Source organism: Bos mutus, chromosome 18 (assembly GCF_027580195.1).
Source record: "Bos mutus isolate GX-2022 chromosome 18, NWIPB_WYAK_1.1, whole genome shotgun sequence".
NCBI lineage: Eukaryota > Metazoa > Chordata > Mammalia > Artiodactyla > Bovidae > Bos > Bos mutus.
Window position 1 is genome coordinate 38,486,505 of NC_091634.1, and position 71,725 is coordinate 38,558,229.

General features: G+C 45.6%; 2 protein-coding genes across 3 annotated transcripts; one reads left to right on the forward strand and one right to left on the reverse strand.

The window, feature by feature from the left end:
- Positions 1-2,917: 2,917 nt before the first annotated feature.
- BBS2 (Bardet-Biedl syndrome 2) lies at positions 2,918-28,945 on the reverse strand. 2 transcript variants are annotated; one of them, XM_005899864.3, is made up of 17 exons: positions 28,650-28,945; positions 21,972-22,199; positions 20,401-20,526; positions 20,064-20,126; positions 19,172-19,249; positions 16,031-16,135; positions 15,861-15,947; positions 12,581-12,716; positions 12,199-12,338; positions 10,803-10,947; positions 10,540-10,711; positions 9,756-9,885; positions 7,805-7,936; positions 7,196-7,333; positions 6,238-6,350; positions 4,482-4,630; positions 2,918-3,386 (listed from the first exon to the last, which is right to left on the reverse strand). In XM_005899864.3, the coding sequence occupies exons 1-17, from the start codon at positions 28,764-28,766 to the stop codon at positions 3,280-3,282; spliced, it is 2,166 nt and encodes a 721-aa protein (XP_005899926.1). In that variant the 5' UTR covers positions 28,767-28,945; the 3' UTR covers positions 2,918-3,279. The 2 variants fall into 2 exon arrangements, with proteins under 2 accessions (XP_005899926.1, XP_070244509.1); XM_070388408.1 differs by having other exon boundaries at positions 20,401-20,522; positions 21,968-22,199.
- Positions 28,946-67,634: 38,689 nt separating this feature from the next.
- LOC138991686 (metallothionein-4) lies at positions 67,635-69,733 on the forward strand. The gene is made up of 3 exons (XM_070386858.1): positions 67,635-67,665; positions 69,058-69,123; positions 69,642-69,733. The coding sequence occupies exons 1-3, from the start codon at positions 67,635-67,637 to the stop codon at positions 69,731-69,733; spliced, it is 189 nt and encodes a 62-aa protein (XP_070242959.1).
- The last annotated feature ends 1,992 nt before the right edge of the window (positions 69,734-71,725 follow it).

Sequence of the window (71,725 nt, forward strand, 5' to 3'; positions counted from 1 at the left end):
TCGTGTCCGACTCTGCGACCCCACAGATGGCAGCCCATAGGTTTGCGTAATAGTTGTCGAGCTCCTAGTTCTTTCACTTCTGGAGCTACTGACAGGCTCACTGAGAACAGACACTTCACGGAGAATAGCAGATGCTTTTCTTTGCTCAAGGGATTGCCGCAGCACCACAGGAGGACAGAGCTGGTTAAGATGCAGCCTTTGCTCTCACTTAATAGAGGATTTATATAAACATAGAATATAATAAGAGTTAAAGAACAGACATGGGAGAGGAAAGGTCTCCTGAGAGCATTTGAACTGAGCCTTGATGTACCAGAGGGTTCTCTGGTGGCTCAGACAGTAAAGAATCTGCCTGCAACACGGGAGACCCAGGTTTGCTCCCTGGGCTGGGAAGATGCCCTGAAGAAGGACACCAAGAAGCATCCTCCCAGATACCAGAATCCTCAAGCTTCTAAATGAAAGCAGAGCGTTCACTTAAAGCTACAACAAAACTCAGCAACAAAACAGAACTTAAGCTGTGGCTTCTAGAAGGCACTCAGATCCTCTCACCACAGAAAAATACGGCAACAAAATAGAGAACTAACTGATAACCAAACACTTTTCTTTTCCCTAAGCTGAACACGAATGACATCTAAGAGGATAAAAAGTTTTATCCTTTTTATCATTATCCTGGATTAATGTTTTATGAACAATTTTCATCTCATCTAGCGTTTACTCACTGGGGAACAGTTTGAAATAGCAGAAAGGGCCATGACTACTTGGTTTCAGACTCCATACTGCAACTTACCAAGCACTGGGACCCTGTGGAAAACATTCTGCCTCTCTGAGCTCAGAGACAATAACAAGAGGATTAGATTAATGCGAAAATAACCTGTTTATAATCTATAGATCAGGACTATGAAAGATAACCTGCTGCAGACTGACTCCTTCAAGCCTTGTCCATGAATATTTTTAGGTTGTAAGGAGTTTGCGGGCTGAAGAACAACAGAATGACCTTTAATGAGATGATTCCTTAAGGGTCCCTAAAAATAAATAATGCCATACAATTTAAAACCAGCACCAGGCTTCCCTGGTGGTCCAGTGGATAAGAATCTGGCTGCCAGTGCAGAGGACACGGGTTCAATCCCTGGTCTGGGAAGATTTCACATTCCACTACGCCCAGGTGCCACAGCTACTGAAGCCTATGCTCCTGGAGTCCGGGCTCCACAACAAGAGAAGCCTGAGCACCAAACCAGAGAGTAGCCCCCACTTGCTGAAACAAGAGAAAGCCCATGTGTAGCAACGAGGACCCAGCGCAGCCAAAATATATAAACAGAATTTTAAAAAATAAAAAGCAAATGCCTTTAGAAAAACCAGCACCAACTAGAGATCATCATCTCAAAAGGTATAAGTCAGACTATGGCTAACCAGAAAAGGACCCCACAGTGGGACTTGAGTTTTGCCAGTAGCTCTGTGACTCTAGTAAGTACTTAGTCCCTGCACTTCATTCTCATCTTCAAAGCAAATAAAAGATACTTTACTACTCTGGAGATTATGGAAGATAATATAGTATACGAGGATGTCTTGAGCTTACAGATTTCAAAGTGCAAAACAAAAGGTGTTTTAGGGGCTTAGTCTCATAAAAATTAGAAATCTAAAAGCTCAATTTTCAGAAATGGAAGAGATAATCCTCTATGGCCAAATGGAGGACACTAGTAAAGTTAATTCACCACAGAGGAAAGGCCTAGCCTCTGTATGTTCTCTATGGGGTTGCATATTGGTCAATATTCTGATGCAGAGAACAGGTTAGACAATTTGCTAGACAATTTGAATAAAAGGATTACAGCATGCCAGGTGATTTACAGAATTACTAAGGTAGTTAAATAAAAAACCTGTAGGATGCAATTCCAGAATCTCTTCTCTGGTCTATACTACAGAGGAGCTGCTCCTACCACATCAGGAAGGTAGGTGCTTGTGAAACCAGAAGGCCCCTGTATTACCTACATAAATACAGGACTGCCTGACACTGAGCCGCTGAATCAGCTACTGCTACTGGATCTGAATAGCTTAACTGCTCCATTCAAGAAACCTTGTGCAAAACCAGGAAGCTGCCACTGTAGCTTCAGAGGCCCACATCATGCCAGCTCTTCTACCATCCAGAATCTATTTCTGCTAAATGGGCAAGCCTCAGAGACAGAGAACCTCTGCTGTAACCCACACTGGTCAAACGCATGCCCAGCATCCCATTTTTCTCATTTCAAATTTCAAGTGTCACGTGACTGCATCTGAAACAGAAGCTCAATCAAACCTCGATCACCAGCTGAAAACTAACTGGAGAAATCTGTTTTAGCTTCCTGCTCTTCACAGGAAAAGGAAGTCATCATACTCGAAGAAAACTGGAATAGATAATTCTGAGCCAAACCTCCGTGACTGTCTTAAGAATTCACTCACTTCTTCACATTCAGCTCTGAAAATTCCAAACTTTTTTGTTTTGTTATACAGAGAATTTGATCCATCTTTGGACCCAAGTCTACAACATTCCTAATGTAAATAAGTTCTTAATAAATCCATATTTGGGACCTCCCTGGTGGTCCAGTGGTTAAGAATCCGCCTTCCAGTTCAGGGAACGTGGGTTTGATCCCTGGTTGGGGGATTAAGGATCCCATTTGCCATGAGGCAACTAAGCCTGTGTGCCACAACTACTGAGCCCAGGCACAACCGCTAGAGAGTCCATGCGCCACAGTGAAGACCCCGTGTACCACAACTAAGACCCTGTGCAGCCAAGCAAAATAACTGAAAAATAAATGTACTCAATAAGTTGATGGGAGGTTTTACAAAAAAGGTGCACAAAATGAGTATCCAATTTTTGTTTTTCTCCACGCAATACACATGGTTTTATGCAGTCCTGATGTGGTGAATTTTACAGTCAACACAAAGTGCAACCCCTTTACGTTTTAATGGAAAAGCAGATGATAATTTTTAATTACAATTTCAAGAAAAGATGTATCTATACACTGACATACATACATACAGAAAAACTGGACTTTGAAGCCCTAATGTTTCAAAAGTGTTCATTTCCCTCCATACAAACCAGTATTACTCAGCAACAGTACAACTGATTTTAAAAAAAATAGAAAGTGAATACACTTCTAAGAGGCAATGCTTTGTCTTTTCATTGGTACAACTCACCAAGGTTGATTTTGCTCTCAGCACCCTGGGTTCACCAGGATGTGATCCAAAGCAAATCAGCCTCAAAGTTTACAGAAACCTCTTCTAGGAACCTGGTTTCCTGTCTCTCCCCTCCTAAGAAGAAGCTGTCCCCACCCGCATGATTCGGAACAGCATGTTGATGTTGTTGCTTCGAATCGCGTCCCGACAAGCAGTGATCACCTGGTTCTTTGGTTTTCCAACTGTCAGAGAAGAAACACCATATCCACATGAGCCAAAAGATGATTAAAGCGAAATTATAAATCAGAAGCCATCTTTAAAAACAAAACTAGGATAGAGAAGAGTTAGAGATAATACAAATTTTAAAAAAAATTTTTTTAATTGTTTATTTTTGGCTACACTGGGTCTTTGTTGCTGCACTCTGGCTTTTCGAGTTGTGAGGAGTGGGGCTGCTCTCCAGTTGCAGTGCATGGGTTTCTCATTGCAGTGGCTTCTGATGCTGCAGAGCACAGGCTCTAGGGTGCTTGGGCTCATTAGTTGTGGTACACGGGCTTAGCTGTTCCACAGCCGGTGGAATCTTCCCTGACCAGGGACAGAACCCATGTACCCCACACCGGCAGGCAGACGCTCAACCACTGGACCACCAGGGAAGTCCTAGATATACAAATTTATCTTATCTTACCATTCCCTAAAAAAGATATTCTCATATGGAACTTCAATCACAAACCAAGCCTAGAGACCATTTTATACCTAGAAACTTAAGAGTCAGTTTTACAGAAAAGGATCAAAGCTTATATCCACTTAGCAAAGATTATTTCTAAAAGGAAGTCAAAGCACTGACCCAAACAGCAGATTCCAATAGGAGTACTTAAGGCTTTCCTCTTGGGAATATGTCACTCAGTTTTTCTTCTGAGGATGCAGCAAGTTCGGGAAGATCCTACATGCCTTGGGACAACTAAGCCTGTGTACCACAACTACTGAGTGAGCCTGTGCTCTAGAGCCCGTGCGCTCCAACTGCTGAAGTCCTAGCGCCTAGGACCAGTGCTGGTTTCTGCTAGCCACAACTGAAGAAGGCCCAAGCACAGCAACGAAGACCCTACATAGCCAAAAATAAACAAATCTTTAAAAAAAAAAAAGGATCTTATAGTTTTTACCGTCTGAAGTTGGCAAACAACTAAAGCCGTAAGCTGGCTAAACTCAAGTGAGTGGTACCAACTCGAATGTGAAAGGTGTCTTTATAGATACAAGCCCTGATAGGAATTCCTGAAGCTACACCATCTTTAATGGTTCTCACCCCGAAATGAAGACGAAATGCAGTGCTACAAAAACAGACTTACCACGCAGATGACCTGCTCTTTGAATGGCTTGATTTACCGCTTTGAGGCTTCCCAACAGTTCTGTGTGATTGTTACAGCGAATTTTATATCCATTGAGCAAGTCTTTATTAAGGTCATAGAGTTCCATATAGCGATTCTTCATCGTTTTCCTGTGTACATCAATAGAAGGTTAATATCACTGCACCTCAGTATGGCAGGCTTAAATGAAAAGATTTGCAAACTTCTTAGACAGTACTCTTGCCTGGAAAATCCCATGGACGGAGGAGCCTGGTGGGCTGCAGTCCATGGGGTCGCTAAGAGTCAGACACGACTGAGCGACTTCACTTTCACTTTTCACTTTCATGCTTTGGAGAAGGAAATGGCAACCCACTCCAGTGTTCTTGCCTGGAGAATCCCAGGGACAGGGGAGCCTGGTGGGCTGCCGTCTATGGGGTCGCACAGAGTCGGACATGACTGAAGTGACTTAGCAGCAGCAGTAGCAGACACATTTAATAAAAGATCAAACCAGATTTTTAGCTGTACTGTCATTAAAACAGGGTAACTGCTAAAGTCTGCTTTGAAAACACTGAGAATATTCTATGAACTATTCTGTTTCTTCCAAATAAATGGAAGACAAGTGGCCTTCCTTGGTTATTAATCCATGGTTTGAATTTAGGAACCAAGAATTATCATGCCCATGATACAAGGGGTGGGGAAAAGTCAGCAAGGTGACAGGCTATATTCCAAGCTTCAGACTAATACTGACAGTTTCTTATCAAGCTAAATATACACTTACTATACAACCCAGCAATCACATTATGACACATTTCACCCAAAAGAATGGAAACGTGTCTGCAAAAAACCTGTATGCAAATATTTATAGCAGCTTTATTCTCAATCACCAAAGTCTGGAAACAACCGAAATCTCAATTAATCGGTGGGATATTTACCAAGTATGGATATCAATACAATAGAATATTCAGCAATAAAATGGAATGAACTACTGGTAACTTACAACGTGAATGAACCTTAATGGCATTATGGAACCTGAAAGAAGCCAGACTCAAAAAGTTGATTCCACTTATATGGATTCCATTTACATTGTCTGATTCCATTTATGTGACAGTTTGGGAAAGATAAAACTATAGGAAGAGAAACTCGATCATTGGCTGCCACGGACTGGAGGTTAGGAGAAGTACTTGATTTCGGTAGTAGCAACATAATTGTACAAATTTCCCCAAATTTACTGAAGTATAAACCTAAAAGGGCACATTTTCTACGTGTATATTATAAATTACATGTCAACCAACTTGGCTTTAAAAAATAAAAACCATGTATATCTGACAGTTTCTAAATGAAATATAAATCAAGAAAAAAGGAATTTTAGGGGTTGGTTACTTCCCTCTAGTTTTTTTTGTTGTTGTTGCTCAGTCATGTCCAACTCTGCGACCCCGTAACTGCAGCCTGCCAGGTTCCTCTGGCAGAAAGATATCTAGGAATTATCTAGGCAAGAATATTGGAGGGGGTAGCCATTCCCTTCTCCAGAGGACCTTCCCGACCCAGGAATTGAATCTGGGTCTCTCGCACTGCAGGCAGATTCTTTACCGTCTGAGCCACCAGGGAAGCCTAACTGCCACCAGGGAAGCACAGTCAAATGCCTAAGGCCAGCAACATCTCTTTGCCGTAAAAAAAAAAGCCAGAGAGAGAATAAAATGGGGAGCCCTAGAGATACAGGTGGCAAGAAAAAGCACCTGTCCTGGCCATGGTACATACTCACATGTCCCTCATCAGACGGGCATCTTCAGCTCGGACCAGCAAACTACGGATCAGGTTAGAGTTATCAGCCATGTCAGCACTGAGCTTTTGATGCACTGAGTGGTATTCATCCACCTGGAAACCATGAACACCCAGGAATTTAAAAGGCCTCACCAACTTCCTGAAAACTAAATAAATCGAGAAGGAACTGTCTTCTTTGTACCGAGGCCCTGTTTTTTCTGCCATTCACTTGTTCTATCTTAACTATCCTCTGTTGTTTCACCTCCTCTTCAGTGAAATACTCAAAATGACATTCTGTGTCAAGCTCTTCCACATCTTAGCATTGTGAGCCCAAGCCACACGTACACTAACATTTTAGAGGTCTGGATGGGGATGTTATTAGTGGGGACCCATCACAAGCCTTACTTTTGGTTTTGGGTTCTCTGTTGTTGCTTGGTCGATAAGTCACATCTGACTCTCTGCGACCCCATGGCCTGTAGCCTGCCAGGCTCTTCTGTCCATGAGGTTTTTCAGGCAAGAATACTGGAGTGGGTTGCCATTTCCTTCTCCAGGGGATCTCTCTGACCCAGGAATCAAATTCATGTCTCCTGTATTGACAGGCAGATTCTTTACCACTGAGCCACCTGGGAAAGCACTAAGACAGAGTGCAAAGTATATACAACAGATAAGATGAAAGGCTGGCAAAGGAAAATGTTAACATATATATTTTTCAAGTATCCTTCCAAACCAACACAGAAAGCAGGTGCTCAAGCTAACCACTCACTTTTATAAAAGAAATCCTTTAACTCATGAATTCTCGAATACTAGCTCAATTTTTAGTTTAAGAATTTTCCAAAGTTCTTTAAGATATGACTATCATGTAATATGTGTACATTTGTAGTTTCATTAATTTAACAGAAATATTGCAAACATTATTAGAACATTGTGTTCTCACAAATTCATCCACCAGGTGCCCTCACCTTAACTAGCACCTTTCGTAATTCTTCAAAGTAGACAGGGAAATCGGCTTCGACCTGAAGGTCTTCAATAGCGAAAAACGATGCCATCGACTGGATGATATCACCAGCCAAATCGATATCATCAGTATTTACAGTGATCTATCCACGGGAAAAAAGACAAGTTAGCACCCTCAGGCAGCTGGAACAGTACCTGAACTTCCCCATATTCAACACATTTATTGGAACATAAATTTATATGCAATGATAAATAAAAATAAGGTCCAGCCCTCAAGAAAATAACGTTATTTCTAGCAACAGGCCAAAAAAAAAGAATCAATCCTTTTGCCTTATAAATGGAACAACAAAATCATTCAAACAATGAAAACCTTTTGTTCTCCTCTGTATTCCTAAACCACCCCAAACTAGGTGACAAACAGGTGAAGGGAAGTGGGGGAGAGAGGTAGAAAACCCACTCATCTACATTATACGCCTGTCAGGGGTGTAACACCAACAGTCTAGGTTGAGACACGTGGTTTTACGACCTTGAGATTGGTGTCACTCGCCTCGCTTAACACTGAGTGTTATAAACATTTACGTGAGAAATCTGTGTCCATGACAGTAAAAAATTACCTCTCCACTAAGTTTTATCTTTATATATAGCTGGCCACCGTTCCGTAGGGATGTGAAACACACTTGAAATGGAGCGTTCTGAATGTTAGTATCCTCTGGTAACAGAAAGTTCTGGTTGAGCCACATAACAACCTTAAAGATGAAGAGTGTGAAATGAATTTCCATTTTTTAAGTATGGTCATTAAGAGTTACCCTTCTTTCTAGTTTTACTACTTGGTTTAAAAAAACAACAATAATTACAATTCTTTCCCCACCAAGAAAACACTACTCACACTCCTTTTTCTTGTATTACATGTAATAAATAACATGCACAATTATATCTGGTCCCATAGCATGCATTTCATACTCAGACATGTATTTTTAAATTTTTTTATTTATTTATTTAGTTTTACTTTTTGGCTGCACTGTGTGGCATTGAGGATCTTAGTTCCTCAACCACAGATTGAACCCGAGCCCCTGTAGTGAAGCAGAGAGTCTTAACCGCTGGATCGCCAGAGAAGTCCCCTACTTAGACATAACCTTATATGCAATGTAGACACGATTCAAGTAAGATGCTAATTCTGTTTAAACGAGAGCTCTTCTGTGGCTATAGCCTGCTTAAAATCATTCCACTCCATCCTTTAAAACATTTAAATGAACTTTGCACGCACACAGAGATAACATCAACACTATAAGTAAAGAATAAATCAATATAAATAATAGTAATACTTTACAGTGGTTTATAACACAGGTTCTACATAAGATCCACTTGTGAGGCATTTTGGAAGGGGCCACCTGTAGAGTTTCAAGTTTCACAGACCACTAAGGGGCCTGAGAATTTCCAAGATTAAAAAGCCTCACTGAGAATTCTAAAGTCCAGTCAAGGTTAAAATCCACAGGTATTATTTAGTCCTTAGTACTCCTGCCTGGAAAATCCCATGGACGGAGGAACCTGGAAGGCTGCAGTCCATGGGGTCGCTGAGGGTCGGACACAACTGAGCGACTTCACTTTCACGCATTGGAGAAGGAAATGGCAACCCACTCCAGTGTTCTTGCCTGGAGAATCCCAGGGATGGGGGAGCCTGGTGGGCTGCCGTCTATGGGGTCGCACGGAGTCGGACACGACTGAAGTGACTTAGCAAACTTTACAAAGTGCTATTATACCAATTATGTAATCCTCAGGGGCCCCCTGTGAGGTAATACTATCCTCAATGAGGGGAATTGCGCAAGACCCCTAAGAATTTACTTAGTTAAGGTAGCATTTGAACCCCCACAATACTCCCATTTCCAAGGGCCACTCTCTTTCCATTCTGATGCAGGCTCCTCTTAAAACACTAGATCTAGACAATCCCACTGCTGCTGCTGCTGCTGCTAAGTCGCTTCAGTCGTGTCTGACTCTGTGCGACCCCGTAGACGGCAGCCCACCAGGCTCCTCCGTCCCTGGGATTCTCCAGGCAAGAACACTGGACTGGGTTGCCATTTCCTTCTCCAACGCATGAAAGTGAAAAGTGAAAGTGAAGTCGCTCAGTCGTGTCCAACTCTTAGCGACCCCATGGACTGCAGCCCACCAGGCTCCTCTGTCCATGGGATTTTCCAGGCAAGAGTACTGGAGTGGGGTGCCATTGCCTTCTCCGGGGACTAACCAAAAAAATAGGAGTTACAAACTGAGAGGAATTCACCTGTGACTAAGGATTGCTTAGATAAGTAACTATGAATTAATGATTCAAAATAAATTATTTCTGAATTGATTAGCCAAGATAAATATTTTTGAATAATTTTTTCAAAATGGGAGAAGTTATTTTAGCAACATTTTTGGTACTTGTTGTAAACTATTCAACTCCAACCTAACTCCTTCATGTCATATTTACTGCTACCAAATAACACACTCATGTAATTTCCCCTTTTCTGTGAAATAATGTCAAAGATTCTAAAGTGCAAAAGGGTTGCAAAGAGAAAAGCCAGACACACTCACCCTCTGGGCCCGTTCTGCGATGATAAAGTTGACGTAACTGAGGGGCTCACTGGCAGGGTCCGGGCTGGTGAGCGCATACATGGAGAATCGGGGTAGCTGTCTTGTCAGCTCAAACACGTGAAACTGGGTGCTATGGCCAACCAACGGAATAGAAGAGAACTGTTTGTGTTGACTGTTATTTCAAAGGGAAAGGCCCCCCAGATAAACATAAGGTCACTACTGAGTCATCAAGCTGTTACTTAAGGGTTTCACTAAAGAAACTGTCTACTCTCTTCCCCCCACCTCTGCCTCAAAAAAAAAGAAAAAGAAAAAATTGAGGGTTCAAGTCCCACAGTAATGGGTTTGGGATTTAGAGGCGTGAGTCTGTGTATACATATGCACGCACCCAGGGTTTACAACACCCAAAAAGGAATGTGAAAAGGTTTCTATCTTCCACAAATCTAGTGCTTTTCTTCACTGGCTGAGGTTACATACCGCTGTCATGTAGCAGAATCTAAACCCCTGTAGTCTTGGTGGCCAAAACTATCCATTAAGTATACTTTTGGAACTGCTGTGAATATGAAATCATCTGACTAAAGCCAGAAATAATCATTTCAAACTTACATTTATTTTTTGGAGATTTCAAATTAGAGAAATAAGAAGTCATGGGAAACCTTGCCTGGGTAGAAAGAGCCATTAAGTGGCTTCTCTGGCCCCAGAGAATCCATGGCAAGAGGGGAAATCTATACATTCTACTGTCCTCTCAGTGTTGCCGGGACATGACCTGCGACGTGCAAAGGGTCACCTGCTCCTGTAGCCCACGAAGGTTTTCAAGTGCAGGTCCACGGGGATGTCCTTGGGAGGTGTGATGGGGATGCGGACGGAGCTGGAGAGGTGGTGGACACTGGGGTGCACCACGTGGCTTTCACCTGCAAAAACGCCCTCCGCAAAAATCAACACTGCTCGGATGATGGTGTCTGCAGGGAAGAGAGAAGGCAGCAGTCCAAGAGCCGCTCCCAGACGACACGGGTGCCAACGAGCACCAGCCGTGTGTCAGTAACACCTTACCATTAGAGGTGGAAATGCACAGCTCGGCATGGGCGGCCTGCGCCTCGCTCCCCAGGCTGACGGAGAGGGCGGTGTGGAGCTTGGTGTTGGCCGGGATCACGCCCCGATGCCCATCAGCCTCGTTCAGTGGACTGCTCAGCTCAGCCTGCAAAACATGCAACCCCCCCACTTCCAACTTAGTCCCTGGAACAGCGAACTCATGTCAATTTTAAATACAGCTATTTGGCTTCAGAAGACACATCCCCTGTATCTTATATTTATCTGAGTCTTTAAACGTCAGAGAAGTCACCTCATTAGTGCTCTCGCTCTAACCTGGCCTTTTCCCAAAGGAAAAGACCCTCATCCCTTCCTGTGGTTAGGGACCACTGCCCCCCAGCACACCTTTTACATTCTAAAAAAATTATTTACTGGCTATGCTGGGTCTTCGTTGCTGTGTGGGCTTTCTCTAGTTGCGGTGTGTGGGCTTCTCACTGCAGTGGCTTCTCTTGTTGCAGGGCGCGGGCTCTAGGGCGCTCGGGTTCAGTACTTGCAGCTCCCGGGCTCTACAGCACTGACTCAGTAGTTGTGGCGCACGGGCTTGGGCTTAAGTGCCCCGAGGCACTAAGATCTTCCCGATGAGGGATCAAACCCATGTCTCCTGCATAGGCAGGCGGAGTCCTTACCACTGAGCCACCAGGGAAGCCACCCACCTTTTACATTGTTCTGTATTGTTCTGTTTTAAATGACTAAAGAAACTCACTTAGTGTAGCAAATTCAAACAGTTATACATGATGGGACAAATTAAAATCCTACTCCCCAGCTCACCCTCCAGCTAGTCGGATAAGTACATGTACACACGTACACACACACACACACACAACAGCAGACCCAGAGTCTCTGCAGGTGTCCATGTTTATGTTATTTGTGCTTGAAAAAGATACTCTAAACACACTATTCTTGCTTCCCTTCACTCAATAATATCAGACATCCTTCCACATTAGTCCACATGTATATACTTCATTCTTTTGAGCTGCTTAATATTCCCCAGCACCTAGTGGGCTGCCGTCTATGGGGTCGCACAGAGTCGGACACGACTGAAGTGACTTAGCAGCACCCTCCCTATGACTGGCCGAAAGTCACCATCGCTCCCACCTGTTCCCTGCTACAAACAGTGCTGCAGTGCGTTTGAACAGTCGTGCAAATCTCTCTCTGGCTGAGCTCCCCGGCAGAGGGATTTCTGGGTTAAAGGATACGTGCCCTCTTCATTCTGACACTGGCAGAAAGGCCGGGCCATCTGCCCGCCCACCAGCGGGAAGGGGGAGCCCACGCCCCGCCAGATGCAGAGACCCTCCTTTCCCAACTGCCCATCCTCCTGGTCACTCTCAGCCTCCCGCGTGCCCATCCCATCGGGTCCAACCTTGGCGTTTTCCTCATAGTTGCGAAGCTCCAGCAACAGGTTCTGTTTTTTCTGACTCAGCTCTCGGATCAGGTCCTGCTCTACGCTGATGTCCATGAGGTTGCCTCTCATCTCAGCCGTGCCCGGCAGGTAGCCTCGGACTGACAGGAGGGAAAAAAAAAACCACCATAGGACTGAGGGAGGGCCCAGGCACAGCCAGGTCTTACTTTTAAGTCATCAATGACCTAGTCTTAAAACCTAAGTTCTCATTTCCCCAACTCAGGTGAATTTATTAGGACGAAAGGGTTTGATACACAAACACTTTATGGTGAATCTCCCGGGATTCTGACCCAATCAGACTGAGAAATCTGACTTCTCAAAGATCTCTCCTGTCCCGATTTACTTTCTCCATCCACCGAGCAGCAGATTAACTGTTGACAGCCCTCCATCCGGTAATCTCCCTCCACCACACCAGCAATCGCAGATGAAAAGTTGTCCTTAAAGATGACCTCCCCAGTCCGGTCACTTCGAGCATCGACCTAAAAATAGAACAAGAACTTGAAAATAGCTTCTGCTACAGGTTCTTAAAAATGACACAAAATTTTCAAGTTCAATCAGCTTTAGTCTAGAAGTTTTTAAGAGGGCTCCAAGGAGGGGACTTCCCTGGTGGTCTAGTGGTTAGGAATCCACCTTCCAAAGCAGGGGATGAGAGTTTGATCCCTGGTGGGGGGACTAAGATTTTACATGACACGGGGTAACCAAGCCCTCTCGCCACAACTAGAGAGCCTGCATACGGCAGCGAAGGATTCCTCAAGCTGCAACTAAGACCCAAGGCAGCCAAATTAAAAAAAAAAAAAATTATTTTTAATGAGTACTCCAAGGGGCACCCCCCTGTGGCTTCTCAATACATACCTATAACCAGGGGACCAAGGGACCTCACTCAGCTCCGTTTTTTCTTAAAAGCTGTTTTACATACTGGCCTAGAATTTCATTTGGAGAAGGGGGTTGGCTGGGAGACAGTACTTTTAGAAAATATATAACACAACTGTGAAAGTGCAAACTTCCCAGGTTCGAATTCCAGCTTTGCCACTCACTACCTGTGGGATCTTGGGCAAACCTCTTTAACCATTCTGGACTTGGCTTCCTCATCTGGAGATCAACAATAAGAACATGAGGAAAGTAACTGTATCTACATGTCAGGGTTGTAACAAGGTCGAAAATGGTTAACATGTGTTAAGCAGGTTGAACAGGGACTGGCACATAGAGGTATACAAGACATATTAGCTCTATACACAAATTTCATCTTTATTATATATAAATATATAAAATACATTACACCTAAAATTTTTATTTATTTGGCTGCGCTGTGTCTTAGCTGTGGCATCAAACTCTTATCTGCAGCATGGGATCTAGTTCCCTGACCAGGGATCAAACCTGGGCCCCCTGCATTGGGAGTGTGGAGTTTTACTCACTGTTCCACCAGGGAAGTCCCCAGTTATATCTAAAGTTTGAAAAATGCCAAGCAAGCCCAGTCTCCCCCCATCCACGCTTCTGGAATAGCCCTGTTTAAGGTCCCTTTGCCACGTGAAGTACTGAGATACTGCAGAGAGCCCTACAATCATCCACATCTCCTCTTCCCAAAGGAGGCAGATAAATCACTGACCCTTCAGAAACGATGCATCGCAAAACAACAGGGAAGGATAACCACCTAAAATGAGCTTTTGTTCTAAGCAAGAACACATGCATTATTGATAAAAGGCTGCTGCTGCTGCTGCTGCTGCTAAGTTGCTTCAGTCGTGTCCGACTCTGTGCAACCCCATAGACTGCAGCCTACCAGGCTCCTCCGTCCATGGGATTTTCCAGGCAAGAGTGCTGGAGTGGGTTGCCATTGCCTTCTCCATGATAAAAGGCTAGCTGCAGAAAATATAACACAGCAAGCATCTCAGTGACCACTATTTTTGTCTTTTCATAAACAGCGTTCTGGGCAAAATTTTGCAGTGAAAAACACACTAATTTAGGTCATAGTTACTACCAGCTCCTACCCCTTGGCTGGAGAATACCATGCTCTTAATAACAACATCAGGCCAGCCTGAAAATTATGGATGCTAAAGCTAGTAAAGCAACGAATGGCCTGTACTGACCAGAGTTCTTTACACATTAACAGAAGCCTTGAACTCAGACTGAACCGAACTTGCTTCATTCTAACTTCTCCATGACCTTGAGCACTGTGTTTCCGCAGTATTTAGCAAATAAGAGGGTTAACTTGCTAACTAAGAAACAGGGCTACAAATCTGTATTTCTGTGGATTTTCTATTCTTTTGCTTTATCCAACATGAAAGTTTTGCGATGGAAAAGATGACCCTCCAACTCAACAAGTGACCTACTAAAGAAAAAGTTAGTTGGCTAGTTGTATTTAAATTAAGTAATTTTGCACCTACGTTCACCTGGTGGATCTATATTCCTTTTAATGTTGTTTCTGTTGAGTGCAGATACCAACTGTTCCACTTATATCATGAACTGTATAGTTTGCTTATCTTTTGTATGGCTTAGAACATACAAATTATGATTATGTAATAGAAATTTCTTAAAATTTTGAAAGCATTTAACTAGACAGACTTCAAGGTTTAGAGTCAGATCTAAAGGTTACTTTTGATAACTTAAGTCAAGTAGTTTTCTAATTCTTGGATCAATCATAATAATTTATATTCCCCCAAAATAGGGTCCCCTTTTATGAAGTTTCTTAATAAGCAACTACACAGTCTTCCTTTGTAATTTTTAACACCTATACCAAAAACAAAACCAAGTGGAGAAGTAGGAATCAACATAACGGTTTTTTAGAATCTGCTCTTCACACAACACCAAAGGAAGATTACAAGACACCGGCCAAAAGTGAAGAAAAATCAAAGAAGAAAAGCTCGAACTAGCTGATCTCCTTCAGGCAATCAGCACTGACAGACAAAAGAGCTAGGGCAAACGGTATCCATGGAGATCTGGCAGCTCCTTCGGCAGTTTCTAACAAGGCAAGCCTGACTTGCCAAGAGACTGTACAAAGTTCTGATCTGAAGTTAAAAAAGGAAAGAAGCAAAAAAAAAAAAAAAATTCCTAGTTTGAAGTTATAGCTTGGAAAACAATGATAACATAACTCTTCCCACTAATTCTAAGATTTTAGTCAAACTTGAAGATTTACTAGAAAAGAGCTACATATTCACTGCTGCTGCTGCTGCTGCTAAGTTGCTTCAGTCGTGTCCAACTCTGTGCGACCCCACAGACAGCAGCCCACCAGGCTCCGCCGCCCCTGGAATTCTCCAGGCAAGAGTACTGGAGTGGGTTGCCATTTCCTTCTCCACGGTTCACTACTAGCTTACTAAAAATCCTTTTTTTTTACTTGCCTATGCCTATGATCAACTTGATTAAATTGATTCCCATCCCTTCAAGAAAGGGATTTAGACCTTCCCTGGAGATCTTCCCTCAAATAGGGCTTATAAACCGAAAGGACACTCACTCACTCTGCAGTGTTGATTACCAGAGCAGGAAGAAAAAAATCTAGGAAGATTATGAAGTTAAATTTGAAAGCACAGCCAAGGAACTCAAGTGCATATTCTCGTGTTATTGTTCGGAGTCATACAGCCAATATATCTCAGATAGTTATTAAATTATACTTGAACACTACTATTTAAACTTACCTTCCCATTGGACCAACCAGTTATCAGTTCACACACTCCATCAGAGTTAAGGTCAAAAGCATGAATACTCATGGCTTGATTTTTGGACTGAAAAGGAATTTCAATAATTAGTATAGAAGTCTCTCAATAAGTATAACATCCCTGAATATCAGAGAATGTATCATACGAACTTTAATTCTCCAGTATCGGGCTGTTTTGTCATAAACTCCAACGGTGCCATTGGAAAGGGCATAACCAAATCGACTGCCATACATGGGGCAAAGAGAGGTGATGATCTGCAAAAAATAGTGAAAAAGATAAAGTTCATTAAGGCTCAATTTAGTGCAAAGTGACTTTATAAAACTGCATACCTTGCTACAAGTGTGTTAAAATTAGGTTTAAATACACTCCCAATCCATTAGTGGGGAATGTGTTCTTCTCTATGATCCATGTCCTCTATTTCAGATTTGGATCATGAGAATTCAACTCACAAAGTTTACTTTTTTAGATCAAGCATATGTAGCAAATTTCAACAAATTATTTTTTTTAATAATAAAATCGAGGAATTAAAGAGGAAATAGACTACGTACACAAGATCTGGAATATGTAAAACTGATGTTAAATTGATACACACTAGCTCAAAATATTTTCATGATTATTTCAATTTCCTTAACTTACAATATCTTACAGTCTAAATTTTAAAAGGACTTATAAAATCCACAATTAAATATCTTTTAAGAGTATACTTTTCCAAGGTATAATTTACTGTTTGCTAGAAGAAAACATAATCCTTTAAAAAGCAAAACCCCAGAATACCATGGATTTGTACATATCTAACAATATACAGAGTGTATATGTTATACTGGAGTATTAACAGGACTGTTAAGAGGATTTAACACACTTAAGAGAATTTACAATTAAAATTTACAAAATCTCCAGTTTTAGATACTGAACAAAATTATCCTTAAAAGTTAAAACCAAAGTTTAAAGATATCTATGACCCTGCTGGTCTACTTTCTAATTCTGACTAATGTAAGAGATAATAAGAAATAAACTGTATAAAGTAGAGAATAGTTACGTAATTTCTTCTACACCTACAGCTTTTCTATAAAGCCACCCACTTCACTTAACTCTGAATACAAAGTGCCATGTGGGACTCCAGAATTATTTAGCTCAAGGCATTCTTTTGGCAGTACTGTTCATAATTTTGCTGGTGTGCAAAAACACATGTGAACTCAGAGCAAAACTAAACCAAGAGGACAAAAAAACGGCCCTGAAATGAACAATCTTATAAAGTCCACATTTTCCTAAATTTAGCCCCAGTTTCCCTAGGTCCCTTAGTCCTTTATAAGGTCACTAGTTTCTTCTTTTGTGGACCAGAGGATCAACAGGCACGTCAAATTTCTCGCCGTTATTTCATGTTCTCCTGTCTTTGTCTAGGATTTAGGAAAAAAGTGTTTCACAGAATGTACTCCCCTTGCATGTAGTATTGACGATCAACAGAAATCCAACAAAACCTCAGTGATTCCCCAAATGAGAAAAGATTTACTATGAATTTAAATGAAAGGGAAACGGTAATGCAGAACCCAGCACCCACAGGCAATTCTCAAGCTGGCAATCCCCTTCAACAATCTAATGAAAGCTAAGGACCGTCTCTCTAAAAAGCAGACATGAGACACATACAGGTACACAAAACCCCCAGATGGACACACATCTTCAGCTATGCACTGCTTTGGGCACTCACTTCTCCCTTTCATCTTCCTCTACCACAACTATCAGCTTACAACCATAAAAAATGTGAGTACATAAGAAGTAGAGTCAGATTAAGTAAAAATCTATAGTAAAAGTGAAGAAGTGAAGTCGCTCAGTCATGTCCGACTCTTTGCAACCTCATGGACTGTAGCCTACGACACTCCTCTGTCCATGGGATTTTCTAGGCAAGAGTACTGGAGTGGGTTGCCATTTCCTTCTCCAGTGGATCTTCCCGACCCAGGGATCAAATCCGGGTCTCCTACATTATAGGCAGACGCTTTACCATGTGAGCCACGAGGGAAGTCCATAGTAAGGGTAAACCCTTCAAAATCACTGATAGCACTTTATATATCAATATGCATGTTTTGCTTTTTGGTCTCCCTTTTGCAGGCAGGGGAACAGAAGCCTGATGTTCCTAAACAGCTTTTGTAAGCAATGAAAACCAAGGATGAGTTCTCATCCCGAGGTGAGCTCTCAGGCTGCTGCCCTCAATCTTTTCTGATACAGCCTCCCAAACACCAGCTGATTCAATTCTGCTCAATACCACCATTTGGATCTCTAAGACTTCCTTCTGTTGTTTTTCTTTTCTGTCCATTTACAGGGTTCACAAGCCAGTGCTCCTTTATTTCCATCTCCTTCCTTAATTTAGAATATCCTAATTATCTTTTTGGTTTCCATCTTGCCCAATCCTGGAAAACCAGCAGCAAATAAATATCCTAAGAATACCAAACTATAAGGGATAAGGACAATCTTTAGACACTGTTTTAAAAAAAGATAACTCTTTCAGAAACATTTCAGTTTGAATTACATGAGTAATTCTAATCACAAAGAAACTAGTCAAGTTCTCTGACATCTAGTTTTTAAGTCTACCAACAGAAATGTGCCTAAGAAATACTTAATTTGAATAAAGAGAAAAACTCTAAAACCCTCACATATACAGTTCATTCAATATTCAATCCCATTTAATACACATGATGAGAAGCAGGAGGAGGACTTGACCATGCCACTTACTAGCCATGACCTTTTGAGAGTAACTTAACAAAGAAATGTAACATGTTCCCTCATCTGTAAAACGAGAACTACTAATTCCTTCATAATTGGGCTGCTGTTGGATTAAATGAGTAGCTCATGTAAATAACTTAGCACAGTGTCCGGCATACATCAGGTACACAATAAATGGTTGCCATTATTGTTATTATTATGTAATAGCTCACTAAAAGAAATACCTTTTTGTGCTCCATAATTTTTGTCTAATCAGTGTTTTCAAAACATATCTTTTTAATTTTTTTCATTGGAGTACAATTGCTTTATAATGTTGTATTAGTCTCTGCTGTACAACAATGTGACTGAGCTGTATATATACATATATGCCCTCCCTCTAGAGCCTCCCTCCCACCTCCCCATCCCTCTGGATCATTAGAGAGCACTGAGTCAAAATGTATCTCGATAAAGGATATTTAAAGGCTTCTTTCTCTGTAACATACTGCTCTATTTAATCCCCACACTCAGCACTCTCGTTTTACGCTACATTTAACTATGCTAATCTGTCAAGGTCATCATAATTCTGAGGTGGTGCTTACCTCTGTTTCTGACATTTCTGCCACAATCTCATCTTCTTTGAAAACTCGGATATCAAAATCCTCAGATCCAACAAGAAGCTGAAAGGGAAACAAAAAAATCAGGCATATTTAGTTCAGTAAGTGAAGACAGCAAAATTCCCATAAATAAAACAAAAAAACTGCATGATACTTTGCATGCTGCTAGAGCCACCCAGGAATTCCAACTTCTCGGTGATGGATGCTCAGAAAGGTTCCTTCCAATGAGAAGGTCACGAGTTGGTCAGTGAAGAAACAGTGGTGACTACAGACCCTGCCACGTGGGCACCTCCCACCAGAACAAGTTTTTTCACCAGGCTCCTGAAAATGCTCCCTGGCTCAGCATCTGTGTGCCTGCAGGTGGAAGCCCTGCTTCAAAAGCCAGAGCCCAGTATCTGCAGACAATCGGAGGGTAAGTCAATGTCCAACACAGTACTTCACTGGTTCCTCAAGAGGTTAATTTCTAGAGAACCCATTAGAGTAATTTAAAAAGCTAAAAGCCAATCTCTAAAATGTCCAGATTCCTGAAAAAGTTGGCCAAAACTGGGAAGTAGGTACTAATATGATTTTAAAACATTGGAATCAAGTATTAAGACTGTGAATGTGACTGTGCTCCCAACAACTATTCCGCCCTCTCCCCGATCAGGGGTCTTTGAAATATGGTCTTGATCTCTGTATTTGACAAACCCAAGGGAATTATTGTTCAAAAGACAGGAGAAAGACAAATGAAGCCAATTACTTCATCATTCAGGCAACAGAACAGCAAAATCAATCATGAGAAGCTAACGCTTCTCTCAATGCTAAGGTCACTGTCCTGGGGAAATGTATGTACTCAGCTGAGATGTACACACAGAGAAGGGTCTCCTCCCCCACATACCTCTTTCTTCCCATCACCATCAAAGTCACACAAGGCCAAGGAGTGAACGTTATCTCCAGTCACCTGAAAATACAACCCAAGTCATTACTGTGCCATTTCTTTTCACTTAATCCAAACAGGAGCTACATGAAAGACAGGACAAAATAAACCATGAATTCAAAATTCACATTACTCATATCCTTTTTCTAACGTATAAAATTATAAATACTGTTTTATTTTGTTTCCATTATTCATTACTGTCAATGGTTAAACAAACAAACAAGCAAACAAGACCTAAAGAACATTAAAAAAGTAAAAATGTTTAAGAGTACTAAAGAGAGTATTTCGTTCTTCATACCGTCCAAAAGAGATCATTTCCTTCATGATTGAAACCCTGCAGAGCACAATTTCCACCAATAATTGCAAGAGGAGAGGTAATGTCTCCCAACGTCCCCAGCACAATTGCATTGGCCCCATCTGCTACCTAAGAAGAAAAACAAAAAAGACAAACCCTCAAACACAATGCTGCACAGGCACATGGAGGTGACATACATCCTTTTTATCTGAAAACTCACGGGCTTCTGTCATCATTTCTGAGAGGCCACCTGGTCTCCTGAGAGGCGGGCCAGAGCTGTCCATCGAGGACAGTGTGTGTGGCTAACGTGGCTTATGCAAGGATGAGCACTGACTCAGGATAAACTCAGGCCCTCGGTCTCGCACTACCCTGCCATGATAACCTACTCTAAAACCCCAGGCTCTCTTGGACCAGCGAGTTCTACAGGCCAAATTCTCAGAGAATCAGACTTATGCCTTTAAAACACCCAACCTTTTGTAATCTATTTTAACCACTTTAGATGGAAATCTAGTAATACTGATTAATTAGTTCTCCTACTATTGCTCGTTCTTAATTGTAAGTACAAAAACTACAAGTACCTATAAACCCACCATTCTGAACTAGCACATGTCTCAGACTTCTTGAATAAAGTACATAAGCACAATTTGATGAAAATGTTCTAAAACTGATTGTGGTGAAGGTTACACAATTCTCTGAATAAACTAAAAACTGCTGGACTGTATGCTTTAAATAGGTGAACTGTATGGTATGTGAATTATATCTTAATCAATCTGTTATAGAAAAAAAGTAAAAGATTACATGTATATATCATAATCCCACTTAGTAAACAAAGAATTCACTCACAAATACTAAGTAAAAAGTCAGGATAAATCAATCAAGAGTTAAGTGTTATTTCCAAATGAAGAAATTATAGGTGATTATTTTTACTTTGCTTCTATTTTTATATAATAAATACGGATTATCTGAGTATTAAAGTTGCAGCAGCCTGTAGATGGCAGGCTATGGTAAGTGCTTCTCCTGGAAACTACTATACTAAACTTCAATGCAAAGCCACCAGGAGACCTGTTTGCTGGCTTTCTGGCTACTGGCTGAATTTTTAATGACAAATCTTGACAGATGAAAGTATCAACAGGTAACGCTGTTGTTTTTCAGTCGCTAAGTCGTTTCCAACTCTTTTACAACCCCATGGACTATAACCTGCCAGGATCCTCTGTCCATGGGATTTCCCAGGCAAGAATACTGGGGTGGGTTGCCATGTCCTTCTCCAGGGGATCTTCCCGACCCAGGGATCGAACCCGTACCTCCTGCATTGGCAGATGGGTTCCTTACCACTGAGCCACCAGGGAAGCTATCAACAGATAATACCTCCTAAAAGATAATCTGGAGTGTCACCAAATGATTACCAACCATGACCAAATAAATAAGTGTGCATTTTTTTTAAACCACACTACAAAAGCCACATAATAAACCCAAATAAAAGTCTGATCTCTTTCAAGCATTAAAAAAAAAAAAAAAAAAACCAGTGGATATTAATGGGAAGTGGGAGTTTTATGGTTATAAAGGGGTATACTTGCCTCTCTGTAGAATAAATCTGAATTATTGTAGACATCATAAGCCAACAGATTGGTCTGTGTTCCCACTAAAAGAGCATCATAGCCAAGTTCAGGGTTCAGTACTCCTGCAGTCAGGCAGCTGACTGTCTGGTTAATGTTAAGAAGTGAAACATCAGACTCCAGGGGGCTCTGGAGGACCCTGGGTGCACCGAGATGCTGGCTCCGTGAATGAGGGTTGTGAATAAAAACCTAAAAGAAAAAGAGTTAATTACATCCCCTTAACATTAAAAAAAAATGCAAAATTAACATATATTTTTATTAAAAGGCTCAGCTTGTTAACAGATTACCAACGTTAACAAGAAAGGATTTAATCGTCCACCAACCTTAAAAACACCCATACACAGTTCTGTGCATGGTTGGCTTTCAATCACTTCAAACTGTGGAAATCCAATGGCTCTCAGCCTTGTAAAGACCAAAATAATGGCCAAAATCTAGTTGTCATTTCCCAGGGCAGCCTACATACAACCAACCGGCAGGACGTTCAAGTACTCTTACAAACCAGCCCTTTCCTGGTCAACCTATAGGAAGTTGCTATTAGTTACAATGAGATTGCACACACACACAAAGATCAGAGAAAACTGAGTAATAAACACTTCATTATCTTTCATCCCAGCACCTAACAAATTCACTTCCTAACCCTTAAAACTGATCGGTAGTAAATCTGTCTTATAATCCTAAGAGTCACACAAAGCAAGCTTCTTGAAGGCTTTCGTAGTCTATACAAGTAGAATTAACTCAAAATTAATTAATCTAGCAGTTTCAACTATCACAAATATAATCATCTGAGTGTCCCTACAAATCTTTAAATTTCCCTGGGCTTCGTATGTAAAAGGTTTAAACTAGAAGCATTCCTAAAAGGGGGCAACTGGGTTTGGGGTGGGGGCGGATCTTAGACATTAGGCCACAGATATAAAGTACAGAAATTTCATTAGGGAAATCTTCATTTTCTGGAAAAAGCATTATAAGTGACAATATTAAAAAAAAAAAAAAAGAGGATGAGATCCCTTAAGCCCCCATCTAGTTCTGAAATTTGCTAATTTCATTTTACTGATTTATTTTTGGCTGTGCTGAGTCTTTGTTGCTGTGAGCAGGCTTTTTCTCCAGTTGCAGTGAACAGGGGCTGCTCTCTAGCAGCAGAGCGCAGGCTTCTCCTTGTGGTGGCTTCTCTTGTTCGGAGCACAGGCACTATGGTTCATGGGCTTCCGAAGTTGTGGCCCCCAGGCTCGAGAGCACAGGCTCAACAGTTGTGGTTCATGGGCTTAGTTGCTCTGAGAAAATTTTCTAATTTTAAATGAGTATTTCAACCCTTTGGTGTAAATCTGTAACCCAGCGAGGCCAGTTTGGTTGCTTGCCACTCAAAAGGCTAATACCCAAGAGACAAGTGTTGGTGGGAAAGGAAATTTTGCTTTATTCAAGAGGCCAGCAACCTGGGAAGAAGGTGGACTAACATCCTAAGACCATCTTCAAGTTGCCAGATAGGAGAGAAAAATTTTAAAGGCAGTGTGGTCAGGAGGGGGCCGCAGGGCATGTGAGCAGCTTGCACACAACTCTTGGACTGGTTGGCATCAAGGGGAGGTTTTAAGCCTCACCTGTCTTCTGGTTTCAACCCAGTCTGGGGTCTATATGCTTATGATCAGCAGTTTTCAACTGGTAGGGATCTGCCTCCTGTAAAAACTTAGGAATGTATGTCAGACCTTCACAGATTTCAGGGAACTGGGAGTTTGGTAATTCTATCATCCAAACTGTTGCCAGTTTCCCAGCTCAAAAGCTTGTTTCTACACCTTCACATTCCTAAACATTAACACTTGAGCCAGCCTTCTGAGACTCAAGGGAGGCCTGGGAGACTAAAGCTTTTCAACAAACAAGAAGTAGAGGACAAGGCTGGTTGGGAGGGGGCTGTCCCAGGAAGGCCACCAGGGCCAAGCTTGGTTACAGTCTCCCCTTTCCTCTGATACTCCTCAAGCCTGAGGGTGTGGAACAAGAAAGGAAATAAGAGTTCTGGATAGAGAAGTTAATCATAAACTCAGTAGAGGAACTCAGTTTTAGGGGACTCGGTTTACACCCAAGCAGGATTAATTTTAAATTATTATCTAAACAAGGTAACCTGTTCAACAAAAGATAATTTTTACAAGACTTATTAGACTTAGATGTCCACTGACAGATGACTGGATAAAGAAGTTGTGGTGCATATATACAATGGAATACTGCTGCTGCTAAGTCGCGTCCGACTCTGTGCGACCCCAGAGACGGCAGCCCACCAGGCTCCCCCGTCCCTGGGATTCTCCAGGCAAGAACACTGGAGTGGGTTGCCATTTCCTAATGGAATACTACTCAGCCGTAAAAAAAGGAACGAATTTTAAGTCAGTTGAACTGAGGTGGATGAACCTACAGTCTGTCATACAGGGTGAAATAAGTCAGAAAGAGAAAAACATACATCATATATTAACGCATACGTATGGAAACTAGAAAAATGGAACTGATGGACCTATTTGCAGGGCAGGAATAGAGACGCAGACATAGAGAACACAGTGGGGGAAGGAGGTGGTGGGATGAATTGAGAGAGTAGCACTGAAACATGGACATTACCATATGTAAAACAGACAGCCGTGGGGAAGTCGCTGTGTAACACAGCAAGCTGAACCCGGGGCTCTGTGACAACCTAGAGGGGTGGGATGGGTGAGGTGGAGAGCGGACGGGAGGTTCAAGAGGGAGGGGATATATGTATGCATATGGCTGATTCACGTTGTCGTACGGCAGAAATAAACACAACCTTGGAAAGCAATTATCCTCCGATTAAAAATAAATTAAAAAAAAAAGATTGATGAGAAACCTACAGAAAAGGTGTGTAGCTACTGAATATCGTGTTCACATTCTCATTTGTGTAATACTTTACAACATGCTTTTATAAACGTTACTGCATTTGGTCCTCCGGATATACAGAAGAGGTCAGAGGGGTTACGGCCTTTCCTTTCTCAAGGTCTCACCACCAATAAGCGACAGGAGTGAGACACAAGCCCGGTGTCAGGCTCCAGTCATCTCCAGCCATATCTTCCTTCCTTTTATAATAGTTCTGAACAAAAGAATTCTTACAGAGTCTTCTAGTAATTAGGCTGAGAAAGAACAGCAAGAAAAATAACCTGTGGACTTCACGTTCATTGTTATTGGGATGAAAGGAGTTTGAGGTTTATTGCCAGAGTCCTGGAGAAGGTGATGGCACCCCACTCCAGTACTCTTGCCTGGAAAATCCCATGGATGGAGAAGCCTGGAAGGCTGCAGTCCATGGGGTCGCTGAGAGTCAGACACAACTGAGCGACTTCACTCTCACTTTTCACTTCCATGCACTGGAGAAGGAAATGGCAACCCACTCCAGTGTTCTTGCCTGGAGAATCCCAGGGACGGGGGAGCCTGGTGGGCTGCCGTCTATGGGGTCACACAGAGTCGGACACAATTGATGCAACTTAGCAGCAGCAGCAGCCAGAGTCCCAGGCGTCTGGTTCCTCCCTAGGCCCCTCCTGCTGTTTTCCACACACAGAAATCAGTGCCCAGGAGACTCATCTGGCCCACAGGCTCAGTCACTCCCAGTGCCTTTATTCAGGGCTTCCCTGGTGGCTCAGGGGTAAAGAATATGCCTGCCAATACAAGAGACCCTAGAGACTAGAGTTCAATCCCTAGGTCGGGAAGATCCCCTGGAGGAGAAAATGCCAACCCACTCCAGTATTCTTGCCTAGAAAATTCCATGGACAGACAAGGCTGATGGGCTACAGTCTATGGGGTCACTAAAAGTCAGACACGACTGAGCACACAGGCACGCGCGCGCGCGCGTGCACACACACACACACACACACACACACACACAGTGCTTTCAAGCCAAAGAACTGGCTGTAGTTCACACGTTTGTTCTAGCTGAGGGGGTGCTGCTGCAGTATGTATTCCATGGTGAGAGGAAACATGGCCCCAGATGAACTAATGTTCATCCTGCGAGAAACCCCTTTGCAAAATATCCTTGCTCAGATGCAGAGACCAGATCCCAATAAGTCAGCCCCACCTTCACAACAGAGTCCCACAGAAAATTACAAAATCCTGTTTCTGAAGACACGGGCCCCCACAGTCAAGGAGGGCTTCAGCCTTACTGGAGACATTTTTGTTTTTAAAGGAAATTATATTTTTGTGTGTTGTTTGGATCATAAAATGGTGCCAATTTTTTTTTTAAGTTTAAAGATCAGGTCAGAACTTCTCAGATCTGTTTTTGAAGTTCTGAATATAAAGTATCTGATTAGAGAGAACATAGGAACTTCCATCTGTCCCTTTTTCCCCTGTCTTCAGAAACAGACCTAGAATAAGGTGTCCCTGGCTCCCTCTCTAGGTCACATTCTAATGAAAGGGTTTCCAGAGAAACCTGCTTCCACTCCCTGCATCTCTGTTGCAGTACCACCCAGTAATCCTTCATCTAAAACATAAACCAAATCCCAGTCACCCACTTTATCAAAAACCAAGGTCTCTGCTGTGGCCTATGAGGCCCTAAATGATCCAGCTATTACTGGCCACCTCACTGCCTCCCTCAATCCATTCCAGTCCCAGAAGCCGTCCTGTGTTTCTGGAACACACCAAGTATACCCTCTACCTCAAAGCCCATGTGTACTTGCTGATATACTTAACTCTACCTATCTGCAGGGGCTTGTTTCATTTCCTTCAAACCTCTGATCCACAGTTATCCTATCAGAAGCCTACTTGATCACCCTGTCTAAAACAGCCACTACCCCTCTGCAGACTGTGTGTATCTGTTAACTGTCTGGCTCCTTCTCTCAAATGTAACCTCCAAGGGAGTGGACAGAAGTGTTAATTGCTCAGTCGTGTCCAACTCTTCGCAGCCCCATGCACCATAGCCGGCCAGGCTCCTCTGTCCATGGGATTTCCCAGGCAAGAATACTGGAGTGGGTTCCTACTTCCTCTCCAGTGGCTCTTCCTGACCCAGGAATCAAACCCATGTCTCCTGTGTCTCCTGCACTGGGCAGCGGGTTCTTTATCCCTAGTGCCACTGCCTCCTCACATTATTACAGCTAACATTATTACGTGCCAGGCTCTGTGCTAAGTGCTTTCCTCCATTACACAACTTAATTGAAAAGAATCACTACTTTTTAATTGATGTATTCCAAGGCGGAGCAATGGCACCCCACTCCAGTACTCTTGCCTGGAAAATCCCATGGATGGAGGAGCCTGGAAGGCTGCAGTCCATGGGGTCGCTGAGGGCTGGACATGACTGAGAGACTTCACTTTCACTTTTCACTTCCATGCATTGGAGAAGGAAATGGCAACCCACTCCAGTGTTCTTGCCTGGAGAATCCCAGGGATGGGAGAGCCTGGTGGGCTGCAGTCTATGGGGTTGCACAGAGTCAGATACAACTGAAGCGACTTAGCAGCAGCAGCAAGGCGGAGCAAATGAGAAAACATATATTGGAGGTGGAAGTGTCTTGAAAACTATAAATCATTATATAAATGTCAACTTGTTAAATCCATGCTGGGTCAGAGAACAGGCACTCTAATCTCATTTCTACGCTTTCCAGTTGAGCAACCTCAAACATTGCTTTGAACCTCTCTAAACCATTATTTCTAATCAGTAAAGTGGGAGTAATAAAAAGAAAATAACAGCTAACAATTAGTGACCACTGCCTATATGCCAAGAGCATGACACATAGTAACTTAATCCTCTTAACAACTCTATGTGGTAGATACTATTAAGCACCTTGCCCAAGGTCATGCAATCAGCAGGTACCAGAGCCAGGATCTACCACACCTGTGCTATGCTACAGCAGTTGGCAATTTAGCAAGGATGCTGAGATAATTAACGTAATAAGGTTTTGTAACTGTTCAGTCATTAAGCTCGGCGTCACTGTATTCCATGTTTTGGGGGCATTCCTCCATCAGCACATAGCGCCCTGATTTGCCCTGTCTGTCGTCCTGGACCAGAAGCTTTCTGAGAATACGGACTCCAGCTTTATCTCTGAATCCCCAAGATGTAGTACAAAGGTGTTCAGTCAGTCTGGTGAGATATTGAATGACCACATCATCTCCGAGACGCCCACACTTTGCACAGCACCGGGTACACAGTAAGCCCCTAATAGGTACTTAGTGAATAAATTACAGGAAGAGACATGAATGTACGTGGATAAAGATCAAAAGAGCAATTTGAATCATTTAAGTTAGAGGTATCTATAATTATTTTTTTCCCCCTGCCGTAGAGTTGTTTGGCTCTGAGAGGCAGTCTGAGATGGTAGGACGTTCCCAGAGAAGGACTGAGGCTCTGGGCTTAAATCTGGCGTCCTCCATTACTACTAACGCTGATCAAGGCCTTTCCTGCAGGGGACTTCTCTTCCCCTATGCTCCCTATCTGTAAAGAGACTCCAACATCATCCGAGTCTAAGAGCCTGAAGACAAGTTAACTGCTCGGAAGGGCCGTTCCGCTTTGTTATTCAGGATTTCTGTGCAGAAAGGAGAGCTGGCTAGACTACCTATCCGTTGCCTGGCAACCCTGGCTGGGGCGGGGTCTGAGAATGAGCGGCGGGATTGCCAGGACTCGGCCCGCGGAAGTCGTGGGGACTCCAGGGGCCCGGGCTGCGGGTGGGAATGGGTGGGAGCGGTTACCTTGCCCGCTTGGGTAGCGGCCGCCAGGCACGGGTGAGTCCCGTCGTAGCGCCCTACGGCCACCATGCGGGGGCTGATTTTGTGGCGTAGTTTCAGGGTGAACACGGGCTGCAGCATGTTGGCGGCGGTTCAAGAGAAGACAGCTAGTGGCCCGAGACCGGCACTGCGGACCCGGCCTCACCGAGGCGTTGAGAGGCGCGGGGACCGGACCGGACCGGGTCTGGCTACATCAGGCCAGGCGGGAAACTGATGCGAACTTGACTCGGACCCCAGGCCGCAAGCTCTTTCTGCGGCTGCGCAGGCCCGCCCACCGAGTTCTGCAGCTGCGCGGTCGGGCCTCAAGCGCGGCTGAGGCTGAACTTGGGTCTCGCGGGTGGCCTTCTGCCATTTTCCTGCTGTAACTTTCCAGCATTGGATCCAACTCAACTGCGGGTCTACAGTGGCGGTGTTTGAGCCATCGCACCCCTGGGGCTTCTCATTCTAGCACCACAACCAAGCTGCCCAACTGTTGCAGCCTACACATATTCTATCTACCCCACTCTAAGGGTTTATTCAATAAGTATGCCTTGAATGTGTGTGTTAGTCGCTCAGGCGTGTCCGACTCCTTGCGACCCCATGGACTGTAGCCCGCCAAGCTCCTCTGTCCATGAAATTCTCTAGGCAAGAAATACTGGAGTGGGTAGCCATTCGCTTCTCCAGGGGATCTTCCCCAGCCAGGGATCGAATCCGTGTCTCTTGCATTGCAGGCAGATTACCTTCTGAGCCACCAGAGAAGTCCAAGGGAGCGACTAGCATCACCGACTCAATGAACATGAGTTTGAGCAAACTCCGGGAGACAGTGAAGGACAGGCAAGCCTGGCTCACTGCAGTCCTTGGGGTCACAGAGTCAGACATGACTTCGTAACTGAACAACAAAAATGCCTTGAATATCTACTCTTCTTACTTTAGCTGTTATGTTGATGCCCATAGTAATTACTTAATATATCAATCCTCTGGAAAAAAAATCATACTTTAAACTCTCATCTTTAGTTCTTTATCAATTTCGTAGCATTCATTCAGACATTTATTTTTTGAGACTTTACTATGTTTACAGAGGATGAGGTGGTTGGATGGCATCACCGACTCAATGGACATGAGTTTGAGTAAACTCTGGGAGTTGGTGATGGACAGGGAGGCCTGGTGTGCTGCAGTCCATGGGGTCACAAAAAGTTGGACAAGACTGAGAGACGGAACTGAACTGAACTATGTGTCAGGCCCTATTCTAGTAGTAGAGATATGGCAGTAAACGTAAAACAAACCTCTGGTCTCCCGAAGCTGACATACAAGTCAGAGGAGACAAACAGTAAATGAGAAATACATGTGGGAAGTCTTTTGGTGGTAAGTGGTAAAGAGGAAAGAAGTTTGGAGAAAGTGCAATTTTAAGTAAGGTAGTAGGGAGACTTCCCTGGTGGTTTAGTGGTTAAGAATTTGCCTGCCAATGCAGGGAACATGGGTTCTATTCCTGGTCCAGGAAGATTCCACATGCCATGGGGCGACTAAGCCTGTGTGCCACAACTACTGAGCCTGCACACCTAAAGCCCATGCTCTGCAACAACAGAAGCCATCGGAATAGATGGCTGCGAACTGCAACTAGAGAAAGTGAAAGTTGCTCAGTTATATCCCACTCTTTTCGATCTCATGGAATGTAGCCTGCCAGCCTCCCATGTCCATGGAATTCTCCAGGTCAGAATACTAGAGTGGGTAGCCGTTCCCTTCTCCAGGGATTCTTCCCAATCCAGGGATTGAACCCAGATCTCCCTCATTGCAGGTGGGTTCTTTACCATCTGAGCCACCAGGAAAGCAACTAGAGAGTGGCAGAGAGTAACCCACAATCACTGCAACTAGAGAAAGCCCCTGCACCACAACAAAGACCCAGCCAGCCAAAATAAATAATTTTTTAAAATATGGTGGTAGGGAAGAGACCTCACTGAGAAAGTGACATTCAGGCAAGAATCTGAAAGGGAATCAGTTTTGAGGAAGTGTGTTTCAGCAGAGGAAATTCAGGTGCAAAGACACTAAGGGATCGCTCTGGCTGACTTCTAAAAATAAACGTTTAAGGCTGAGGGATGAGATGAGTGGGAACCAACAGAGGAGACTGAGAAGGAAGCTAAGTGAAGAGAATGTTGCTAGGAGGAGGAAAATCACTGTGTCAGATGTTGAAGGTAGGTCTTGAAAGATGGGTTCTAGAATATTCTTGATATTTGCATTTTCCAATTACAACTGTTCAAATGAGCATCTTTTTTCAAGCCTACAGGGGGTGTCCATGACTAATTGTAATCTCTTTGGGAGATAATGTCTAAAAACTAAATTTGAGGGCCTTGATGGAATGTAGGGCTTTCATAGCTCAGTTGGTAAAGAATCCGCCTGCAATGCAGGAGACCCTGATTCAATTCCTGGGTCAGGTAGATCCCCTGGAGAAGTGATAGGCTACCCACTCCAGTACTCTTGGGCTTCCCTGGTGGCTCAGCTGGTAAAGAATCCACCTGCAATGCAGGAGACCTGGGTTCAATCACTGGGTTGGGAGGATCCGCTGGAGAAGGGAACAGCTACTCACTCCAGTATTCTGGCCTGGAGAATTCCATGGACTATCCATGGGGTCACAAAGAGATGGACATGACTGAGTGACTCACTTTCAAGCCCTGAGCCAATGGCCTAATAAGGCTACTCTAATAGGCTTTGCCTCTGACTTCTCCCGGTCCTTTCTGCCCACTGTCTCTGCTGTCACTGTCCAGACCCGAGTCCTGTAGCACTTACTCAACCAGACCCACAATGGAAAATGCCCTGGATTTGTCCTCCTGCCTTTTATAATCAGAACTTTGTGGGGGTACCCCTCCCCTCAGACTTCCCTGGTGGCTCAGACGGTAAAGCATCTGCCTACAATGCAGGAGACCTGGGTTCAATCCCTGGGTCAGGAAGATGTCCTGGAGAAGGAAATGGCAACCCACTCCAGTACCCTTGCCTGGAAAGTCCCATGGATGGAGGAGCCTGGTAGGCTACAGTCCATGGGGTCACAAAGAGTCGGACACGACTGAGCGACTTCACTTTCTTTTCCTTCTTTTCCTCTTCTCAACCCCTAGACTCTGTCTCCAGGAAAGCATCATCTCACTGAATCCACTTTGCTAATAGCTGAGCACAGGCTGACAGGCCATCTCTCCCAGAACAGCTTGAAAAGAAGAAATCTCTAATAGAGGTCATCTCACATTTACTGAGGGTCTCCATATGCTAGTCAGTGTTCAATAAATTAGGGACATTAGGGACACTGTGGCAAACCAGAAAGACATACTCTGTGCCCTTATGGAAGTTACACCTAGAAGTATATTTGTTTGCTAATACACTACCATAACAAAATACCACAAACTGGGTAGCTTCAACAAAAATTTGTGTGATCGCAGTTCTAAAGGCTGGAAGTCCAAGATGCCAAAACAGGTGATTTCTCCTGGAGCCTCTATCCTCAGCTTGCAAACAGCCACCCTCTTTCTGCCTCTTCCCACAGTACCTCTGTGCATTCACCCTTCTTCGTGTGCCCAAATTTCCTCTTCTTCTGAGGACAGCAGTCATATTGGATCGGGGCCTGCCCTAAGGACCTCATTTTAACGTAATCACCTCTTTAAAGGTTCCCATCTCCAGATACAGTCACATTCTGGGGTATAGGGGTTAGGACTTCAACAAATGAATTGGGGGGTGACACAATTCAGTCTGTAACAAGGGACAGGGAGCAACAGACATTAAACATGAAAGCAAGTATGATTGCTTTTTCTGGAGATAAAGCTGATATGCCAAGGCTCAGAAAAGGCTTTTCAGAGGAAATGACATTTGAACCAAGAGCTCCGTGACAAGACAGTGGCAGCCAAGAGAAGATGTGGGAGAAGGTCCTTCCAGACAGAGGAAACAGCTGGGTCCACAGCCCAGGGATGGGCATGTTTGAAGATCAGAAACAATAAGGTGGCTGGAGCCTAGTGAGTGAGAAAGAGGCCAGGAGGGGCCACACCAGGAAGCTTGCCTTTTAGTCTTTAGCAGGCAGACAGCAGATATCCATGGCCTGCTGGATATCCATGTAAGGGTGGTCCTAGTCTCTGTCCATCCTGCTGAACCTCGCTCACTCTGTACTGCCTGGGTGGTCTGCAAGAGTTGCTCTCACTCTTCACTGCAGGACAGTACCAACACCAGCAGCAGCAGCACTGAACGTTTAATAAGCGTTTTCTAGGTGCCACTCCAAGTACTTTATATGGGCCTTCCCTGGTGGTCCAGTGGTTAAGAATCTGCTTGCCAATGCAGAAGACACAGGTTCGATCCCTGGTCTGGGAACATTCCACATGCTGCGGGGCAACTAAGCCCATGGGCCACAACCACTGAGCCTGTGCTCCGCAACAAGAGGGGCCACCGCAGTGAGAAGCTGGCGCACCGCAACTGGAAGGTAGCCCCTGCGCCCCACAGCTGGAGAAAACCCTCACACAGCAACAAAGACCCAGTGGAGCCAAAAATAAACAAAGCTAATTTTTAAAATTAAGAAAAATAAATGATTAAAAAAATACTTTATATGGATCATCTCTTAATCCCCCAATAACCCTGTGAGGCAGGTCCTACTTTTATCCCATTTGACAGATGACAAACCCTTACCAGAGTCACCTCCTCCCTTCATAACTCTTTACTGGCTCCTCATTTTTAGCCAAAGTAAGTTTAAGCTCTTTGAGAGATCACACAAAGACCTTCAAGTTCTGACCCCTTTTGGCCTCTGCAGCCTCCTCTTCTACTGCCTCTTGCCACAAGCTCACTCCCTCCTCACATGCTTTCTTGGCCTCTCTGCCTTTGCTCACACCAGCCCTCTGCCTGAAACATTCTTACCCTCTCCTCATAGGTTGGACAGCACCACTCCAGGGGGTCGCATCTGGTGGTCTCTCTCATAGCGGCTGTCACATTTGGGAAGTACCCACCATTCCTCTGTGCTTCCATCAGTCCCCCAACGATCATATCATCCACCATATTGGGGCTATTTGAGTCTTTGCATCATATCCCTACCCACTCCAGTATTCTTGTCAGGGAAATCCCATGAACAGAGGAGCCTGGCAAGCCTGGCATCCATGGGGTTGCAGAATTGGACACGACTTAGCAACTAAAGAGCAACAACATCACAACCCTAATTAGAAACAGCATGGATCCACAGAAGGGCAGAGAATCCTCATCTAAACCCCAATCAGGGCAGGAGACTTGGAAGCCTTCCCACAAGGGCCAGCAGAGGCTGGCCCACAGTCTTTCTCTACCTCTCACACCCCACCGGGAATCACTAGCTTTTCAGAGAGGGCATATCTTCACATTTATGAGATCTGAGGCTCCTTCCTGGGGACCCAGGACTTGAAGGGGAGGGGCTGACTCTTGGTTGGCAGCAGTCCATAGCAGGGAAGCCCACAAGCCTTGACAGCCTGCAGACCTGGGTTCAAATTCCTCCTCAGTCAATCCCTAGCTGAGACTGAGGCCCATCATTTAATCCTCCCGCTCACATTTACTGAGGGCCTTCTCTGTGCCAGGCGCTGGACACACTAACTCACTGGGTCCTCACAGCCACCCTCTGAGAGAGATTCTGTCATCATCCCGTTTTATAAGAGAGGAAACTGAGCAATGGGAGGTTCCATAACCTCAGCCCAAGGCCACACAGCTGGTAAGTGGCAGAACCAGGGTGGCCAGCCCAGGGGGTCTGAGTTCCAGAGTCTGAGCCATGAGTCTCCTGCAGTCAACACCCCAAGTACTTGTGTCCCTTCTAGAAAAGAGAAAGATGAATAATAGTACTACTTCTGGAGAATGTTGTTGTGGGAATTAGACCAACTAATATCGATAAAGCATTTAAAGCAATGCCTGGCCTTAATAAGAGATCCCATAAATGGTTATTATCATTGTTATTATAAGTTTATTATTATTACCTCTAGGTGAAAAGGCTGCTTTTGACTTGTTGCTCAGTCGCTCCGTCGTTTCTGACTCCTTGTGACCCCATGGACTGCAGCATGCCAGGCTTCCCGGTCCTTCACCATCTCCTGGAGCTTGCTCAAACTCATGTGCATTGAGGTGGTGATGCCATCCAACCATCTCATCCTCTGTCACCCTCTTCTCATCCTGCCCTCAATCTTTCCCAGCATCATTAAGGTTGCTATTGCAATATTCAGTTCAGTTGCTCAATCGTGGCCGACTTTTTGTGACCCCATGGACTGGAGCACGCCAGGCTTCCCTGTCCATCACCAACTCACAGAGCTTGCTCAAACTCATGCCTGAGTTGGTGATGCCATCCAACTATATTGTAATATAGTTAGTGTCTTTTCTCTCTCTCTTTTTTTAAGAGTAGGTGGCTTCATTCCCAATATCCTTTCAGCTCTGGGACCAGAAAACCAAACTCACTAGTCAAAGGCTGGTGGGACCAGGTGAGACAGAGAATTTAGAACCTGAGTTACAGGGGCCTTTGGTCACACCTGCTACTGCCCTCACCTCGCCTATGCAAAGCACCCCCACTAGAGGGTGTGCAGGTGTAAAGAAAGGAGGCTCTCACACATTAGGACTCAGGATTAAAGGCCTAGAGGGAAGCGGGGTGGACGGCCCCCAGGACCCAAGGCCTCCACTGGTCCAGTCAACATCAGGGATGTAGACTGGGGCAAGGGTCAGCTAGAGATGGATTTTTGCCTTTTTCTTTACGGACTGTGATGTTTGCTGTGGTTATAGCAAGCTTGCTTTACTTTTGTGATAAAACACGTGTACACGACTTAAAAATAAAGGAGTGTGAGGATGAGGGCTCTCTGTGCCCTTTGGAGATCCACAGCCTTTCCCTACCAGTTGCCTCAGAACCTGCCAGTAAAGGCCCCCAGGCTCAAGTTTCCCTGACATTAAGAGAGTCACCATTAGCCTCCCTCCACAACACCTGGAGGGCAGGGGCTGGGAACGCGGGGGCAGAGCGCAGCGCAGAGCCTGGCTGTGTGAGACGGTCCACATGCGGCCTTCTTGGATGCCCGGTCCATCCGTCTTTCATCACGTGACTCCCTGCTGACTGTGGGCTGCTGGGGCCGTGAGGGTGAGGCCGTTCACAGGGCTCTTCCGTCAGTCCATGTCACTCACAGGAAATGAGTACAAGACTCGTATTCAAAGCCTCGTCACAGCATGTCACTTATGCAAAACAGAAACAGCTGCTTTTTGGTCAGCAGACAGGGAAAAGCTACATCATCATCATAATAATAGGAGCTAATATCTGTTGAACACTTACCGTGTACCAGACTCTCAATTATTTACTCGTATTTTCACAAGTGCCCAATGCCCCAGTGCGTTCTCCCGCTCTCACACACAGCATGTCTGCTTTATTTTCTTCATAGTGTTTATCTCTTTCTGAGATGATCTTCCTTAATTCTTTTTTTTTTTTTAAACACCTATTTATTTTTATTTTATATTTTGGCTGCGGTGGGTCTTTGTTCTGCACCAGGGCTTTCTCTAGTTGCAGCGAGCAGGGGCTGCCCTCTGGTTGTGCTGCTCGGCCTTCTCATTGAGGTGGTTTCTCTTATTGCGGAACACGGGCTCTAGGCCTGTGGGCTCTGGAGTTGCAACTCAAAGACTCCAGAGTGCGGGCTCCACAGTTGTAATGCATAGGCTTAGTTGCTCTGAGACATGTGGAATCTTCCTGACCAGGGATCAGACTGGGGTCCCTTGCACTGCTAGGTGGATTCGTAATCACTAGACCACCAGAGAAGACCCTCCCCTTTTTTAAAAAAAAGATTTATTTATTTCTATTTTATTTCCTTCTTTCTTTCTTTGGCTTTGCCACTTGGCTTGCAGGATCTTAGTTCCCTGACCAGGGGTCAAATCTGTGCCCCTAAAGTGTAAGCTTGGAGTCCTAACCACTGAACCACCAGGGAATTCCCCCGTTATTTCTTTACTGTTTTTTTTTTTTTTTGTCTCTCTGAGCTAGAATTCAAGTCTCTTGCCCACTTTTGGTAGGGCAGCCCACTCCCTAGCCACCTCTACTCTGCTGCCTTGAGAGAAATCAGGCAGATGGGGGTCAATGTATTATTTTATCCCTGGTAAGAAATGATAATGGAGAATGTGACTTCTACATGCCAGAAAATGAGCTGGCTAATCCTGAATGCCAGTATCGGGAGATGTGTTCATCCCTGGAAAGCCACCGGCCACGTCCTAAGGGCAGGCCTCTCTCACCACACATCCGGGAGTAGGCAGGCCGGCTCTCCGGAGGTGGCTGAGCTGTGCACCCCAGAGTAAGAGTGGAACAGCAGGAGCCAAGGACACCAGGACTGTTGTGCGGTGCCCTTGATCCCTCTGCAAAGAATACTCCAGCCTAATGTCATCCAAGCATCTTCAGCACTTTCTGACAAAAAATGAATGCACTTTATTATTTTATTATTTCTTTTCTCTGGCCACATCATGCGCCATGTAGGATCCTAATTCCCCAGACCCCATGCCATGGAAGTGCAGCATCCAAACTAATGGACCACCAGGCAAGTCCATGGCTGCAGTTTAGATATCTGGTCAATGAATGATGGTCTATTCAAACAAGTCAACATTCACATTTTAAATAACTCATTGGCAGGACTTACTGCACCACCTTACAGTTCCCTCCACCCAGAATGCTCAGCTCACAGGTCATTTCAAGCCTGACTCCCACGTGTCCATCAGACACGTGTACCAGACTCTCAAAGTGTTCAACACTTTCCTTCTCAAATAGGCCTGCCCAGAGCCCTCATCTTTCTCTCTCATGACCCTGCTTCTCTCAATCCCATCCTGTAGGACAGGCCTTCATAATTTCTCCCCACTGAAAAATTCAAAATAGATCCTATGGTTTTGTATTACTGAGCATTGAGAAGTGATGCCTCTTTCTTTTTCTTGTTTTTGTACCGTGACACCCACAAGACCATGCTTGACACTGTGGGCATAATCTCAGCATGATTCATGATTCAGGGTGAGCCAGAGCCTCCTGAAGCGCAGAAGGGAACATGGGGGAGTGATTACCGTCTTTGTACATATGAGGTTACGCATTGGTTTTGTTGTTTTAGCTGCTAAGCCGTGTCTGACCCTTTTGCAGCTGCACGGACTGTACTCCTCCAGGCTCCTCTGTCCATGGGATTTCCTAGGCAAGGATACTGAAGTGGGTTGCCATTTCCTTCTCCAGGGGATCTTCCTGACCTAAGTATCGAACCTGTGTCCCCTGCACTGGTAAGCAAATTCTTCACCACTGAGTCCCCAGGGAAGTCCACATATGAGGACCAAGAGTTAATTTTCTTTTTATAGAAACAACAATAAAGCAACCACTTTGATGCATCACATTCTCAGTTATTCAACGACTTAGTAAGTTACATTTAAAGACTCTTTAGGAAAGTAAAGATTTTTGTCTAGCAGGATTCAAATATTATAAAAGCCTTGCCAAACATTTCACTCAAAGATACATATTTTGATCAAGTTTTGTTGATGTTCTAATACTTTCTGGCTTTAAGCATAAGCTTTTGATTTTGAAGTCCTTATGTAATGTACATGAGTTGTGTTTTTTTTTTTTATCTAAAAATCTACTCTCTTTAATCTTTTTGTTGTTGTCATTTATAAAAAAAAAAACTCCTTCCACAGTCATCTCCACCTGCCAAGCCCACAGTGGTAAATGGTATTGATTGATTGGAAGGCGTGACCAGAGATGTACTGATAATGACAAGTCGGCTCTGCTAGGGCAATGAAGACCCAAGAGCCTTCAAGTGATTTTGAAATTAGAGGAGCCCACACAGGATAGAGGGCTTCCCAGGTGGCTCAGTGGTAAAGAATGTGCCTGCCAATGCAGGAGACACAAGTTTGATCCCTGGGTTGGGAAGATCCCCTGGTGAAGGAAATGGCAACCCACTCCAATATTTTTGCCTGGATAATCCCATGGACAGAGGAGCCTGGCGAGCTACAGTCCATGGAGTCAAAAAGAGTTGGATACAACTAAACAGCAAAACAACACAGGATGGCAGTCATCCAACATCCAAGGAACAGAAGAACTGGTTCCTGGCCCAGTCCACCCCCCAGGTTCAGATCAAAGCTGATGGCTGGAGTCTGTTCCATTTCCAAGAAGTGTGCTCTTTATTGCTCCCTGGAGCCATACTTGGGTGTGGGCAGCATGGGACGCTGGCTGAGGCTTACCTCGGCTTCTGTAACCTCCTACTTGGATGGAAAGTCAACCTCTGGGCACCTGGTCTGGGAAGTTTGAGTTTTCTATCTTTGTAGGAACTCCTGAAAGCAATGTGTAGCTTTGCAGATCTGAACACTCTTATCTTCAGGGAACATAGCATTCTAAAGGCAACTCCAAGTTCCATTTGCATAGTCATGTCATTTCCCAGTAGAAAGGGGCCAGAGAGACGGCCAACCCAAGCTTCTAACCAAGGCAAGAATCACCATCCAGACCCTGTTTGAATATGTCCCTCGATTTAAGGGCTTATGCGTCTCATGGAGGCTATTACATCTGAACACCATTCTCAGAAATCTCTTCTTATATTGGTCCATGTATCAGTCTTTCCGTAGAAACAGACAGAAGGACTTCATTGCTATCCCCATGTGGGCTCCTCGGGGGTTTAAAGATGTATCATCTTCCTTCCATGACTTTTTTATGCTAAATACCCCAAGGTGGATCCTTCATGGGTTTGGGAGTTTGGGAGGATGAAATCTCTAGTTCCCTTACCCATCTGGACACATTTAACTGTTACTTATTCCTTAAAGAGCCTGCTTTGAAATGAATAGAACTTAAAAAAAAAAAAAAATTGTCTCCAGGCTTCGCTGGTGGCTCAGCAGTAAAGAATCTCCCTGCCAATGCAGGAAACACAGGTTTGAGCCCTAGTCCAGAAAGATCCCATATGCCTTGGCGCAACTAAGCCCGTGCACCACAGCTACTAAGCCTGTTCTGTAGAGCCAGAGAGCCACAAGCCCTGAAGCCCTCAGCCCTGGAGCACGTGCTCCGAAACAAGAAAAGCCACTGCAATGAGAAGCCCACTCACTGCAACTGGAGAGCAGCCCCAACGGCTGCAACTAGAGAAAGTCGCATAGCAATGAAGACCCAGCAAGAAATAAATTACTAAAAAACCTTCAGATCAGACCCATAACATGGCTTCTATTATTATCCCCATTTTACAGTTGAGAAAACTGAGGTACGGAGTCCAGGCTCTGCAACAAGAGAAGCCACTGCATGAGACGCCCTCATACCACGACTAGAGAATAGCTCACACAGCAACAGAGACCCAGCACGGCCAAAACCAAATAAATAACAAAATTATTTTTAAAAACTTTTGTCTCACTTTTAAGTTTTTTTAATTGTGGACCATGTTAAAGTCTTTACTGAATTTGTTACAATATTGTTTTGGTTTCATGTTTTGTTTTTTTTAGCCAGGAGGCATGTGGGATCCTAGCTTCCCAACCCAGGATCAAACTCACACCCTCTGCATCAGAAGGCAAAGTCTTAACTGCTGGACCACCAGGGAAGTCCCTTGAGGAACAGAGCTTTAAAGCAGATATAATGTATTATGAGTCCTCTCCTCCTACACACAGAGACGTCCTTACCCTCCACCTGCCTCAAGCTCCCAAGGATAAAGCAGGGGCGATGAACAGGGGTGTCAGGCCGCCGTGAAATTCTCCAACAGCGACACCAGGAGACAAAGATCAGAGCTATTTTTTGAAAGACAAAAGCAAACGGCCAGAGTGCTAAAGCTTCATGGGTTTCTGCAAGACAGAAAAGACATGCTCAATGGGCTGAGTGAAGGTGTGGACAGGACTTGGGAAACCAACATGGGATAATGAGGCACCTGTTACAGCTGAACTGTATCCCCTCCACGTTCCCCCCCACAAAAAAAGGGTGATGGATTTCTAACCCCCAATGTCTCAGAATGTGACCTTACTTGGAATCAGGGTCTTTACACAAATAATCAAGTTAAAAGAGGTTGTTGTTGTTTAGTCTCTAAGTCATGTCTGACTCTTTTGAGACTCCGATGACTGTAGCCCACAAGGCTCCTCTGTCCATGAGATTTCCTAGGCAAGAATACTGGAATGGGGACTTCCCTGGTGGTCCGGTGGTTAAGATTCTGCCTGTCAATGCAAGGGACATGGATGCGATCCCTGGTCTGGGAAGATCCCACATGCCTCAGAGCAACCAAGCCTGTGCGCCGCAACTACTGAGGCTGTGCGCCATAACGAGAGGAACCACTGCAACAAGAAGCCCACGCACCACAACTGTAGAGAAGCCCCCACTTGCCACAACTAGAGAAAGCTCGCATAGCAGTGAACACCCAGTGTAGTCATAAATAAATAAATAAAATTATATATATGTATATATATAAAAGAATATTGGAGTGGGTTGCCATGTCCTTCTCCAGGGGATCTTCCTGACCCAGGGATCGAACCTGAGTCTCCTGCATTGGCAGGTGGATTCTTTGCCACTGAGCCACCAGGGAAGCAGAGAAGAGGTCATTGCTGCTGCTGCTAAGTCACTTCAGTCGTGTCCGACTCTGTGCGACCCCATAGACAGCAGCCCACCAGCCACCCCCGTCCCTGGGATTCTCCAAGCAAGAACACTGGAGTGGGTTACCATTTCCTTCTCCAATGCATGAAAGTGAAAAGTGAAAGGGAAGTTGCTCAGTCATGTCTGACTCTTAGTGACCCCATGGACTGCAGCCTACCAGGCTCCTCCGTCCATGGGATTTTCCAGGCAAGAGTACTGGAGTGGGGTGCCATTAGGACATCATAATCCAATATGACTAGGGTCCTTACAACTGGGGAATATTTGGACACAGACATGCACAGAAAGAACCTCACGTGAAGATGAAGGCAGAGATCAGGGTGATGCTTCAACAAGCCAAGGTACATAAAAAATGGCCAGCAAACCATCAGAAACTAGGAGAGAACCATGAAACAGATTCTTTCTGTCAGACTTCAGAAGGAATCAATCCTGCTGACACCTCAGTCCTAGAGTTCTAGCCTCCAGAACTATGAGACAATACGTTTCTGTTGTTTAAGTCCTTCAGGTTGTGGTATACTTCATTATGGTGGCCCTATGGAATGAATAAACCACCTCTAGGCCTAAAGTCAACTAAGATCATGGCATCTGATCCCATCACTTCATGGCAAACAGATGGGGAAACAGTGGAACTTTATTTTTCTGGGCTCTAAAATCACTGCAGATGGTGATTGCAGTCATGAAATTAAAAGACGCTTACTCCTTGGAAGGAAAGGTATGACCAACCTAGATAGCATATTGAAAAGCAGAGACATTACTTTGCCAACAAAGGTCCGTCTAGTCAAGGCTATGGTTTTTCCAGTGGTCATGTATGCATGTGAGAGTTGGACTATAAAGCAAGCTGAGCACCGAAGAGTTGATACTTTTGAACTGTGGTGTTGGAGAAAACTCTTGAGGGTCCCTTGGACTGCAAGGAGATCCAACCAGTCCATCCTAAAGGAAATCAATCCTGAATATTCATTGGAAGGACTGATGCTGAAGCTGAAACGCCAATACTTTGGTCACCTGATGCAAAGAGTTGACTCACTTGAAAAGACCCTGATGCTGGGAAAGATTGAGGGCAGGAGTAGAAGGAGACGACAGAGGATGAGATGGCTGGATTGCATCACCGACTCAATGGACATGGGTTTGGGTGAACTCCGGGAGTTGGTGATGGACAGGGAGGCCTGGCGTGCTGCGATTCATGGGGTCGCAAAGAGTCGGACACGACTGAGCAACTGAACTGAACTGAACTGAAGGCCTAAAGACTCAAGGAAAGGAAGCCATGTCTCAGATGCTCAGTGACGGTGAGCCTGACAGGAGCTGTATTCACTGAGGTGGCGATGTAAGGAGGGAGCCAAGCAATAAAGACCCCCTTGCTTTTCCTCCAGCCTCCTACAACGCCTCAGCCAATAGGAGCCAGCAGGCAAGGGCAATGGGAGACATACACAGAGGAATCTACTGAATTGGCCAAAGAGGTTGTTTGGGTTTTAACATAGCATCTGATAGAAAAATCACCCCCTGGTGGCTCAGACAGTAAAGAATCTGCCTGCAGTGCAGGAGACCCAGGTTTGATCCCTGGGTTGGGAAGATCCCCCTGGAGGAGGAAATGGCAACCCATTCCAGTATTCTTGCCTGGGAAATCCCAATGGACAGAGGAGCCTGGCGGGCTACAGTCCATGGGGTTGCAAAGAGTCAGATATGACTGAGTGACTACACTCGTGGAAAACTCAAACAAATTTTTGGGCCAACCCAATACCTAGAGGGGAGCATTGTCCATACTTTTCTTGGGAACCAATATGGGATTCTCAGCTGAAAGAGCAGGAAGGGGACTCAGGAGCACCAAATCCAACTCTCTTATCTGACCCCTGAGGAAACTGAATCCCAAAGAAGGGTGTGGCAATGTGGCCAATTTAATGCAAGGGATTCTGGATTCTGAGTCCTGACATGCACTCCTTCTGAACATCAGGGCTGTTTTTTGTTTTACTGTTGTTGTTGTGCCCTTTGACTCATGCATCCTAACCTCTTTAGCATAATGTCTTTTAAAAATCATAATTTGAGATTTGAAAAGGTAACACTTTGACAGTATATCACATTCAGTTCGGTTCAGTCGCTCAGTTGTGTCCAACTGTGACCCCATGGACTGCAGCACCCCAGGCTTCCCTGTCCATCACCACCTCCTAGAGCTTGCTCAAACTCATGTCCATCACATCAGTGATGCCACACAACCATCTCATCCTCTGTTGTCCCCTTCTCCTCCTGCCTTCAATCTTTCCCAGCATTAAGGTCTTTTCCAAGGAATCAGTTCTTTGCCTCAGGTGGCCAAAGTACTGGAGTTTCAGCTTCAGCATCAGTCCTTCCAATAAATATTTAGGACTAATTTCCTTTAGGATTGACTGATTTGATCTCCTTGCAGCCCCAGGGACTGTCAAGACTCTTCTCCAACAGCATATCACATTAAAAGCTATCAAAGCATATGCAGAAGGAGGTGGGGAGATTGGAATCCTTGTGCACTGCTGATGGGAATGTAGAATGGTGCAGCCTCTGGGGAAAACAGTGAGATGATACTTCAAAAACCTAAGCATAGGATTATCATATGACCCAGCAATTCCACCTCTAGGTATAGATCCAAAACGTTTGAAAACAGGTACTACTTAAACAGATACTTGTATACGAATGTTCAAGCAGCATTATTCACAATAGCCAAAAGTGGCAACAAACCATCTTCCTATAGATGAATGGGTAACTAATATGTGAAATGTATGGCTATCATTGATAATATATGACTGAAGAGGGAATTCTCTGGCGGTCCAGTGATTAAGACTCTGCCTTCCAATGCAGGGGTGTGGCTTCAGTCTCTGGCTGGGGAACTAAGATTCCACATGCTGTAGGGTGTGGCCAAAATTTTTAAAAATAAAGCTTGTTTTTAAAAAATATATATGATTGAACATTATTCAGACATATAGAAGAGTAAAGTACCAAAACATGCTATTGTACAGCATGGATGAACCTTGAAGACATTATGCTAAGTGAAATAAGCCAGACACAAAAGGACAAGTATATATGATTCCATTTACATAAGCTACTAGAATAGACAAATTCACAAAGAGAGAAAATAAAATAAAGGTTACCAGGGGCTGGAAGGGAGAAAAGAATAGGGAGTTAGTATTTAATGGGTATAGTTTCTCTTTGGGATGATAAAAAAGTCCTTAAAATAAATAGTTGTGACAATTACATAACGTTGTAAATGTGCTTAATGATACTGAATTTTGTGTTAAAAATTACAACATTTATGTTATGTATATTTTACCATTATATATATATATATATATATATATATATATATATATATATGCCGTGCATAGTTGCTTTGTGACTCCATGGACTGCAGCCCGCCAGGCTCCTCCGTCCATGGGGATTCTCCAGTTAAGAATACTGGAGTGGGCTTCCATGCCCTTTTCCAGGGGATCTTCCCAACCCAGGGATCAAACCCAGGTCTCTCACATTGCAGGCGGATTCTTTACCATCTGAGCCACCAAGGAAGCCCAAGCGTACCAGAGTGGGTAGCTGATCCCCTCTCCAGGGGATTGTCCGGACCCAGGAATCGAACCGGGGTCTCCTGCATCGTAGGCAGGTTCTTCACCAGCTGAGCTACCAGGGAAGCCCATATATATATGTGTACACACATACATGCACACATATATAAAAGTTATAAAGCCCATACATATGTGTGTATACACACACACACATATAAAAGAGTTATATTGGGCCTCCAATTAAATAAATTTTTTTTAAAAAGAAAAAAATTTATATTGGGTTAGCAGAAAGTTTTTCCATAAGATATTATGGAAAACCCTAACAAACTTTCTGGCTAACCCAATACAATGAAAAGGAAGTCTCCCTATCACCGCAACCCTTGCCACCAAGATCCCTTCCCTGAAAACCCCCTAGACCAATTTCCCGGGTCTCCTGAAAACACTCTGTGACTGCACAGGTAAGCCCTCTCCTCCTACATATACCCTTCTCCCTAACTTCTGTTTCCTTCGTAAATGGTAGCATACTAGACACAGGGTTTTATATTTTGCCTTTTGCACTTAACACTATGCTTTGGAAAGCACCTTTATTTTCCTTTTAAGGTCACAGAGGGTATTCTTGCACAAAGCTTTTTACACAAAAAGTGTCCAAGTAACATTTGAAGATGATAACATCCCCATTTTACTAAGGTACAATGTCTTCACTCTAGAGAATGAATTAGAAATGAGAGAATTTCAGAAATCTGCCAAGTATATAATAAAGAAGAGAGGATATAGTCTTTTTTGGTTCAGCTTAACAAATATCTATGGGGAATTCCCTGCCAGTGGTTAGGACTTCATGCTTTCACTGCCAAGGGCCCGTGTTCAATTCCTGGTTGGGGACCTAAGATCCCACACACCACACAGCACAGCCCAAACAGAAAACAAAGATTTATATAGGCCACATCAGGAAAAATGTCCTTTGAAAAATGTTGGCATAACAGCCAACACCTATAAAACTCCTACCATGCGACAGTTTCTGTCCTACACACATTAACATATTTAGTCCTCACAACGACCTTATGATGTAGGTGCAATTATCAATTATTTCCATCTTACAGGTCAGGACTCCCAGGCATGACGTGCTAAGTGACTGGCCTAAGATTACAGAGCTAACGAATGACAGGAAAGGCACTGCACACAGACTGGGGCTCCAGGACCCCATTCGTGCTCACTGCACCACCACGGTGCTGCCTCTCAAGCACACAGACATTTATGGAATTGCACACCAGGACCTGAGCTTCCTCCCCAGAGAGATAGAATGAGGCCTTTGTCAAAAGCCTCAGGCTTACGAGTTAATGACCACAACAGGCACACAGTTCGCCTTCCTGCGAAGCAGAGAACTGATCATGTTAAAAGAGAAGAACAGGACTTCCTTCGTGGTCCGGTGGTTGAGGATCCGCCTGCCAATGCAGGGGACATGGGTTCGATCCCTGGTCTGGGAAGATTTCACATGCTGCAGAGCAACTAAGCACGTGTGTTCACAACTACTGCAGCCTGAGTGCCTGGAGGCCACGAGAACCCACCACAATGAGAAGCCCCCACACCGTAACTAGAGAGGAGCCCCCACTCACCACAACTAGAGAAAGCCCGTGTGCAGCCACAAAGACCCAGTGTAGCCAAAAAGAAGGGGAAAAAAAATAGAGAGAGGAATATATGGAATGTTCTGGAAGTTAGGGAGGAAAGACAAGGAACCCCAAAATGCCCCGAGGAGGAAGTAGCATCTGAAGATGAAGGGAAGCAATGTTTATGGAACAGCCATCCCACACCAGCCACTTGACATGTGAACTGCTCCCAACAACCATATTATCACCCGTACTTCACAGATGAAAAAGACTGATGCTCCCAGAGATGTTTTAAAGGGGTGAAGCCAGGATCCACTCCCAGGCTGGTCTCCAGGGTGGGGCCCGGCCACCGGCCTGGCAGAGTGCTCCCCATGCCAATGACATCAGCTCTCCTCAGTCAGGCTGTGGGATCTTGAGTCAGCTTGGTGTGAATCGTAACCAACTAATAAGCCAAAGCACTTTGAAGATGACATTGCCCATAAAAAAGGGCTGGTTCCCACAGGTGCAGGCTTTTAAGGCAGGGTCAGTTTGCAGGGAGGCTTCAGTGATGCCAATGCAGGAACAGGGTCGAGATTCCTGGGCAGAGGAGCCTTGAGCCAGGAGGCTGAGCTTCCAGGCCATTCCAAAAATTTCCTTCCCTGGCCCAGAGGTGCCCACAATGACAGCAGAGTTGCCCAAATGTCAGTCTTCTGTGAATACTCGCCCTACATTTTGCCGCAACTGCATTCTGCCTGTGTGGTAATTTATCCAGTCTTTTCATTACATTGATTCAGTTAAAAATGGTTCATCCTAAGCACAAACCTTGTGCAATTATAAATGCCATGTGTTAGTTGCATTTCTTTCTAATATGCATTAAAGTCAATTAAAATAACTAAGATAACAATGCTTTTCCATATATCATCTTAAAGCCTCTCCCTCTGGGAACCCCAGGCTACAGCACCTGTCTTCCTGGTGAGCAGAGGATTCACTAACCCACTCTTCCTCTTGCTCAGGACTTTGAGAAAGCCCCTTTTATTTCTTTGGGCCTCAGTTTCCCCATCTCCAGGTTCCTTACAGCTCTTACATAACGAGGTGATGAAACGTACAGATTCAAGTCATTCAGCCTGGGTCAGAATTCCTGCCTTCCCGTTCTTGGCAGTGTGACTCCAGGCCAGTCACGAAACTCACCTCTGCCTCAGCTGCACCATCTGTGAAATGGGGACAACTTCACAGGACTGTGGCAGGCCCTTCTCTAAGGAGTCTACCCCGACTGCCCAATTGTACACTCCACGTGTCCCCTCCCCCTGGCAACTTCTGACCCGTCTTTACACTTCTCTACCTGTCCTTTACTCCACGGCAGCTATTACCTCCTAACAAGCTATATGACTGGTTGCTTGAGCATGTTTATTTTTTCCCTCCTGCTTTTCTCTAAGAACATAAATTCCATGAGAGCTGGAATATTCACCAGTTTTGTTCACTGATGTTTCCCAAGCACCTAGACACACACGCACCTTTTAAATCGTGGAAGCAACAGTGGTTACCCTGCAGTTTGGACGTCACCGTCTATGACTGAGCTCGTCTGTTTCCCCGCAGCCCACCCACACAGCATTTTTCACATTTTGAGATCCCTGCCAATCAGATACATTTTATAAAAACAATATGTAGTTGTAGCTTGAATTTGCATTTCTACTAGTAGAAGTATAGACGAGTGTCTTATCACTTGGCTCTAAGAGCCATTTCTATTATTTATTTCTATCATCTCTCCCTGCACACACATGAATCGTCTAAATTTTCTGCCACAGACCCAGCCCTTCCACAGGGAAATCCATGGTGTCCATCTCAGGCTGAGCCCTCTTTGGAGCCCTCTGAGGACTGAAAAGAACAGGGTCCATATCTCCTGGTGCATCCGGATCACAACCATGCCCAATGACTCATGTCTCATTTTGGGTTTTCTAGCTGTAAATTACAGAGAAGGCAATGGCACCCACTCCAGTACTCTTGCCTGGAAAATCCCATGGACGGAGGAGCCTGGTAGGCTGTAGTCCATGGGGTCGCTAGGAGTCGGACACGACTGAGTGACTTCACTTTCACTTTTCACTTTCACGCATTGGAGAAGGAAATGGCAACCCACTCCAGTGTTCTTGCCTGGAGAATCCCAGGGACGGGGAAGCCTGGTGGGCTGCCGTCTATGGGGTCGCACAGAGTCGGACACGACTGAAGTGACTTAGCAGCAGCAGCAGCAGCAGCTGTAAATTAAGGGCAATAGTTTATGATAGTTGGACCATAAAGAAGGCTGAGCACTGAAGAATTGATGCTTTCAAATTGTGGTGCTGGAGAAGACTCCTGAGAATCCCTTGGACTGCAAGGAGATCAAACCAGTCAATCCTAAAGGAATTCAACCCTGAATAATCACTGGAAGGACTAATGCTGAAACTGAAGTTCTAATACTTTGGCCACCTGATGCGAAGAGCTGACTTACTGGAAAAGACCCTGATGCTGGGAAAGATTGAAGGCAGAAGGAGAAGGGGACGACAGAGGATGAGATGGTTGGATGTCATCACTGACATGAGTTTGAGAAACTTAGGGAGATAGTGAAGGACAGGAAAGCCTAGTGTGCTTTCCTGGGGTCTCAATTCATGGGGTCTCAAAGAGTCGCACATGACCTAGCAACTGAACAGCAACAAGAAGGAAGGTGACCCAGCCCAGGCCCAGGGGGAGCCCCCAGTTCCCCCAGCAGCAGGCTGCAGGGGCCTGTCCCACTGCAGGCCTGTCCTTGAACTTTGCAGCGCTCCTGCCTACCCACCCTGAGGAACAGAACTTCTTAGTCCTCTGAGTTTCTATTTTCTCCCCATGTCTTTAAAAAGTTGTGTGCTGGGAACAGAACACTTCATTCAAAGGAAGCCTTGAATGGCCCTTCTGTGCTGCGTCAATTCCAGGAACCAGCTCAGTATTCTCTGGAAGAGAAAAGACTTGGACAAAAGCAGGCATCTTAAGATCCCTGGAGGTCAGGTCCTCGTTAATTAGCCCCTGGCATCTTTGCCTCCTCAGTATGTGAACAGAGCTTCTGCTCCTCAAGCTCCCCCATGACCCAGCTCTGTCTTGATGTTAATTTTAGAGGCAGGTTTTTTTTTCTCTCCAGCACTTGGAAGGAGAGCTCCACAGAACAGGGCTTTTTCTACCTGAAAACGTGGCTGAAGATGGTATTTCAAAGAGCCCATCATTATCCTGACCATGCACGCAAGGTGGACAAAGCCCAAGCTTCCAAACAGATACACCAGGGCTCAAATCCTTGCTCTGTCCCTTCCTTGGCTGGATGACCTGAGCCAGTATTTCATCACAATATGGATCCACAATAGCACCTACTTTGCAGGTGAAATGCCGGTGCCTTGAGATAAAGAAAGGATGCAGAAAGGACATTTGGAGATCACAGAAGATGTATTCGTTGGCCAGGCTTTCCTCTAAGGAGCAACCATTGAGTCCAGAATAATGCAAGCAAATCCTAACATTTCTTTTTGGGTTGAAACTCATCAACTTATTACCTTATTATTCTCAAAAAAAAAAAAAAAAAAGTTGCCCTGGCTCCTAGGACCCGAAAGCTGGACCTGTACACTCCTAACCACCAAACCACCACGAGGCCTTGGGCTCTAAGGTCCCAGAAGTGTGGGCCCGAATTCAGGTCTAGGAACACTTAAGAGTACACCCACCCCTCTCCACTTCCACTAGAAGCTCCCTCAACCTGGAATATTCCCCCACTCTCACTAACCCTTGCTCCAATATTCAGCTTTCAACTGAAACATCATTATTTTGGAGTTAGATGTGGGTTCCTGAAACTAGGGGTGGATTACTGGCTCCTATGACCCCCCGCAAGTTCCATCTTGTAACAAGCATTGCTTATGTTTGTCTCCATGTTTTCCTTGTGAAGCTGCAAGTTCCACAACAGTGACTTTCTAGAGCCAACACTGCAACTCCATGTGACTGGCATCTAGAAGGGACGCACTGTGTTTGTGAGCAAAGACAGAAAGGGAATAGAAGGGGAGGGAGGGAAAGGACCAGGGGCTCCTTGGAATCCCACAGCATTTCTACCTGGGGAAGACCCCCTGGAGACTGGGGAGGGTGGATCTATAACTTGGTGGCGCTTTAAGAAGCAACCCCCTTCTGAACTTTGTTGTTTAGCTGCTAAGTTGTGAACGACACTTTTGCGACCCCATGGACTGTAGCCTGCTAGGCTCTTCTGTTCATGGGATTCTCCAGGCAAGAATACTGGAGTGGGTTGCCAGGCCCTCTTCCAGGGAATCTTTCCAACCCAGGGATCAAACTGGTGTCTCCCTCTGAACTTTGGTGGGTGCTTTACTCTTGGAAGCTTCAAAGTCATTTACAAACCTTAACTATCCCACATATTAGAGCCCCAGGGAGCCACCAAACTTGGCCTCAACCCTCCCATTTGCAAATTAGAGAAACTGAGTTTTCCAGTTAAAAGCTTGCCTGAAGGCAAAAAAGAAATCAGCTGAAAGGCTGCCCATTCCTCAGGAAACCACTGGGTGGAGCAAGAACTAGAAGCAGAGAGGACTTGGGGCCTCAGTTTACCTCCCAGGGTGAGGAGACACCACCCACTCTATAATTCCTTAAATCTCTACTGTGGATTTACTCAGCTCCGGGGCCTCCAAGAGGCAGCACTAGGGAGGATAAATTCAGTCCTCAAACATGTGTTGTGAAGATCTCAATGTTTTGTTTTTTTAAAAAAGATTTTTAAATAAAAATCTAGAATTGAGAGTTATCTTCAAAAATCAAAGGTCTGGCAATACTGGCCAAGATTTCTTTTTCACATGTGCAAGGCTGGCTGGAGCTAAGCTGTGACTGCCTTTTTTTTATTAAAGATTTTTTTTAATTAAAAACATTTTTTTTTTTTTTTGGCACACCACTCAGCATATGGGATCTTAGTTCACCAACCAGGCACTGAACCAACACCCTCTGCAGTGACGCCTGGAGTCTTAACCACTGGATTGTCAGGGAAGTCTCATGACTGCCTCCTTTACACAGGTGTGTGGTCACCAATTTGCCAGTCTCCACTACTCCCTCTTGTCTCCCATTTGGCTCACTTCTTTCAACCATGGAACCTGCTGAACCCTGTATACATCTGAATCACAGTTCTTGAAGTATCTCCTCCTCTTTAGTCACTAGCTGCTAGTTGCCCTGGACTTCTATGAGTTTTTCAAAAAAGTCAAGCTCTTCCAGCCACAAGGCCTTTGCACATGCTATTCTCTCTGCCTGGAACACATTTCCCTCCACAAGGGTCTGAATTGGGTTCCCCTTAATGTACCTGTAGTTATCTCTCATATCACGAATCACAACTTACAATTATTCATGTGTGTGCTTATTTATTTGTCTCTGTCTCCCCTACTAAAATAGAGATCCAGGGAGGGCAAGGATTGCTTGGTGTTACAGATTGCAGCATTTGCAGTATGCAGCCCAGAACCTGGCCCATCTTAGGAAATTGGTAACTTTTCGTGGTATGAATTAATGCTGGAATGCATGAGTGAGATTCTGCCAGGCTTGGGGGCATCCATTCAGTGTCCATTCAGGGGCCAATCTTCCTTATTTACCTGCAGGGTTAGTAAGAGGATATCATTTTCCCAGCCTCTCCCTGGGATTCACTCAAGCCCATGTTGAGCAGGCCTATATGTTCCCTTGTTCCAGAAGCTCTGGGATGAGAGGTGAGTGAGAGCACTTAGAGGCATTTGCATTCAAAACCTGGGTACATTTGTCAGGCAAGTAAATGATGACTAAAGGGATCAAAGGGATGATGAGATGACAGAGCTTCAAAGTGAGGCTCCTTCTAGATGGAGAAAAGGAGACTTGAATTAAATCTATAAAATCCCAGAGTGGTTGCAGAGGTAAGGGATGATGGACACCCAACCTCAACTATTAGATGGAGAGGCTCCCCCTTTAAGTTTAAAAGAGTTTAAGGCAAAGAAAAGCCACACACACTCCCCAAGCTACTTTGCTCAGAAGAATTGCTGAGGCTGGGCTGAGGGACCTTTTACAAACGTGTGGTCAATGTTCAGCCAATTCTGGATGAAAGTGATGACATGAACGTCACAGCAGCATTCCTCTCCTGCAAGTGCCCACCAGATGCTGGTCAAAGAAAAGTACTGTGAGGAATTCCCTGGTGGTCCAGTGGTTTGGACTCTGGGCTTTCATTGTTGAGGGCACAGATTTAGTTCCTAGTTGGGGAACTAAGATCCCTCAAGCCGCATGGTGTGGCCAAAAAAAAAAAAAGCAAGAGAGCTGGGCTAAATGCATTCAAATTGACTCACATGGAAAAAGTTCATCTTCCAGGCTGGGGGTCAGCCTCTCCTAGAGAGATAGCCACAGGGAGGAGACGGTGATCATGAGGTAGGTTTGGCATCTCATGCTGGATTCATGGAGTGAGGTCTCAAAAGAGGACAAAGGGATGAGATGACAAGAACAGGATTCACCAGGATCTGGTCAATTATCTGCTCCTGCATTCCCAAATCCCAAGAGGAAGCGATCTCCATCCTTGGCCAACCCCCCATCCCCTCAGCTTCTCCTGGTCTTCTGCTACAGTTCTTCCCTTTAGACCCTAGTAAAACCAGAAAGATGAGCTAGAGCACAAATGTGGGATTTGCAGGTGAAAGCTAGGGATGCTGGAGAAAGCTGCTTGTGAGAAGAGGTGACTGCATTCTGCTCACCACAGGAAGGACTTTTCTGAAGACTAATGCTTGCAAAAAGCAGGGAGGCTTTCTCCGAAGGTAATGAGCTCCCCGTCACCGGAGGAGTACAAGTAAGGCCCCAGAGGCTATTTTCATGGCACTTGTAGATGGGATTCCAGTAGTAAGTACTACCAATGTTCTTCACTGGGAGGTCTCCAGTGGCCTTCACAGAGAGGTATTCAGACTGCCTGACACTGTATGCAAAGTTTTTTCTGGATGAGCATCTTCCCCCACCCAGGAAAATGTTCATAACTTTCTTCAACTTCTAAAAAGTATTCATGACTGAAAAATTTTAATCACTAAGAACTGATGAGGTCCACCGTTCCCCAAACCTGGCTGCCCAACTGAACATCTGAAGAGTTAAAAAAAAATAGGAGACCCTCCCCAGATCCCATTCCAAGCCCATTGCATCAGAATCCCTAAATACTTGTGTTTTTTTATTAATAAAAATTATCTCTCTGTAATTCTGATACCCTCAGCCAGAGATTGGTCTGAAATCTCTAGAAAATGGTGAGCAAAGGTCTTAGTGAATTTTAAGGGACTATGCACTCCTGATGCTTTAGAATTCTACGCCAGAGGTCACAAAATAGGACCCAATAGGCTGCTCTGGCCTATGGATATGTTTGTTCATGAGGAGAGTATCCTAATATAATAAAGAAACAACTTTGATCACTGTTTAAAAATTAGAATATTCACACACATACACAATATCCAGTTTCCCATTTCTCCTGCACAATCAGAAGAGTTAGCAAAATTTGACCCTCATTCCCAAATCCTAGTATTCGACAGGAGCTTAGACAAATAGCCACAGTCAGAGAAGACTCTTGAGAGTCTCTTGGACTGCAAGGAGATCAAACCAGTCAATCCTAAAGGAAATCAACCCTGAATATTCATTGGAAAGACTGATGCTGAAGCTGAAGCTCCAATACTTTGGCCACCTGATGCGAAGAACTGACTGACTCAATGGAAGAGACCCTGATGCTGGGAAAGATTGAGGGCAGGAGGAGAAAGGGGCGACAGAGGATGAGATGGTTGGTTGGCATCACTGACTGAGTAGATATGAGTTTGATCAAACTCCAGGAGATAGTGAAGGACAGGGAAGCCTGACGTGCTGTAGTTCATGAGGTTGCAGATAGTCGGACACGACTTAGCAGTTGAACAACCACCACCACCACCGCAGCCTATTACTATAATCAGTTTACTTTGCTCTTATGCATTAAGATCAAAGTCTTACCTTGACTTGCCCCTGAAGTCAAGGTAGTTGGAGACCCCTGTTTGAGGTTTCCCCTGAAATTCACCAGCTTGGGAGATCCTCCGGTGACTCCCCCATTGGGACAGGGGCCATCTGCTCTTGGCTGGGCTGGGACCTGAAGGACCTCAGTTCCAAACTTCCCCAGCCCCCTGCCTCCCACCCTGCTGACATCTAGGAGTTGTGCTGTCACTCCAGCACCGGGGCCAAGGACTTCAAAGCCAAACAAGATCCAAACTGAACTGGCACTAATCCTCTTCAGTCTCGACCTCTTTTCTTCTGCCAGGCAGAACCTTCTCGTCTCTGTTGGCTTCCTATTAAAATTAACAAGCATCGCAGGCAGGCATCAAAGGCAGAGTTGTGCCTTTAATAGTCCAGGCAGGCCCAGGCTGTGATCACGGCCCCTCCCCCTCTTCCAACTGACTGGGGAAAATGGTACAGCTGCAACTGCCAAAATCAGAACAATGGCCATCCCCGTCTGTTGGATACGGGCACCATGGAAAATTCCAGGCTAGCGGAACATCTTCACAGCAATTTTCTTCAAAGTGCTCTGCAGAAACTGGCCAATTATTCTTAAGAGGCACCCTTAGAAGAGTGGGTGATTATCCCCATTTTACTGGCAGGGAAACTGAGGTCAAATGGCTTGCCCAAGACCAGCAGAGAAAGACGGAGATGGAGTCAAAGCAGTGGCAGCACAGATCTATCCATCTGAGGCTCACTCGACCTGTATATGGCCCAGCCTTCTAGCACACCTAGGTGTTCCTGCCTGGCTGGGCTGTCGTGGCCATCCCTCCTGGTTCTCACGCTGGGTTTGCCAGACCCAAATTTCACAAGACACTGGTAGCCCTGCAGGTGTGGAGGGAGATGACAGGCTCTATCATCAACCCTTTTGCCATGCAGGAAATGACTGCAGTGGATAATTGCTCTCCTCTATACAACCTTCAAACTGTGGTCTTTGTTTTTTCTCCCTGACATTAATTGGAGAGGATCTGATTATTTTCAAAGAACTATGTATTTATCCTGGAGAAATCAACAAAGTTAATACCTAGTATACCATGGTTCCGAGTTATTAGTGAAATCCCTGCTAGGTGGGGGAGGGCTCTGTGGGTTGAGCCTTGGTTCCTCTCCCTGAAGGGCCTGTTCAAACAGAAGTCCCTAGACCTGAAGGGTTTTGAAACTGGAGAAAATGTTGGTCTGGCGAGTCTTCTATTGGGAGAACATGCCGCTGGGGCTGCAAGGCCTGGGCTGCTGAATTCCCTCCCACATCTTTGCAGGAAAAGCACAGCTTCAAGTGCCTGCAGACAATTAACAATTGTTGAAATTTCTCCAAAAAGTGACTTTGATCCCAAAGCTGTAGATACAAACTCCTTTGGGTGGGGCTGGGGGGTGGGTGTTGGCAGAGGGGGCTTCCCCTCTAGAAATCTAAAAAACAGGGATCTTCTAAACAAGCTGTCTCAGGACTTCCCTGGCAGTCCAGACGTTACCACTCTGAGCTTCCAATGCAAGGGACGCAGGTTCGATCCCTGGTCAGGGACTAAGATCCCACACGCTGCATGGCATGGCCAAAAAAAAGCTGTCTGTTTATGCACATCTAGAACAGAGCTGAGAGAGGCCCTAGTGGTCATCTAGCAATGACCATCTCCTCGTTGTTTCAGGTAACCTGTGACCCAGTGCTGGGAAGTGACCTTGTGAGTGAGCAATCAGTGAGTGAGTTTAGAGATACTCGGTTGCCCTGACTTCCTGGCTTCTTGCACTAAGAGAGAAAAACAGAAGAAACAAGAGAAAGGGTGAGATGTGAGAGGACAAACGGGGAGTGAGAGAAGAGGAGAAGGGAGGAAGAGAAAGAAGAAAGGAAACCAGGAGAAGGGATGGAGAGAAAGGAAAGCAGGGGAGACGGAGAGTGAGAGAAGAGGCAGCCTTATTTATTTCACCATCTGACCATGCTGGCCTGTGACACTCACCAGCGGCTTCTTCCCTGGTGCCTCACCTTGCCAATTACACAATAAATCTTCTTTACACCCTTGGGTGAGGCAAGCAGCACTGTGGGGGGCCCTCAGAAGTTGCTTTCCCCAAGCAGGAGGTTCTGCAAATGGCCTCACTCCACAGACACCTAAGAGATGTCAAAGGCCCTGGGGAGTTTCCCTCCTCAATTCATCATCTGGCCCAGCTGATCTGCACTGTGGATGAAATGGTGGCTAGGGCACTTCACCTTTGGGATCTCAGACTCCCAATCTGTAAATGGGATTGGGATTGAGACAGTCTGGCCCACACGATTGCCCTTACAGCTCTGGCATTCTAGAATGACCTTCATTCCAGGAATTCTTCTGCTTCCTCCTTTTCTAGAGAACCATTACAGAGCAAACCCAAAATGCCTTGCTAAGAATCAATTTCAACCGGAATGAAGGGTTTCTAAAGTAAGAGGATAAAGTGCAGGAGCCTGATAGGAGCTTTGTCGAGGGGGCCTGTAGAAGACTCGAAGGCTGCAGATACAGCTGTGTCAGCCACCCCCACCCCAACTTGAGTCTATCCTTCCTGGGGATACATCAGGATGTTCATCTTCCTCATCAACCAAGGTCACCATGAGCCTCCTGAATGGGGAAATTATTAAAAAACCAGAAATGTAGAAAGACACAGACTTGCCACGTGTCTGAGAAAATAATATGTAGACTGATCCCAAAGCAGGATGGCTCAGCACTCTGTCCTACCGAGTGATTGTGGAATGCAGCGTTTGAGGAAGAAGAGCGGACCACGTAGAGGAGACCTGAGGGGCCAAGAGTCTTATGATAGTATGCTCAGCCTCATTAGGGAGCTGCGAATCAGCAGCCAAGGAAATGCCACTTCACATCTGTCAGACTGGCAAAAATGAAGTCTGGCAGCACCGAGTATTAACAAAGCCATGGAGAACTGGACACCTGAGTACACCAGTCATGGGATTGTAAACCCCTGTGGTGAGCAATTTGGAAAGACCTAGTAAAGCAGAACAAGGCTGTCCCCTTCAATCCTGTAAGTCCCCTCCTAGGTACACCCCCTAGAGAAACCCTGGCACATTTCACATACAGAAACACGTATGCATGGATATTTACTGCAGCAGTGTTTATAACAATGACGAAGTAGACAGAAACATATAAAAGCCCATCAACTGGACAAATTGTGAAGTAGTCATGTAATATAATAATATAAAGCAGTTAAAACCATAAATCTCAAAACGCTGAGCCAAAAAAGTAAAAAAAAAAAAAAATTATAAAAGGCTACATTGAGAATGATGTCATTTTATAGAAGGTTTATAAACCTGTAAAACAAGGGTATGTAATTTTTATAGATATGCACCTATGTAGTAAAAGCAGAAAAACATGCAGGGGCATGATAAACGCTTCATGAGATTGGTTCCTGGGTTTGGTGGGGGAGTAAGAATGAGATGGAGAAGGCAATGGCTCCCCACTCCAGTACTCTTGCCGGAAGGGTCCCATGGATAGAGGAGCCTGGAAGGCTGCAGTCCATGAGATTGCTAGGAGTCGGACACAACTGAGAAACTTCACTTTCACTTTTCACTTTCATGCATTGGAGAAGGAAATGGCAACCCACTCCAGTGTTCTTGCCTGGAGAATCCCAGGGACAGGAGAGCTGGGTGGGCTGCTGTCTATGGGGTTGCACAGAGTCAGACACAACTGAAGTGACTTAGCAGCAGCAGCAAGAATGAGATATGGAAAGTTTACACAGGCAGTTTCTACTCTGATTATTTTGTTCCTTTGAAAATTAAAGTGAACAGAACTTGTTAATATCTGATAACATTGGAAGGTTCTGTATTCAATTTTCTGTTATCTGTTTTTGAAATCATTTCAAATTTGAAGAATAATTTTAAAAAGAGAAAACAACACAGTATGGAGAACAGTATGGAGGTTCCTTAAAAAACTAAAAACAGAACCACCATATGATTCAGTGATTCCACTCCTGGTCATATATCCAAAGAAAACCATAATTCAAAAAGATATACACAGCCCAATGTTCACGACAGCACTTTTTATAATAGCCAAGACATGGTAGCAGTCTACATGTCCATCAACAGAGGGATAAAGATGTGGTATACATCAAGATTGAATATTACTTGGTTATAAAGAATGAAATAATGCCATTTGCAGTAATATGGATGGACCTAGAGATTATCATACTAAGTGAAATAAGTCAGAGAAAAATAAATATATGATCTATACGTGGAATCTAAAAAAATGATGATACTAATCAACTTATTTTTAAAACAGAAACAGACGCCCAGACTTTGAAAACAAACTTATGCTTACCAAAGGGGAAATATTCAGTGGGCGGGGGAGGGATAAATTAGGAGCTTGGGATTAACACATACAGACTGCTATATATATGGGCTTCTCTGGTGGCTCAGCAGTAGAGAACCCCTCTGCCAGTGCAGGAGATGTAAGAGTCGCAAGTTCGATCCCTGGGTCAAGAAGATCCTCTGGATCCCTGGAGGAGGGCATGGCAACCCACTCCAGTATTCTTGCCTTGGAGAATCCCCACGGACAGAGGAACCTTGGCTGGCTACAGTCCATAGGATCGCAGAGGTGGACACGACTGAAGCACTACTATATATAAAATAGATAATCAATAAGGACCTACTATAAGCACAGGGAACTCTACTCGATATTCTGTAATAACCTATATGAGAAAAGAATCTGATACAGAATGGATATGTGTATAACTGAATCAGTTTGCTGTACACTTGCAACTAACACAACACTGTTAATCAACTCTAATATAAAAATTTTGAAGTGCTATTTAGATTCCCATGTAGTGGATTTATTATTGTTATTTTAAAGAATAAATAAATGTTTTGAAAAAGAAGAAAACAAGAAGCACATTGGGCCTGAGATCTAGTTGGGATTCCAGGGGCATATTTGGAAGGTCCCACTGTTCCCTGAGGCAAGACCATTAACCTGGAAGGCATGGCTCGTGTCACCAGTGATCCATATGGTTCTAGCTATAACAACTGCCTCCCCCAGTTCCCAGATAAAATCATTATAAGAGGGATGGCGTGGGGTGGGGGTGGGGGTGGGATGTACAAGATTAAATGAATTTTAAAAAGAAGAGCTGCCCTTAAACAGGGAAGGGGGAGACAGGGAAGGGGCCTAGAATCCCATCTGCAGCAGCCCCAGCCAGACACCTCCACGAAGCCCTAGGGTTCTGGGCCTCCCATGCAAACACCTCAGATCCAGCTCCAGCGTTCCATGAGGGACCCAGAGGTCACCTAGATGGGGAGAGATGAAGGGCTGAGACCAGGATGAGGCAAGGGAGGCACCTCTGGGGCAACATTCAGGGATCATTCCAGTGCCACCCTGCACTGGTGCGTCCTCACAGAAACCCTGCTCGCCTCTCCCTTTCTGGCAGCTACCAACACGCGTGCCGCCCCTCTTGGAAAGCACGTTCGTGAGGACCAGGCCCTGTGTCTGGCTCCGTGACTCCATCCAGAGGGCGAACCCAAAGCTGAGCACATAGTAAGCCCTGAATATGTTTGCTGAATAACTGATTGAGGGACGGAAGGGAGGGAGGGGGGATGGAGAGGATAAAGTAAGGAAGGATGGACAGAGGAGAGCCTCCTGCGCCCTCTCCAAAGGCCAGCCAACCTGGACCAGCCACTGCGCTGCTGGGGGCCGTGAGCGTGAGTACTTCTCGGCTTTGGCTTTACTCATCCTCCCTTGGGGCCGTGCGCAAAAGCAGTTGGTTTCACTTGCCCAGTGGGTACTGAATTACAGCTGTGGGGCTGGAGTCCTATGTAATTAACCAGCAGCCGCCAGCCCTGGAGAGTCTGTGACGCCTGCCCAGGGCGCAGGTGGTTGGGCACCCAGCAAGCTAGCTCCTAATTAGCGGTGGCCTGCTTTTTTACAGTCCACAGTGCTGGGACCCACCTCCTCCCAGGCTGGTTTCCCCATGGGCTGTGGGGTTCTGTACTGGGGTTCCATGAGTGCAAATGGGGGCCAGAAAAGCAGAAGAATGTTTGAGTGTGAGTGTTTGTGTGTCTGTGTGTGTGTGTGGGTTCTGGGGAGAGCATTTTTCAGAACTATCCTGAGAGAAGACAGCCCCAGCCACCCTTGTCTGTACAGCTTGCTCAGGGTCTCTATCTGTCTCTCTCCCTTTCTCTCACATGTAACACACATTGTTACCTTAGGTGATTGAACAAATCTTTGGAAAAAACATAAAGGAAATGGGAAGAACCTTCGAGTTTGTAAAAATCTACAGAAACTCTTCTGCTGCTAAGATCTTTAAAAATGCCCTCAACACAGTCTTCAGAACTTGGATCACACGGAGGAAGGCATCTCGTGACCCCAGCAGGGGAGGGGTAATCAGCACATGGGGGTAGGGGCTGCTCAACCAGCCTCCCACCCCAAAGCCCAACCCGTCAGGGTGTGGGGCTCTGTGCGGGGGTTCACCCCTCTGCGCCATGCTTCTCCATCTTCTGTAACAAAGATGCTGGCCCCTTATATTCTCCATGGCTTCCTACTTCTCCTTTGATCTGTCTACCCTAGAATCTCCTGTCCTGCTCTATCTCCCTCCTAAAGAGGCCAGCCTCATGTTTGGAAAGGTGACAGGACTTACCAAAGCACTGAGGCCGAACTCCAGGCATATCTGTCTCTGATTTAAGCTGCCTATCAATAGATCACTCCACTGTAAACGTGAAATCTTTTTTAAACAATTATTTCTAAAAAAAAAAATTTTTTTTTTTTTTTTTTAATTTGACTGCCCTGGGTCTTAGTTGTAGCATGTGGGATCTAGTTCCCTGACCAGGAATCAAACCCAGGCCCTCTGTATTGGGAGCATGGAACCTCAGCCACTGGACTGCCAGGGAAGTTCCATAAGCATGAAATCTTAACAATACCTACCACTCTTTGAGCACATGGTGCGTTAAATGCCTTATCTTCATTTTCTCTAATCCTCACCACAGTTCCATGAGTAGACCCACTTATCTCCATTTTATAGTGGAGGTTCCCAGAGATAAGGGAACTTGCCTGAGGTTGTATGGCAAGCAGATGGAGGAGCCAGAGTTGAAACCAAGGGTGAAGGTCAGGAGCCCACCATGCTCTCTCTTGCTAGAGTGAGACAGACTAATGAGACCTGAAGTCAGTGTGAGGACCGCTAGACCAGGCCTTACTTTCTGGACGTTAATGAACAGTGAAGTTGAGAGGCAGAGACATGCAAATTATACCTCAGGAAAATCTCATTGCACATCACACTTATCAGATAGGCAAACATTTCAAAGTCTGAATATAGGAAGTACTTAAGGAGGAGGTAGGGAGACGGTGAGTCTCAGAAATTGTTAGAAAGAGTGCAAATTAACATCTTTGGAGAGCAGTTGCCCTTATAACCTAGCCATCCTCCTTCTAGGGATGAGTGAGGCTTGTACACTCATGTACATGATATGCGTGGAGATGTTCCTTGCAGCATCTTTATTTGTTCAATTTTTTAGTCCATACTGTGCAGCATGCAGAATCTTAGTTCCCTAACCAGAGATTGAATCTGTGTCCCTGCATTGGGAGTGCAGATTATTAACCACTGGACCACCAGGGATGTCCCATAACAGCACTTTTTTTTTTTTAAGAAATATTTTATTTTTATTTATTTTGGCTCTGCCATGTGACTTGTGGGATCTTAGTTCTCCGACTAGGTATCAAACCCAGGCCTTGAACAAGGAAAATGCAGAGTCCTAACCACTGGACAACCAGGCAATTCCCCAGCAGCATTCTCATAATAAAGAAAATATGGTAGAAAGGGCCCAAGTCAGATGCAAGAAAGCCAGTCAAGAAACGAGTGCTGAATCTTCATAGGACATGATGGAGGCAGACAATACCCTGCTCTGGTTGGAGGTGAGGCAGGCAGCAAGAGCTCACTGGGGAGTGAGAGATGCTATTTGATGGCTACGTGGAGATGTCGAGTAGCAGCCAGAAATATGAGCCTGCAGTTCGAAAGAGAGGCCCGGGCTGGGGATGTGAGTGGGGAGTTACCAGCAAGAGTGGTATTTGAAGCCACAATCCTGTTAATTTTTTATGTCTTACAAATAAAAGAGCTGAAGCAAATATGACAATGTTGACATCTGTTAATTCTGGGTGGTAGACACAGGGATGTTTGTACTACTATTCTTTGTACTTTTTAGTGTACTTGAACTTTTATAATAAAATTAATTAATAAAGAGTATAGAAAACCACAAGGTTCCAAACTGCTGAACAGCTCTGTCATGCGTGCCTCAGACCTTGAGAGTGGGTGCTGGTAGTGAGTTAGGGAGCCATGTTCAACTCCGCCCTGCCACCAGCCTAAGCTAGGTGATCAAGGTTGACCCCGCCACTCCAGGCCTCTGTTTTCCCATTGGGGTAAGAAGCTGGCCCATGACTTCTCAGGGTTCTCCCAGCACTGACCATGTCGATTCAAGCTGGTGGCCTCTGGGGTCCTTGCCTGCTTTTTGTCCAGCCACATCTTATGTCTAGTCCTATAGAGGAAGCCAGAAATACTTGATAAGACAGCCTCGTAGGCATAAGGTCAACTCGGACTCCAAACAGATACAAACTGCTGCCAGGGAAGTGATAGAAAAACAAAGATAATGCCCCATGGTCCCTATGCCCTGAGATCCAAAAGGAATTAGGCTGAGCTTAAAAGTTGGGAACGCAGAGACTAACACTCTCCACAATATTTACTGCTGATGAATGCACCCCACAGAGCCTGAAACGAATGGGTGAGCAGCTGAACCAGTTGTAATAGACACAGATAAGAATAATAGTAATAGTGAAATAATGATAATACTTGTGTCAGATTCTGAATTAAGGGCTGAATATGCTGCTGCTGCTAAGTCGCTTCAGTTGTGTCCGACTCTGTGCGACCCTAGAGATGGCAGCCCACCAGGCTCCCCGTCCCTGGGATTCTCCAGGCAAGAACACTGGAGTGGGTTGCCATTTCCTTCTCCAATGCATGAAAGTGAAAAGTGAAAGTGAAGTCACTTAGTCGTATCCGACTCTTAGCGACCCCATGGACTGCAGCCCACCAGGCTCCTCCATCCATAGGATTTTCCAGGCAAGAGTACTGGAGTGGGGTGCCATTGCCTGAATATACATTTCCTCATTTCAGTCTCGCAATGAGAGTGCCCTGGGGTTATGATTTTCATTAGCTACACTTTTGCCGATGAGGGAACTGGAGCTCAGAGAGGTTAAGCAACTTGCCCCAAATCAGGCAGCAGGACTTCCCTGGTGGCACAGTGGATAATAATTTGCCGGCCGATGCAGGGGGACACCGGTTCAATCCCTGGTCTGGGAAGATCCCACATGCCGAGGAGCATACAAAACCTATGTACCATAACTTCTGAGCCTCACAGAAAGAGAAGCTACCACAATGAGCAGCTGGCACACCACAACGAAGGGTAGCCCTCACTCACTGCAACTAGCAAAAGCCCACACAAAGCAATGAAGACCCGGCCCAGCCAAAAAATTAAATAAATAAACACAAATTATTTTTAAAAAATCAAACAGCTAAGGAAGAGAACCAGGATCAGGGCCCAGGGCCCATCACAAGCTCCGGCCTGCTCTCAATGAGCGATGAGGCCCTTTAAGTCTATTCAACAAGAACCAGAAAATGCAGCCCACATGTAACTCTATGAACTGAGTCATTTACTCATCATCAGCCCATAAATGTTTATCAAACACCCACTGCATGGGCAGCGCTCAGTGTGCCTGGCCACACGGATGCCGAGATGTATAAGCACAGCATCTGTTCATGAGAAGCCTGTGGTCTGGAGAGAGGTCAGTTTATAAACCAACATAATAAAACCTGTAGCTAGCTCCAGGCTGCCCCTGGGGAGATGCCCCTGTCCAGAGGGGCCCTGTATGGGAAAGCGTGGTGACCTGAGAGGGGTGTGCAGTGACAGCACAGCATCTTCATCGACCATCAGTACCAAGGCCCACCCTCTACTCCCCCAGTCCATAAGTCCCTGACTTCTGGAAGAAACTGCTGGGTGCAGGACAGCAGGTGTCTAGCTAGGACTTCTCAAGTGGTATTAGTGGTAAAGAACCCACCTGCCAATGCAGGAGATATAAGAGATGCAAGTTCAATCCCTGGGTGGGGAAGATCCCCTGGAGGAGGAAGTGGCAACCCAATCCAGTATTCTTGCCTGGAGAATCCCATGGACAGAAGAGCCTGGCGGGTTACGATCCATGGGGTCCCAAAGAGTCAGACACGACTGAGTGTCTGGGCACACGCAGCTTTGACTTTCATGGAAGGGGGAGATGATGACCTGGTTATTTTAGGCTAACAGGTGGTATGTTAGCTTCTTCCGTGGAAAAATCTATTACCTTGTTCTGAGAAAACAATTTTCCCATCTGTATGGAGAGCCCAACAGTGGAGGAGGAGATATTTGGGGCTCAATGGTGGCCACAGAAGGGCTACTTGGGCAGGCCTGCTTCTTTACAGAGAAGTTCTTACCTCAGGATCCCTGGGGGGTGGGGGAGGAGGCCCTGCAATGGGATTCAGGAGATCCACAAACCCTTGGAACTTACAAGGGGAAATGTGCATTTTTAGGGGGATTAAATTTGTGCTGATTTATGAAATTTGTGATTAGGGGGCTTCCTAGGTGGTACTAGTGGTAAAGAACCCACCTGCCAATGCAGGAGATGTGAGATGCGGGTTCGATCCCGGAGTTGGTAAGATCCCCTGGAGGAGGGTATGGCTACCCACTCCAGTATTCTTGCCTGGAGAATCCCATGGACAGAGGAGCCTGGTGCGCTACGGTCCATAGGATCGCAAAGACTGGGACACGTCTGAAGTGACTGAGCACACATGCAGGTTCTGGCTAGAACTTTCATCAGACTTTCAAAGGGCCTCTAGAATCCCCCGAAAAGGCTAAAGATCACATCTCTGAAGAAATACAAGCATCCCTCAGTATCCCGGTGGGTGCCAAATCCACGGAAGGTGAAATCCTGGGGATCTGTGGGAACGGGTGAGTTACATTCCACCTACAGCAGCCTCAGGTTCCACCACTGCAGGAATGGAGAACGAGTTGTATCTATTCTCTAGGTGCAGTTTTAAGTTATGCCCTCCAGTCATGCCATGTTCCAGGGGTGGTATGTGTGTGTTTGCTTTCCTGCCGCCCTGCAGAGATCAGGAGCTGAGACCCAGAAGGTGGCCCAAAGGACAGAGGGGCCCCTGGATGTGCATCCCCAGGGCCTAGGGGCCTCCATGTAACAGGAGCTCGACAGCCTAGGTGCAGTCACAGGCACTCTTCTGCCCGATGATACACATGGTTGTTTCAATCTACACAGCCCAGAAACTGGGAAACTGTCATGCTTGATGACTGGATTTTGATACTTCATCACTCAGCTGGGGCCTTAAGCAACACTGCAGTGTCAGTCATCCAAGGAAGAAGCAACTCCCGGCTCAAGAGTAAGCAGAGAGGAGAGGTGGCTTAGATAGGGGGAAGGGAAGTCCTTTCCTTTTTCTGGGTTCACTTAGTTGGACCAGACCCTCTAAGGCATTTGTATCTGCTATAGGGGACACCCAAGAGTTGGGGGCAGGGGGAGAAGCTGGACCTGTGAAGAGATGGGCGGGGACGGAGCAGGAAATGCAGGCATGAGAAGACAGATCCAGCCTCTGGACTCTAAGAGCAGCCCTGCCAGTCATGGGTTTCCTGGGGTGAGATGCCCTCCTGATCTTCTGTGCCATTAGCTCTGTTTTTACTCACCCCTGGCTCCACAGTGTCCAGACAGTGCTGGCCCTTGGAAGCTGTTGAATGAATGAATGGGCCTGGATTCCCTGCTAGGGGTTGTGAACTCCTTTTGGGCAGGGGCCATCTGGGGATCACTGCAATGTAGCCCCTACCTACCCATCCACAGTGCCCCGATGACCAAGGGGCTGCTCACTAGCTCTTGGCTCAAACATGGCTCCATGGCTCAGACTGTGGCCCCAGCAATCCTTGTGGTTGAGGAATGGAGACCCCACTAACCTACAAGTAGGAAGAACTACCTTCCCTGGTTGTGGCCAGAACGGCTTTTTGGCCTTTCAGGATGAGGAGGAAGGGGCAAGACCAGAGAAGGCTAGTCCTGGGCCCCTTCTAATGTTTAGTGGGGTGGCACAAGAATATAAGTGGGTGCTGTATTCACAATACCAGGTGAAAACATTTGAAAGGTATACATCAAATACATTAAATACATTCTATTCCCCAACCTTAACAAAGAGCTTCATTGCAACCTAGAAGGCAGGGGTGCCAGGACATCTGCCCTGTGGCCCCCACCCCCAATCTGTGGCCCACCTCCCTTCTCTCTCCACCCCAGCTCCTTCCCTCCACACCCCTGCGGGCACCCAGCCCACACATTCAAACTCTGCCTGTACCCCCAGCAAACAGCCACCCTTGGCCATCCCTCAGGCTCCAGGGACACACACTGGCTACAGATCTGCCCATGGAAGTCTGGGGAGGAGAACTGAGCAAATCCTTAGAAGGAAGCGGGCTTGGGATGATAGAAAATTCCAGAATCCAGGGTGCTCCAGGTGCGGTCTGGAAAGAGAGGTTATAGGCTCTGGGTGGGCACTTGCTCATGACTTTGGGGGGCGGTGAGTAAGGGGGGAGAGGTCTTGAGTGGGACCTTCTAAAGCCAGGGTCCAGGTAGAGGCCCCTGCCTTCCCATGGTAAGGGATTCTACAGTCAACCAGGGGGCAGAGAATGAGACCTGGGCCAGGGTAGGAACAGCCCCTGCGAAAGAGGGAGCAGAAACAGCAGGTAATGGACTTCTCTGGTGGTCCCATGGTATAGCATCTGCCTGCCAATGCAGTGGACATGGGTTCAATCCCAGATCCAGGAAGATTCCACATGTCGTGGGGCAAATAAGCCCGGGTTCTATAGCCATTGAGCCTGTGCTCTGCCAACAAGAGAGCCCACTTCAATGAGAAGCCCCCGCTCCACAACCAGAGAGTAGCCCCTCCTCTCTGCAACGAGAGAAAGTTCACACAGCAATGAAGACCCAGCGCAGCCAAAACTAAAAATAAGTAAATTTTAAAAGAGAAATAGCAAGTAATAGCTGTGAAGGATTTGGAGAAGAGACATAGGTAACTCCGTATGTGACTGCCATTGGAGCCTGAGTCTGGCTCCCTGACACCTTGGGAGGTGGGCAGGTACAGCCACCTGCACTCCTTGTGAAAAGCCGCCTAGATGACTGCACGGCTCACCTTCTCCTCTGCCAACCCCCAGCCCATGGCTGGGCCGTGTGCAGGGCGTCTGGCCCCAGGGAGAGGTGGGGTGAGCCCAGGTCTACACCCACATGGCTATAAATAAGGAGCCTCTGGCGACTGCTCATCAGCCTCCCTTCCCCAGCTGTGACCACACTGGCGCCTCTCAGCTGCTTGGACCATGGACTCTGGGGAATGCACCTGCATGTCTGGTGAGTAAGGATGCCCGCCCTGGGATTCTGCGACCTCTCACCAGTTCCCTACAGAGAGGCTGCAGGACTGGGATCAATGCTTCTCTTCTTCCAATTAGAACCACCAATGGGGCTTGTCTCAGACTGGCCACCTCTGGGGCAGCACCCGCTCTCTGCTGGATACCAGCTTGATTTACTAGAATGAACAAGCTGGTTTAGGAATGACCATGAGGGGACTTCAGGGGCAAGCCTCTGAGGGCAGCCACCAGGGCAGAAGGGAAAGAGCTCTGGCCCAAGGCAATCTGCTTTTGCTTCATTGCTTCCATCCACTCCTGATACTTATTTCCAAGCCTCAGTTTCTTCATTTGAAAACTAGGGTTACTCATTCCCAGCTGCGCACCTTCCAGGGTGGCTGTGAAGTGCTAAAATCATGAAGCTTTTGCAGATGTCAGGAGAGTTATTAGAAGCATATGTGAACTCCTGAGTCTGAAAACTGCTTAATTCCACGGAGGCATGTTGGCCAGGAGAAGCGAGGTTGGAGTTCAGAGACACCTTGGGTTTTGTGACCTTCGGAAATGGTATCAAGAAATCTCACAAGCTTCCCTGGTCTGTCTCCAAAATTTGCCCAAAAGTTTACAGAAGCTTCCAGTATCTTGATACTCAAAGCAGTAAGAAAGATGATTTTTTTTTAATATAGATGTTTTTATGATATGGAAACAAGTAGTAGCTGTGGCTCTTGCTTTGGGCTTGTTTATAGTCTTTGCTCTTCCTTCTACCCATTTAGGATTTCATCTTGCCTGATATCTTGAAAATGTGAGGATGGTATTAAGGGCTTTGACAGTCCCCAGAGGACCTTGGACAGTGTTAGTCGCTCAGTCATGTCCAGCTCTTTGCAACCCCATGGACTGTAGCCTGTCAGGCTCCTCTGTTCATGGGATTCTCCAGGCAGGAATACAGGAGTGTGTCCCCATTCCCTTCTCTGGGGATCTTCCAAACTTAGGAATCAAACCCAGGTCTCCTGCATTGCAGGCAGATTCATGACCATCTGAGCCACCAGGGAAGCCCATTGGCCTAACCTAGTTGTTCTCAAACCTGATGGTACATCAGAATCATCTGGGTTGCTTTTGAAAAATACTGACTCCCTTTCCCCCACCCAGACCTATGAATCAGAATGCATCTTAATGAGTACCCCTGGGGATGCTGATGTAGCCTTCCAGTTTCTGACCATGCACTGTGACTGGGAACCACTGGATGGTCTTCACCCCTGGGGTGATTCTCAGCAGCATCTTCACACTCTTGTCCAGCTCTGCCCGAGGGCACCCCAGACCCCCCGGCACCATGATGGCCTGCAGCAAGCCTGTGTGCCCCCTCCACCTCGACACTCATGTTTGTGGCCCTGCCCTTTCTTCTTAGGAGGAACCTGCGCCTGCGGAGACAACTGCAAATGCACAACTTGCAGCTGTAAAACGTGTCGAAAAAGTGAGTCTGGGGCCCATGGGCACTGCTGGCCGGGAGCCAGGAGAGTCTGTTTCTGCCATCCACCACCCTCTAGCCGTGGTGGGATGGAGGGGTTCCTGGGTGCCTTTTTCCCATTTGGGAGAGATCTGAAATGAAAGCTGAGTCCCCTGGACTGCAGCCCACCTGGGGCATCCATTCCAGGGGTTTGGAGAGGAAGAGGACTGAGAGAAGGTTCCAGCCAGCCCAGTAGTGAAGGAGAAAGAGTACCAGCCTGGTGTTATGGATCGGCCACTGTCCAATGGTCTCAGGCCAATCCTTTCCCCTCCCTGGCCTCTGATGGACTGTGGGTGACCCCTGAGGTTCCTTCCAGCTCTAAACATCCCACCACTTCCTGTCCCAGTCTTTTTTTGCTCATGTAGATCAGGGCCTGTGTGTGACACGCTCTTCTTTTTCTACTTCCTGCTAAGTGGTGCAGGGGGAAGCGGTCAGATAAGGGTGATGACCCAAAGTTCATCTTGTCCCTCTCCTGTCCCTTTCAGGCTGCTGTCCTTGCTGCCCCCCGGGCTGCGCCAAGTGTGCCCGGGGCTGCATCTGCAAAGGAGCATCGGACAAATGCAGCTGCTGCCCCTGAAATGCATCTGTCATGCTGGTGACGAGGCCTGGGAAGCATGTGTACAGCACATTAGCCAAGGAGTTGGAATGATTGTACAATAGGTTGTGCTTTTTATATATTTGCCCACGTTGGGTGTTGGTGACATTCACAGAAAGTGTTTGGAGCAATAAAGTTTTCACTCGTGGTTGTCTGATGGCTCAGAGCAATGTTTTACCCCAGCTCAGGAGGACCACGGAGGGCTAGCCCCATGCATATATGGCAGTCACCAGCCTGGACCCATTCAGCAGATGGCTGCTAACCCTGAGATCCTGCCACACTGCCTGAGAGTTTCCTCCTGCAGCATGAGCTTCCGTGATGCATGCACAGGGCAGGCTACCCCTGGTAACAGCCTTCAACCCATCACAAACAGGAGATAGTGGATTAATACCTCCAGCATCTTTACAATTACAATGGGACAAATCTGAATCATGTTCTATACTGGCCCCCAACAGAAATCCTCAGCAGCACTGAACTCCAATAGCCCACAGAGGTAACCTGCTCATTAACATCCTCCTCGTTGGCTTTCTTCCTCTCTGCCTCATTTCTCCATTCTCCTGCTAGGGCCTCCTGGGATCCCCATCCAAAGAAACTACTTGTACAGTGTACACTTTGGAGGAAACCCAATCTTAGCCAGCCTCTCCTGGAATAGTGTTGACCCCAAGTGCTTAGTGCGAATGGAGCTATATAAGGGACTTTAGCATTGAACCATTGGAGAAGGAAATGGCAACCCACACCAGTGTTCTTGCCTGGAGAATGCCAGGGATGGGAGAGTCTGGTGGGCTGCCATCTATGGGGTTGCACAGAGCTGGACACGACTGAAGCAACTTAGCAGCAGCAGCAGCAGCATTGAACCAGCAGTGAGCAGGTAAGAAATCTGTGCAGAGCTAAAGAAGATAGATCCCCATGGCCAAAGCACTGAGGGCATTAGCTGTTTAGTTGTCTGGACCCACCTTTAGCACAGGGTGACTAGGCAGATATGGACATTAATGTTGCATGATGTTCTTGCATTTCACAGAGGTCAATGTGAAGAGACACTGAGGCTATATCTCCCCCACCCCCTTCCCAGATTGCTGACACATGTATCAGAGCTTTCACTCCACCAGCACAATCCAATTAAGTTTAATGATAATGAGTCCTGCCACTTTGTACACTTAAATGCACCCCGTGCTGAGCAGTGCACACACGTGCTCTTCATTTAATCCCTACAGTGGCCTTCCACATGGCCTTCCACATGGCCTTCCACATTGTGGGTGTATGGAGGAAATCTTTGATTTTTTTTTTAAACACACACACACACACACACACACCTGCCCCGGGAAACTTGACAAGTGTTTTCTCTTATAAACTCTTTCCCAAGTGCTTCTTTCCATTCAAGAAAGAAAAACAGGTAGATGAAAAAATTAAAAGTTTAAACAACCAAAAAATAAGGTGACAAAAGAAAAACTGGATGAAACAAAAGGGGTTATAGAAAATATGGGAGACAAAGCAAAAACGCCACACACTCCTCCACCATGGTGGCACTGCCCAAGACAGCCAAGACTCGTGACTACTTCTTTTTCTGACCCACTGAGCCTAGCACCGTGCCTGGGACCCCTTAGAGCAGGGGTCAAAAACACCCATAAAAATTCACCAACAGCATGAACTCCCTAAAAATACTCATATCTGGGTACAACCTCAGACAATCTTACTTATGATGTTAGGGAATTCACAGCCCCCCAAAGCCATCTCTGGACCCCCAGGAGATCCTGATTAAGAATCTATGGTTCATGACAAGGATGGGGTGGGATGAATTGGGAGACTGGGACAGACAAGTATACACTACCATGTGTAAAACAGATAGCTAGTGGGAAGCTGCTGTATAGCACAGGGAGCTCAGCTCAGTGCTCTGTGATGACCTAGAGGGGTGGGATGGAGTGGGGTGGGAGGAGGTCCAAGAGGGAGGGGATATATGTATACATATAGCTGCTTCAC

What these genes read in the sequence shown, in the direction of transcription:
- LOC138991686 (XM_070386858.1), top strand. Translation starts at nt 67,635, where the DNA reads ATGGACTCTGGGGAATGCACCTGCATGTCTG. An exon ending in GGAATGCACCTGCATGTCTG is followed by an intron (nt 67,666 to 69,057) that starts GTGAGTAAGGAT and finishes CTTTCTTCTTAG; the next exon opens with GAGGAACCTGCGCCTGCGGA. An exon ending in CTGTAAAACGTGTCGAAAAA is followed by an intron (nt 69,124 to 69,641) that starts GTGAGTCTGGGG and finishes TGTCCCTTTCAG; the next exon opens with GCTGCTGTCCTTGCTGCCCC.
- BBS2 (XM_005899864.3), bottom strand. Translation starts at nt 28,766, where the DNA reads ATGCTGCAGCCCGTGTTCACCCTGAAACTACGCCACAAAATCAGCCCC. An exon ending in CCGCTACCCAAGCGGGCAAG is followed by an intron (nt 22,200 to 28,649) that starts GTAACCGCTCCC and finishes TTTTTCTTTTAG; the next exon opens with GTTTTTATTCACAACCCTCA. An exon ending in AAGAGCAGGTCATCTGCGTG is followed by an intron (nt 3,387 to 4,481) that starts GTAAGTCTGTTT and finishes CTTCTCTGACAG; the next exon opens with TTGGAAAACCAAAGAACCAG.